At 43.7% G+C, this 53,629-nt stretch overlaps 1 protein-coding gene and 1 long non-coding RNA gene across 3 annotated transcripts; both read left to right on the top strand.

Annotated features, from left to right (window-relative positions):
• Positions 1–1,771: 1,771 nt before the first annotated feature.
• On the top strand, positions 1,772–16,903 carry LOC127578641 (uncharacterized). Its single transcript, XR_007957542.1, has 3 exons — positions 1,772–2,138; positions 7,440–7,540; positions 16,743–16,903. It is a non-coding gene; the product is annotated as an uncharacterized LOC127578641 (long non-coding RNA).
• A 290-nt stretch (positions 16,904–17,193) lies between these two features.
• Positions 17,194–52,463, top strand: LOC127578248 (thioredoxin reductase 1, cytoplasmic-like). Of its 2 annotated transcripts, none has more exons than XM_052030026.1 (14): positions 17,194–17,375; positions 25,919–26,041; positions 29,281–29,353; positions 31,356–31,475; positions 33,766–33,908; positions 35,598–35,713; positions 38,402–38,627; positions 40,374–40,466; positions 41,707–41,783; positions 44,047–44,203; positions 45,283–45,390; positions 45,969–46,064; positions 47,732–47,866; positions 50,785–52,463. In XM_052030026.1, the coding sequence occupies exons 2-14, from the start codon at positions 25,955–25,957 to the stop codon at positions 50,845–50,847; spliced, it is 1,494 nt and encodes a 497-aa protein (XP_051885986.1). In that variant the 5' UTR covers positions 17,194–17,375; positions 25,919–25,954; the 3' UTR covers positions 50,848–52,463. The 2 variants fall into 2 exon arrangements, with proteins under 2 accessions (XP_051885986.1, XP_051885987.1); XM_052030027.1 differs by lacking the exon at positions 17,194–17,375 and adding an exon at positions 19,303–19,591.
• The last annotated feature ends 1,166 nt before the right edge of the window (positions 52,464–53,629 follow it).

Raw genomic sequence — 53,629 nt, 5'->3', positions numbered from 1 at the left:
CTTACAGTGGATACGTTTGTGACCTTGTGATTTTCATGGCTGATCTATCAGGGTGGTGGTAATGAACTTAAAATTCATTGCTGAATCTCTCAGTCCGGTCTAAAGGTGCTGCTGACCTTATCAGTTGGAAATCTTCACCTTTTCATCACTTTCATGATAAGAGAAATAACTATCTTATCAATAGGCACAAATAAGCAATGATTTTAATAGAAATTGGTAAATAGGTTTATTATTGTCACATGTACTGAGGTACAGTGAAAAACCTTGTTTTGCATGCCATCCATACAGATCATTTCATTACACAGTGCATTGAGGTAGTACAAGGGAAGAGCAATAACAGAATGCAGAATAAAGTGTTACAGCTACAGAAAGTGCAGTGCAGGCAGACAATAAGGTGCAAGGCCATAATGAGGTAGATTTTGAGGTCAAGAGTCCATCTTATTGTACTAGGGAACCATTCAATAGTCTTATCACAGCAGGATAGAAGCTGTCCTTTAATTTATGTAAAAATAAAAACTGCAGATGCTGGAAATTGAAAACATAATCCAAAAGTTTTGAAAATACTCAGCAGATCAGACCACATCCATGGGAAGAAAAACAAGAGTCAACATTTCAGGTCAGAGATCCCCATCAGAACTAAAATGGAAACAAAAGAAGTTTGTAAAGCTGGGGGGGGGTAACATTTTATTTATGTAGCAATTTTCCCTTCCTGTCAAGTCAACCTAAAATGCTTACCAGCCAGTAACATTGAAGTTACAAGATATAAGATAAAGGAGTGATCATTTAAAAACTGAAGTGTGTAGGAATATCTTCTTGCAGAGGGTGGAGAGTCTCAGGAATTCCTAACACTCCAGGGTTATGGAGACTGGATCATGGGAGGTATTTAAAGAGGGGGAAGTAGCCAGCAACCCAGGTTCAATTCTGGCTGCTGTCTGTAAGGATTTTGTATGTTCTCCCGGTGTCTGCGTGGGTTTCCTCCCACATTCCAAAGACGTACAGGTTAGGAAGTTGTGGGCATGCTAGGTTGGTGCCAGAAGCGTGGCGACACTTGCGGGCTGCCCCAAGAATACTCTACGCAAAAGCTGCATTTCACTGTGTGTTCAGATGTACATGTGACTAATAAAGATATCTTATCTTACATTTTTGAAAGATTGGGGAATTGAGGACTATCAGGAACTGACAGAGGAGCTGAGGCCTGGATATTGAACAGTGGGGCAGAATTAAGGGGCTGAGTGGCCTTCTGCTATTTTCTTGTGTTCTGACACATGGCCAGTGTTCTAATACAAGATGGTGAATATCTGGTTTGCAAAAGAATTGTTCTTTTGTAAAATACTACTTTTGCCCTCTGATAACTGGCACTGAATTGGTTACTTATTTGTTCCTGAATTGAGTTCCTCTCCTGATTGTTCTAAGACTGCATTTTTCCATCTGCTGTAACACTGCAGGTTCAGTTTAACTGCTACCAAATTCCTCAAACTTAACCCTGTAAAGTCTTAACTATTCCGATGCACACCTGCCCACTCTAACAGGTCTACCTTCTGAAAATGCGATCATCCTAACTTCTGGGCAGCCTGCACCAAGTTCTGTCCATCAATCACCCCCCTTCTTGCTGACCTACATTGCTTAAGAACTTCCTCTTGCTTCAAACCTCTGTGGTCTTGTGTCTTTAAACTCTGTACCTTCAACATGCCAATCATCTGATATCTGTACTCTCCTGCAATTCTGGCCTCGAGCATTTCCCATTTCTAGTTTTTCCGTCTAGACTCTAGAGTTTAGGCAGCAGCATTACCTCCTTAAAATTCACAGCTTCACAGAATTGGGGATGGTTATTGCAAAGATGACAAATATTGCACTTTGTTATCTGTTCCAAGTTCTCTAAGGAAAGAAATACTTCCAGCCTAACACTTGGATTTTGTATTTTCTTGGGCCGAATGGCCTGTTCCAGTGCTGTACTGATCTAAGGAAAGAGGCCACTTGCCTTGTTGAGTCCATACCAGCTCAATGTGAAAGCTTTGCAGTTAGTCCCTTTCCCCAGAGTCCTGCAATTTCTTTCCTTTCAGGTTTTTTCTTGAATCCTGCGGTCGAATCTCACTCCAGTTCATCTCCCGGCAGTGCATTGAAGACCCTAAACTCTCAAGGTATTTCATCATACATTTTTGTCCTAATACTACCTCATTTAAGCCTGTTTCAAATTTGTGTAATAATGCTTGTGAGAAACACTAAAGTATTTTGCTATGGTAATTGTTGAGAAATTGTCATGACAAATTTGTCAGATAATACTTCCACACTGAACTTTGAGATGTTTTATTATGTTAAGTTTTCTATAAAAACTAGAAACAGGAGTGCATTGTGAGGTTCCTCAAACCTGCTCCAATTTTGTCCTCAACATTCCCCATTATCCTCAATTCCCCTGCAATCCAAAAGCCTGTTTACTTTGGCCTTAAAAATGTTTATTGACTCACCCTTTACAATTCTCTATGGCAGAGAATTCCAGAAGTTCACAAAACTGTCTTAAATGGGTGTCCCTTTACTTGGGAGCCAAACCCCCTTGTTCTAGATATCCCCAAGAGGGGCAACATCCTCTTATTTATCCTATCAAGTTTGGGGGGCAGGGGGTGGTGTTGGGTAGAACAATGACAGCTGGTAGAAATGCTTCTCACCACTCCCTTATGTTTTCCCTTCTACCCCCCCCCACTTTGTTTTCCCTCATTCCTGTGGGCCCCCCTCACCCCTTCTCTTTCCCCTCCCCTCATGACCAGCCCTCACCTCCCTTCTATTCCCCACCTCCTTCGCTTTATTCCATGGTCCACTGCCTCTGCCACCTACCACCTCCTTGCAACTCGCATTGCAGAAGTCGACCCACGCTGTAATAAGGCGGACAACAGCAGAACCAAGGAGCATACAATTCATGCTTTATTATTTAATGCTAGCAGGAGTGAGGGATACAGAGAAAGAGTAAACAGTGTAACCTGTGCTCTGTACTGATCCCCACTCAAAGATTAACATGTGTCCCTCCTTTTATACTTAAAGGTACCTATGTGCAGAGTTGCACATACTTGGGCAGTTGCTTACAGCAAACTTTAGCTAAACAAGATAAGCCTTAAGCACTTTGTTTCACCCAAGCACTTGCACATCTTACAGTCATAACTATAGTTACACCATGGTTGAAGCAATAAGAGCTGTATATTATTAACCCTTACATTTCCAGTTACTTTTACAACATCATTCTCCTTCATCCCCCCTCTCACCCACCCATCTATCTTCCCCCTCTCACCTGGAGTCACCTATCACCTGCCAGCCTGTGCTCCTCCCTCTCCCCTGATCTTCTTATTCTGGCTTCTGCCCTCTTCCTTTCCAGTCCTGATGAAGAGCCTTGACCAGAAATGTCGACTGTTCATAGATGCTGCCTGACCTGCTGAGTTCTTCCAGCATTTTGTGTGTGTTGCTCCAGATTCCAGCATCTACAGAATCTCTTATGTCTCCACTGAGAAACTGGGGAATGTTCTCTCCAGCCCAGCACCAATGGATTAGAATCTGAAGGATCATTGAGAAGTTCTATTTCTCTTGACATTCCATTTCTTGTTTTAATCAGCCGTCAATGGCCGCATTCAACCAGCATTTATTGTTCAAATCTAAATGTCCCTGCATTGAGTGAGTGGCTGGGCCATTTAGAAGTTAAGAGCCAATCACTTTACAGCTCCCATGGCCTGGCTTTGATTCCGACCTTGGGTACTGTCTGTGTGGAGTTTGCACATTCTCCCTGCGACCTCATGGCCTTCCTCTAGGTGCTCCGGTTTCCTCCCACATTCCAAAGACATGTATGTTGGTGGCTTGATTGGCTGCTGTAAATTACCCCTAGTGTGCAGGTGAGTGGTAGAATCTGGGAGGAGAATAAAAAATAGAATTAATGTGGGTTAGTACTAGATAGTCATAGAGCAATACAGCACGGATACAGGCTCTTCAGCCCAACCAGTCTATGCCAACCATGGTGCCCACCCAGCTAGTCCCAATTTCCTGCATTCAGCCCCTATCCTTCTAAGCCCCACCCCTGCATGTACCTATCCAAGCACTTCTTACATGATACTACTGTACCTGTCACAATGTCACACAAAGAGCAAGATCACAGAAAACCCAAATGCAGAACACCAGAACAAGACTGGAGTCGGGATGCTTCCTCAATTCCAAACGCAGAACAGCAAACAAAAGGAATCTTGCCTCAGGACTCTGAGGCAGAGTCCCAACACAGAAACAGGGTTTTTCAGGAGAAACAGTAAAACCAAGACTGCTCTAGAGTTAACTGCTCTAAGCAGCCAGGAGATGAAGTATACCCAGAGATAGACCAATAGTCTGGTAACCAGTGTTCGTGAAACCAGGGTTCTTATACTAGCCTCCTGAACTTAGGTGTGTGTCATTAGGCAAATAGTAGTGCATGGAAACCATGTGCTGCACAACAAGGCCCCATCAATGGGGATAAGGGGCAGAATTGAGAACCAGCACTTGGAACATGACAGTACCTACCTGCATCACAACGCAAACCTGATGGGCTGAGGTCCTGTTTCCATGCTTCATGACCTAATGGTCCACTCAAAGGTTTGCAGCCAGAATTGGAGCAATTGAAAGCAGTGGGTGTGAGGTTGTGGGGCTGGAGAAGGTGGGGAATGGGGAATGGGAAATGGGGGTAGTTGGTGAGGCTATGGAGGGATTTAAACACAGCAGGGAACATTTAAAGTTGGGACCAATGTGTATCAACAAGATCAGGAGTGAAGGGACAGAGGGAGCTCAGGATTGGGGAGAAGTGAGGTTTGGAAAAGAGTTAGTGATTTGTAATTGGTTTATTATTGTCACATGTACCGAGGTACAGTGAAAAGCTTTGTTTTGCATGTCATCCAGACAGATCATTCCAAACATCAGTACATCGAGGTAATACAAAGGAAAAGCAATAACAGAATGCAGAATATAGTGTTACAGTTACAAAGGAAGTACAGTGCAGGCAGACAATAAGGTGCAAGGGCCACGACAAGGTAGATTGTGAGGTCAAGAGTCCATCTTATTCGTAGTAGGGAACTGTACACTAGTCTTATAACAGTGGGACATTAGCTGTCCTTGAGCCTGGTGGTACGTGCTTTCAGGCTTTTGTATCTTCTTCCTGATGGGAGAGGGGAGAAGAGAGAATGTCTGGGGTGGGTGGCATCTTTGATTATGTTGGCTACTTTTCCAAGGCAGTGAAAAATGTAGTCCATGGAGGGGAGGTTGGTTTCCGTGATGTGCTGGGCTGTGTCCACAACTCTCTGCAGTTTCTTGCAGTCCTAGGCAGACCAGTTGCCATACCAAGCTGTGATGCATCTTTCTATGGTGCATTGATAAAAATTGGTGAGGGTCAACACGTTCATGCAGAATTTCCTTCACCTCCTGAGGTAGGAGAGGCACTGGTGTGGGTTTAAATTGGTCGCTGGTTTGGGCAGCCTCTGTGGAAATAACTGCTGGAGGGTCTTCAACCTGAAGCAGTAATTCTGTTTCACTCTCCACAGAGGCTGCCTGGCCTGCTGAGTATTTCCAACATTTTCTGTTTTTATTTCAGATTTCCAGCAGCTACAGTTTCTCCGATTTTCATTTTAGGTTTTAAGCTGTGCTGTTTTTTTTTAATTCCTTCTTGCTGTTGAGGCAGTACTGGGAATGTTGGCACTAATTACCCATCCTAAATTGTCCTTGAAACGTTGCTGATGAGCTGCCTCCTTGAACCATTGAAGACCATCTACTGATTATATTGCAGCATTTTAATGCACCAGAATGACTTGCTTTCACTGTTCCACTGGGTCTGTATCACACACTGGACTGAACTTTGTACAGGATTCCTTTCAGAAGGCTTTTAAAACAACTAGCTACCTTCACAATTGCCAATGCTGACAGGAGTTTTGTTTAAATACCGTAGTCGTTTTGCAGGAAACACAAACTAACAATTGTGATTTGAACTCATTAGTCCAGATCTTATGATCACTAATTTAGTGATATAACCAACATACTCTCATAGCTGGAGACACAAGAGACTGCAGATGCTGGAATCTGGAGCAACAAACAATCTCCTTCCAATCCTCCTCTGCTCCCCCTTTACCACATCCCCCCTCCAGCCCCCAACCACCCATTTCCATCCCCCTCCCACTCCTGGTTCCATCTATCTACAATAAGATATAAGATATTATAAGATAAGATATTTATTTATTAGTCACATGTACATTGAAACACGCGGTGAAATGCTTCTTTTTGCATTACTGAGAATGTGCTGGGGGCAGCCCGCAAGTGTCGCCACGCTTCCGGCGCCAACATAGCGCGCCCACAGCTCCTAACCCGTACGTCTTGTTCTGGAACGTGGAAGGAAACCGACCTACATATTTCACCCACTCGCTCTCCTCTGCCCCCCTCCCCATTTGGTTCTGGTTCCATCTGCCATTCACCTCTCCCCCTAATGGTTCCCGTTCTCAGGTCCTTTACCTAACAGATTCCAGCATTGGTAGACTTTGTGTTCCTGCTTATCTCCCTCCAGCGGCTGTCTCCACCCTCCCCTCCTCTCTCCTACTTCCATCTTCCTCCTATATCTTTGTCTGCCTCCATCTATCATGTCTCCCAACTCCACCCCTTCCCCTCCCCTACCTCGCTCGATCTGCCCGTCATCCTTCAACACACCCACCCCCACCCCCACCCCCCTCCAGTCCACCAATCACCTCTGGCCCCTGTCTCACCATTTCCCCTTCTCCTCTTTATACTGGCTATCTCCCCTCTCCACCCTCAGTCCTAATACAGAGGTTTGATCTGAAACCTCAACAGTTCCTTCCCCCCCACAGATGCTGCTCGACCCGCTGACTTCCTACAGCAGATTGTTTGATACTCTCATACCTGCTGTCATATTATAGAACATAGAACATAGACCACTGTGTCTGTGCCAAACACGATGCTGAATTAAACCATATATCTTCTGCCTGCATATGATCCAAATCCCTCCATTTCCACTTGTCTAACAGCCTCTTAAATGCCTCAATCGTATCTGCTTCCATCACTACTCCAGCATCCTATTCCAGACACCCACCACCCTCTGTGTAAAAAACTTATTCTGCACACCTTTAAACCTTCCACCTCTCACCTTAAATGCATGTCCTCCAGTACTTGACGTTTCTACTATGGGAAAAGGATTCTGACTGTCTAAGATATATTCCTTCAGTTGCCACTTAAATATTAGCTTGGAAAACTTAGAAAAAGATGGCAAAAGTGAAGATCACACCCAAAGACTATCTAAAATAAGGAACAGTTCCACTTCATGTTCCGAGAGGCTTCTAACAGCAGAACTGGGGAAGATTTGTGGTGCTTAGTCAAATCTTTGTTTCGAAACAGTTTCGTTTGAATCAGCAACTTTCTGTGAAAGAACAATGTTTCATATTTTTTTTATATAGATTTCACAAGCTGTGGTCAATGATGGTGAAGAATCACTGAAGTGTAGGGCAATGTGGTAATGACCAGGTCATCTAACTTAAAAGCATAAATATCAAGAGAGGTATGTGAAATGACTTTCAATGAACTGACTTCTGCACTGTCCTTTGGAGCATTGACTTGGGACCTTCTAGAGCTATCTGAGAAGCACATTTACTGTCAGTAAGCAAATACTAAGGAATTCACCACCATTCAGGGCCCTAGACAGTCCTTCCAGGTGAAGCAGCGCTTCACCTGTGAATCCGAGGGTGTCATTTACTGCATCCCGTGCCCCTGGTGCACCCAACGCAGACTGGGTGACCGCTTTGTCAAGCACCTTCGCTCCATCCGCTACAGCAGACAGGATCTCCCGGTGGCCATTCCATTCCACATTCCGCTCCCATACCGACATGCCTATCTACAGCCTTCTCTACTGCCACGTTGAGGCCAGATACAGGTTGGAGGAACAACACATATTCCGCCTTGGTAGTCTCCAACCTGATGGCCTCAACATCGATTTCTCTAACTTCCAGTAACCACTCTCCTCTGTTTTCCCTTCTACCCCGCCTTTGTTTTCCATTATTCCTGTGGCCCCCCTCACCCCTTCTCTTTCCCCTCCCCTGCCCTCACCACCGGCTCTCACCTCCCTTCTATTCCCCACCTCCTTCCCTTTATTCCATGGTCCACTGCCCTCTCCTATTGGATTTCTCCTTCTTCAGCCCTCTGCCTCTTCCTACCTATCACCTCCCAGCTTCTCACATCACTCCCTTTCATTCCCCCTCCCTCCCCCCCCACCTACCTTCCCCTCTCACCTGGAGTCACATCACCTGCCAGCCCGTGCTCCTCCCCCCTCCCCCCACCTTCTTATTCCGGCTTCTGCCGTCTTCCTTTCCAGTCCTGATGAAGGGTCTCGGCCTGAAACGTCGACTGTTCACAGATGCTGCCTGACCTGCTGAAATTCCTCCAGCATTTTGTGTGTGTTGCTCCAGATTCCAGCATCTACAGAATCTCTTGTGTCTCCACTGAGAAACTGGGGAATATTCTCTCCAGTCCAGCACCAATGGATTCGAATCCAAGGGATCATTGAGAAGTTCTATTTCTCTTGACAGTCCATTTCTTGTTTTAATCAGCCGTCAATGGCTGCATTCAACTAGCATTTAGTGTTCAAATCTAATTGTCCCTGCACTGAGTGAGTGGCTGGCCATTTAGAAGGAAGTTAAGAGCCAATCACTTTACAAAATGATATCTTTTGGCCTGACTGGGTAAGGCTTCTTTCCCTGAAAGCAACAGTGAATCAGATAGACTTCATATGACAATCCTGTAATTGCCTGGTCACCACTAATTTTCTTTTTAATTCCTAATTGATTTCTTTGAATCTAAATTTCTTAAATTTCATTTAAACTTATATATACCAGACAGATATATAGATAGATAGATTAGTTTATTATTATATACACCAGGGTACAATGAAATTCCTTGTTCTCCTGACGCTCAGAGTAAACAGTGTACATGGTCATAATAGATACAGTGTTCTGCGCTTGTAAGATCTTATCTTATCTTATCTTATCTTATCTTACAAGCGCAGAACAACAGAATGGTGCAAAGATTGTCGTGCAGTCTGAATTAGCGCAAAACAAAATGCGAAAGTGACAATAACAGAATAATTAAGAGAGGTCGAGCTAAAAGTCCGAGAATGTGACAGCACCACTGAGAAGGGGATGTGGAAGAGGTGCTGGTTCAGAAGTCTGATAGCAGTGGGGAAGAAGCTGTTCTTGACTCTGGACGTCTGGGCCTTCAAGCTCCTGTATCTTCTCCCAGAAGATAGAAGAGAGAAAAGGGAACGGCCAGGGTGGCAGGAATCCTTGACGATACTGTTAGCCTTCCTGAAGCAACGCACGGTGAAGATGGACTGGATGGGAGGGAGGGACAAGCCTGTGATGGACTGGGCAGTGTTTACTGCTCTCTGCAGGTTCCGTCAGTCCAGAGCAGAGCAGTTGTCATACCAGGCTGAGATGCAACCCGTCAGTATACTTTCTATAATGCATCTGTATAAGTTCATTAGAATCCTTGTGGACAACCCGAATCTTCTCAGACGACTAAGAAAATCAACACGCTGATGCGATTTCTTGATCGCTGTCTCGGTGTGAAGGGACCAGGTGAGGTTGCTGGTGATGTGGATGCCTAGGAACTTGAAGCTGTTGACCATTTTCCCAGGGCGACAGTGGCTAACATGAGGGGATATAATTTTAAGGTGATTGGAGGAAGATACAAGGGGGGTGTCAGGGGTAAGTTTTTTACACAGAGAGTGGTGGGTGCGTGGAACGCACTGCTGGCAGAGGTTGTGGGGGGCAGATACATTAGGGATATTTAAGAGACTCTTAGATAGACACATAAATGATAGAGAAATGGGGGGCTATGTATGACCTATCCCTCTAAACTTTTCCTCTCCATGTACTTATACAAATATCTTTTAAATGTTTTTTATTGCATCAACCACTTCCTCTGGCAGCTCATTCCACATACCCACCACCCTCTGTGTGAAGAAGTTGCCCCTCAGGTCCCTTTTAAATCTTTCCCCTCTTACCTTAAACCCATGCCCTCTAGTTTTTAGTTCCTCTTCCCTGGGAAAAAGACTGTGTGTGTTCCCCCTATCTATGCCCCTCATGATTTTATACACCCCTATATAAAATCCCTCAATCTCCTACATTCCAAGGAATAAAGTCCTAGCCTGCCCAACATCTCCCTATAACTCAGGCCCTTGAGTCCTGACTGCATCCTCGTAAACCTTCTCTGCACTCTTTCCAATTTAATGATGTCTTTCCTATAACAGGGTGATTAAATCTTTTCTCAACTACCATTGTGCAGGAGGTACAGAAGCCTGAAGTCCCACACCACCAGGTTCAAGAACAGCTACTTCCCTTCAACCATTTGGTTCTTGAACCAACTGGCAAAACGCTAATCACTACAGTCTAGCAATACTATGACCACTTTGATCACCTTGCACTAAAATAGACTTCTTTTTGTTTTAATTGTGTTCTTTCTTATAAAAATTGTGTATAATTTATGTTTTTCTTGTGAATGCTGCTTATCTGATGCTGTGTGTCTGTGATGCTGCTGCAAGTAAGTTTTTCATTGCACCTGTGCGTACTTTACTTGTGCATATAACAATAAACTTTGACTTTGAAAATTGTACACCAAGTGCTAGTCCCAAATGAAAAAGAAAAGGCTTGATTTTGTATCATATCTAATTGGGAATGAGTCAGAGCTGAACATAATAGGCCTCTGAGTTCATCTCTGCAGAAGCGATACTGATTGGTTGCTGCAGGAAATCACCATGAATTTTTGCACTGTCATGGTGACACTGTCAGTCTTGTTCACTAGGGAGTTGCTTGCTGACACCTATGCCCTTGGTAACTTGTACAGGCAGAGTAAAGCAGCTGCATAATTGGATCAATGCTTAAAAGCAGACCAAAACAGAGTAAAAGCAGCTGTTTAAAACCTACTTCATTTCAGAAGTTTGCCGTGTGCTTTCTGCATTATTGAACAACATGATAACTTGCATTTAGATAATGCCTTTAAAATAACAAAACATCCCAAGTGCTTCACATTTATCAAACAAAATTTGACCCTGACCTTCATGGGGAGACATTAAGGTAGGGGCAGTGATAGTGAGTTAAAAGGGAGAGCTGGAGAGGTTTAGGGAAGGAATTCCAGATTTTGGGAATTCCACTTTCTCTCTGGTATAAAAGCAGTTCTCTGATGTTGGAGGGCTCTCTGATCTACAGGCTGTTCCCAGGGAGCACACACCTAGACAGACATCAAGTTCTGCTGGAAGGTCTTCAACTCAGTGACACACTTTGGTCTGCCCGAAACTTGTTGGTCTTCAAGCACTGCGAGATGTCCATAGGGCAAATGCTGCTGAATGGCGCATTCCAGGCTGTAGGAGTACGTGCTGACGGATGCGTTGAAGCTCAGTGCAGCCAATGCAAGGACCACAGTCTAGGCTCCTTCCGCTACCACATGTGGAGGGGCTGAGTTGGGTGGGGAAGCCCCTCAAACAATGAAAGGTGTATCACCCCAGGAGGCCACATAAGTGGCAATGGTGCTATGGTTTTAAAAAATAAGTTAACACTACTGAATGTATCAACCATAAAGATAAAAGTTTCTTCTTTTGTATATACTTATATCATGAATAAAGTTTATTTTTGAAATTTTAGAAGAGCTGCTAAAACTTCCATGAATTTTGCTGTGGAATTACTGAAGTTTCACACGTTTTGATATATTCTGAGTGTATAAACCTCTAATGCCAAGTTACATGTAAAGGTGCAGAACAATGAGTAAATATTTTTAGGGATTTACTTAAATTGAGAGCCTGGTGTTAATGCCAAGAGATTTAATGGTAATAATTTCACCTTAGAAAGGTGCCATGTAAACTTCATGTGCCTCAAGACACCTCCTGTTGGAATCAGATCCAAGCAAGGCTAAGGGGAGGTGAAACTAATTACAGCCAGTGTGGTAAGGTTTAAGGAAAAGAGACATAGCGAGGTGAAGTCCAGGAGAATTCGGGGAGAGAGTTTTTAGTTACGTTATCATGATGGCAAGCAAAGAGGGGAACACAGGTGAAAAACTGGAGGGTGTAACCAGCAACTTAGGGCTGGAGGAGTTGGCAGAGGTACTACAACAACAAGTCGCATTTATGTAGCATGTTAAACACATGTGTGCACCATCTTAGTGTTTCATGATTACTGGGGAGGTCCTGCTTGAACAACCCCCTTCCTACCCACCTGCACTAATCTCTGTATATATCCCTGTGGAGACAAAAATCGACGCCAATTCATGGTCGGATAGATCACAAGTAGGTGCAGAAATAGCCCCTCGAGCTTACTCTGCCATTCAATGAGATCATGAGTGATCTTACCTTTGGCCTTAAAACTTTATGGTCTGGTCCCCATATTCTTTGATTCCCCTGTAGTCCAAATATCAAGCTATCTCAGCCCTAAGTATACTCAAAGGATCAGCATAGGTCTGTGGGTTGGAGAATCACAAGGAGTCACAGAACTCTTCAGCCGGCCTTTCATCCAGAGTCCATAAGCCCCCAAATTCAAGACTCCCTCATCAGAGTCAAACATCCTCATGGGTTGGCTGGTCAAAGAGCAAAGTTTTATATTGGATCGTAAACGGTAAGGGACAGAAAGTCTTAAGGATTGAATTTCAGAGTCTAGGGTTTAGTCAACAAACCACTTAGAGAGCGGCAAAGGTTTGTCCGAGAGTCCAGATCTGGTGGATGTCATGTCTTAGGGCTGGTTGAGTTCACGAAGAAGGGGGATGGTGAGACTATTGGAGGTTTGAACATGGTGATCTAGAAGCAAATATAGGTCACAAGGCATGAGGGATTAGGACAGTTTGTATCCTAAACCTGACACTTTCCCATTAATGATCAACGTTAGTTGCTTGGGTGATAGAACAGGATCTGAAGGCACAGCCTCAGAATAAAGGGACGTCCCTTTAAAACTGAGATGAGGAGGAATTTCTTCAGCCAGAAGGTTGTGAATCTGTGGAATCTGTTGCCACAGAGGGCAGTGGAGGCCAAGTCATTGGGTATATTTAAGGTGGAGGGTGATAGGTTCCTGATTGGTAAGGGGGTTAAAGGGTTATGGAGAGGTGGGAGAATGGGGTTAAAAAAATTAGCCATGATTGAATGGCAAAACAGACCCGATGGGCTGAATGGCCTAATTCTTATCCTATATCTTATGGTCTTAAGGAGGGAGTCTTTGGAGGAGGTGAGTGGAAGGTGCTTATAGATAGATAAGCCAGTCACATTTAAAATATAGCTAGGCCATTGTAAGTCTTTATGAGTGTATTTTGTTTTGTAAATACAAAAGATATAAGAAATAGTTGGCCTTGTGGCCCCTTGAGGCTTCTTCACCAATTGATAGCATCATGACCTCTAAGTTACTCACTTTCCCCTTTCCCTGTCTCCCTTGGTGCACAGAAACCCTTCAATCTCATCCCTGAATACACTTAACAACTGAGTACAAGAAATTCTGCAGATGCTGGAATCTGGAGCAATACACAAAAAGTGCTGGAGGAACTCAGCAGGTCAGACAGCATCTATGGAGGGAAATGAACAGACGTTTCGTGTCAAGACCCTTCATCAGGACTTCCCCAGTCCTGAAGAAGGGTCTTGGCTCGAAACGTCGACTGTTTATTTCCCTCCATAGATGCTGCCTGACCTGCTGAGTTCCTCCAGCACTTTTTGTGTATTGTAACTGAGCATCTAATTCCTTCTAGGACAAAGAGTTCCAAGGGTTTGCTAGCCTCTGAGTAAAAACATTTTTCCTTCCTTTCAGTCCTAAATGTGTGACCTGAGACCTTGCCCTTAGTTCTCCACCCTCCAGTCAGGGGAAACAGTCTCCCACTATCTTGTATGTCTCAATGAGATCACCTAACTTTCAGTGAGTAGAATCCCTCATCCTAAACCAGACACTTTCCCATTAATGATAAACATTGATTGCTTGGGTGAGAGAACAGACTCAAAGGTGGATCATGGTGAATCACAATTCACCATATAACGCTCCCCACTTTCTTTTAGACAATCCCTCGGGATGGCTTGCTTCTGGTCTAGTTCTGTGGGTTCTGAGGTAGTTGATGAGGCATCAGTGGGGAGGAGGTGCTTGACAGTGCTGGAGGGGTGAGGCATGATGTGCTCCTTCTACTACTGACGCTGGGCCTCTCTGTGCTCCCAAGGAATGGCGCAAAGTTCACAGTTCTATCCTGAATGCTCCTCCTCCATTTTGCCTGTTCACTGATCAGGAGTCAGTGGAAATGTTATATTTTTAACAAGGAAAGTGGGAAATATAGCCCGAGGTAGAATTAGGGTTTTTCAGGTCGATTCAAGAACCTGACGGCAGTGGGGAAGAAGTTGTTGTTGAACCCTGAGGTGTGGGTCTTCAGGAGGAAGGGTACCTCCTCCCTGATGGCAGCAATGAGAAGGGGGCATGGCCCAGATGGTGCGGATCCTTGATGATGGATGTTGCCTTCCTGAGATATCCCCTCTTGTAGATGTCCTCGATGTGGGGAGAGCTGTACCCAATGGTTACGATCACTGCTTGGTAATTGGCTTATTATTGTAATATGTACTGAGGCACACTGAAAAGATTTGCTTTGCCTGCCATCCAGACAGATCATTGCAAACATTAGTACATCGAGGTAATACAAAAGGAAAGAAGCAATAACAGAATGCAGAATGTAATGTTACAGTTACAGAGAAAGTGCAGTACAGGCAGACAAATAAAGTGCAAGGGCCATGACAAGGTAGATTGAGAGATCAAGAGTTCATCTCTATTGTATAAGAGGTCTGTTCAAGAGTCTTATAACACTGGGATAGAAGCTGTTTTTGAGCCTGCCATGATGTAGCAAACTTAACATGGAGGTGAAGTTTAGCTCTCAAATTTCAGACGTATAGTCCACAATACCTTTGACTGACAGGATCAAAGGTATTTGTGAGGCCAAGGACAGAGAGGCAGTCTGTGCCCACTGGAACTCCTCAACTGTGACTACGTCCTTGACATGAGCACTCTTGACTCCATCTCACAATAAACTACTCACCGCCACTCCTGACTGACAAGAAAGGGTCACAAGCCAACTGAGGCCACATCTGGATTATTGGGTGCAGTTTTGGTCACCACAGTACAGAGAAGATGTAATTTCTCTGGAGAGGGTGTGGAAGAGATTGACCAGGATGTTGCCTGGAATGAAGTGTCTCTCATTCACGAGGAGAGACTGGACAGGCTGAGCTTGTTCTCCTTGAAGCAGAGAAGGCTGTGGGTGGATCCTAATGGAAGTGTACAAAAGTATGAGGGGCATAGCTGGGCTAGATAGTAGTAAATGTTTCCCCATAACTGATAAGATAAGATTTCTTTATTAGTCACATGTACATCGAAACACACAGTAAAATTCATCTTTTGCGTAGAGTGTTCTGGGGGCAGCCCGCAAGTGTCACCACGCTTCAGGTGCCAACATAGCATGCCCACAACTTCTTAACCCGTATGTCTTTGGAATGTGGGAGGAAACCGGAGGAAACTGGAGCACCCGGAGGAAACCCACGCAGACACGGGGAGAACATACAAACACCTTACCAACAGCGGCCGGAATTGAACCCAGGTCACTGGCACTGTAATAGCGTTATGCGAACTGCTACACTACCGTGCCTGTAGATACTAATGTAGTAGGTAGAGACTAAAAATAAACTTTTTGGTTTTAGTACAATTCTGCAAACTATTAGAATTGGACATAAAGATGTTGTTTTAAGAAAACTAAGTTTGAGTTAAGAGTGTGTAAACTCAATGTGGTATCAGCAGCTTTAGATGCCCAGAGCTTTAGATGCCCATGCCCAGAAGTGTCCATATCAGAGGGCATTGGTTGAATGTAAGAAGTAAGAGGTTTCGGGGGGACACAAGAAAGAATATTTTCACCCAGAGGGTTGTTGGAATTTGCAATGCACTGCCCGAGAGTGTGGTGGAAGCAGAGATGCTCACAAAGTTTATTAAGTCTTCAGATAAGCACTTAAATTGCCAAGGCGTTGAAGGCTACGGATCCAGTGCTGGTAAATGGGATTAGATGGGTACTCGACGATCAGCATGGACAGGATGGGCTGAAGGGCCTGTTTCTGCACTGTATTACTTCATGACTGAACAACCAGGCCTCGGGAGCAGTATCCCTGCTGCAGATCTAAAGCTAGGAGGACAAGAACTTCAGTCACAACTGCACAACCATGCCTCCATGCATCTGGGAACAGCCACAAGGACTGAGGCACCATCAATGTGGCCATCTTCAAGGAAGAAGACGAATCCAATTGTGTTACCTATTCTGCGGAGGGATCTCCTGCTGTCAGAGGGGTCTTCCCGCTGACCGCCACAGGGAAAGTAATCGCCAGTGTCCTCCTCAGCCACCGCGCAATGATCGAGGGGCTCTTCCCGAATCACAGCTTGGATTCCGTGAACACAGTCATAGAGTGACCAGCGCCAGCGACCCGGATTCAATTCCTGCCACTGTCTGTAAGGGGTTTGTACGTTCTCCCCGTGCCTGCGTGGGTTTCCTCCGGGTGCTCCGGTTTCCTCCCACATTCCAAAGACGTACGGGTTAGGAAGTTGTGGGCATGCTGTGTTGGCGCAGGAAGTGTGGCGACACTTGCGGGCTGCTCCCAGAATACTCTACGCAAAAGATGCATTTCATTGTGTGTTTCGATGTACACATGACGAATAAAGAAACCTTATCTTATCTTACAGACCCTTCGGCCCAACTTGTCCATACCGACTTCAACATCACATGAACTTCACCGCCCAAACACTCCAGGAGAAACAACAAACGATCTGCTGGAGGAACTCAGCAGGTCGAGCAGCATCTGCGGCAGGGAAAGGAATTGTCGGCGTTTCGGGTCTAAACCCTGCATCAGGACTCATGCTGGGGGCTGCACCAACTATAATTGGCCTCAAGGTATAAGTCTCATTGGTAGCTCAGTACAAACACAGACCTGAGACTAAAAACGCAGACCTAAACACATTTATTTTTAAAGAAAGGGACTATGATAGACACTATGATTCAGAAGATTTGGACTCTCTGAATGATTCTGCATTAACTTTAGCTCAGTCACATCCCTGCAATTAAACCCAATGTGATCTTGGCCAATACCACGTTAATTGCCAGTGCATGAGTACACAGGGCGGTGAAGAGTTGAACGGAATGACGTAGAGTTGGAAGCTCCTCCTTTGATGGGTTTCGACACCCTGATGTAAGACGCTGTGACCGTCTGAATTGCCATTATTCTGCCTGTAACCTTGCAGCTCGTTGCTGGGAAGCTCTGCAAGCCGATAAAACACACTGGGTTCTTCGTGCAGGAGGGCTGGCACGGAAATCCACAGGTAGCGGGGCTCGCCTTTTAAGGGCAACCTGGGGTCTGTGAATGCAATCAATTTTGGTTGTTGAGTTGGCGTTTATGGTTCGCTGCAGAAAAATCCTCGCTGGATCGACCAGCCCCTCCTGATTTTTTTTCTCGCTCCCTCAAACTATTTTCAGTGTGGGATTTTGGAGGGAGGTGTGATTGGAGACCGGTTAAACGACATGTCTAGCAAGGTTAATGAGCTGGGGTACTCTGCTGCGGGACGATAATGTTAAATTTCTCGGTCGGTGTGTGCTCCAGAGAGAACTGGCTGCGTGTCCCAGTGAAATAAGAGGACTTTAACAATGTTCTCTCCGTGAAATGGCAAACCTATTCATTGTTCTCTTTTAAACGTGTCTTCAACCGGTGTAATGTGATCTAGTTTGAACCTTGATAGCATCTGCCTTAAAGTCAATTCTTTTGCAAGTCCAAAGCATAATTTTTCACTCGGTAGTAAACCAGTATTTCTCCCCTAATGAACCAGAGTGAATGTTCATTCAACGGGCCTCATGCACTGGCTTCGGGGGAATGGTTTGAATTTGCATTGAATTGCAAAAAAAATTCTCTTGGATTTGTTCAGATTGAATTTCCTCCCCACCAATTTTCTCTCTGGAATGATGTCATTGAACCGGAGAGCATGCAAGGCAAAAGACTTGAGGGTGTTCCTGAGACTCGAGGGGCTTGGGTTATGCTGGGACTTTATTTCCCTGGATTATAGTGGGCTGAGAGGTGACCTTTAGAGGTTTATAAAATCATGAGGGGCATAGAATGGTCATGGTTCCCCCCCCCCCCCAAGCGTAGGGGAGTCCAAAACTTGAGGGTGCAGGTTTAAAGTGAGAGGGGAAAGATTTAAAAGGGATCTGAGGGGCAACTTTTTCTCTTAGCAGATCGTGAGTATAAAGAATGAGGAAATGGTAGAGACAGGTACGATACAATGTTTAAAAGACATTTGGACACGTACGTGGATAGGAAAGCTTTCGAGGGATATGGGCCAAACGCAGGCGAATGGGACTAGCTCAGATAAACAACTCAGTCGGCATAGACCAGTTGGGCCGAAGGGCCTGTTTCCGTGCTGTATGACTCTGACACTAACTATAAGAAGCAACTATAAGAAGAGTACTGGGTCTCAACAGAAGGTTGAAGGGAGGTTTTAAAAATAATAGGTTTGATAATAGAGAGATGGTTTCTACTTGTGGGAACAAGCTCACATAGAGGATGTTGACATTAAAATAGCAAGAAATCTGATCAGCAGTTTAGAGGACTGGTTAACCAAGGAGCGGTAAGAATGTGGAAGTTATTCCCATGAGGAGTGGCTGTGGTGAAGAGAGCAGTATGAATGCATTTGAGGATATTGGAGAAATAAATGAGGGTGAAGGGAAAACCTGATGGGTTTAGATGAAAGGACATGAGTGGAGCATAAATGCTAGTATGGACTAGTTGGGCTGAATGGCCTTTGGCCTGTATGCTCCATTTGTTTATGTCTCAAATATCCATAGGGACATTTAAGAGACTCTTAGACACATGAATGATAGAGAAATGGGGGGCTATGTGGGAGGGCAATGTTATATAGATCTTAGAGCAAGATAAAATGTTGGCACAACATTGTGGGCCGAAGGGCCTGTACTGTGCTGCAGTGTTCTTTATGTTGAATGTGTATACCAGAATTGTCTTTGCAGTCAAAACTGAGGACTTGAACGTTTATTCCTACTTGAGTCAATAGGATTGGATGTTGAGATGTGTTTACAATTGGCAGTAGATGCATCAGTGCTCGTTTAGCACCAGATTGGGTACAGGTCCCGCTTCCTTTGTGTTGCAAACACAGGAAAATTTTTTTTTGTTGTGTGTGCGAAGTGTTGCAATCGGTTGGTTTGTTTTCAGTGGGAAGACCAGGAGACTGGCTGATGCTGCCCTTTTGAGCAGTTGCACAAAGTCAAGTTGAAACAAACCGTTGAAGAGAAAATGTAAATGAATTTCACTCGCCTGTGATTTAATGCCAAAATGTCATCGGAAGAGGAGGTTTGCAGCCTCACAGTTGCTCCTAGGATTTTGCTGCCTCCTGAACAACAAATGATATACTGGACTGCCTGCAAATTGTGTGTTGCTCCAGATTCCAGCATCTGCAGTCTCTTGTATCTCCATTTTGCTGCCTCTCACTGTGGATTGGAATAGAAACGATGGAGGAGCAAAGTACCTGATCTGGTAGGAAGGGCACTGGGAGCAGTTGGTTTGAATGGGGATGGTTTCTACTCTGATGTATCGTGTGTACACAAAAATGTTTAGTGCAGGGAGAGATGTAAAACTTGCAGAGATGGAAGGTGCCCTCTTGTTTAATCTGGTGGTGAACTCATGCCATTGGTAATGCAGATGGTTGCACAATAGGTGTAGAAAATTGGGTATAGTTTATCATTGTATTGCAAGAATAAGTATTGAGAGAACCACCAAAACAAGCCCCCTGCCAGTGGGATTTTTATTTTGTTGGGTGGGGTAGACCCAGTGGGAAAACTAAGGAATATTTTGTGCCTTTTTATGAAAGAGTTTAGGCTTGTAACTTTGTTCAGATGATAAGTTGCTATGACATCTCTTGTATAAATGCTGCAGTAAATTATTGGAAGTTAAGTGTTGCACATTGAGTGGTGAATTTTGCAATAACTCTGTTGGGAAAGTAGAATGACTGGGCAGAAACCAATCCCCGGAGAGGAACGTGAATGTTTTCAGATGACACAATGAAGGAGTGTCTGTACAGCTGCTGAAACGGATCACAGGTGTATGACCACACTCTGAGTTCTGGAACATCAGGAGCAGCACAACCAGTCCCTTGAGCCTGCTCTGCCATTCAGTAAGATATGGCTGATCCATTTTTTACCTTTTTGCCACTTTCCCACTCTCTCTCCCCATTCTCCTCGACTCCCTTGTAATTTGAAAGTCTTTCATTCTCTGCTTTGCTTTGAGTGTATCCTGCCTTCCCACTCCCCTGACCGGAGAATTGTAAAGATTCACTACCGTCTGAAAAAAGTACTTAGCCATCTTTCTTAAGACCATTAGGAGTAGAATTAGGCCATTCAGTCCATCGAGTCTGCCCCGCCATTTTAGGCCATTCAGCCCATCAAATCTGCTCCGCCATTCAATCATGGCTGTTTTTTTTTTGCAACCTCATTCTCCTGCCTTCTCCCTGCAACCCTTAACCCCTTGCCAATTAAGAACCTATCAATCTCTGTTTAAACTCATCCAATGACTTGGCCTTCACAGCCCTCTGTGGCAATGAATTCCACTGATTCACCACCCTCTGGCTGAAGAAATTCCTCCTTCATCTCAGTTTTAAAGGGTCGACCCCTTATTCTGAGGCTGTGCCCTTGAATCCTAGACTCTCCTATTGACGGAAACATCCTCACTACTGTCCAGGCCTTACGGTATTAGGTAGGTTTCAATGAGATCCTCCTCGTCTATGGGCCTGTACTCAATAGACTTCAGACATCAAAAGCTTCTTATCGGTTAAGCCTTTATTTCTTGTGAATCTCCTCTCAACCCTCTCCAGGGCCAACACATCCTTCCTTGGATACAGGGCCTGAATAGGTGACCGCTTCTGAATCTGGTACCCATGATAGGGGAAACATTCTTTTGGAATCTTGTGTTTCAATAAGATGACCTCTCGTTCTTCTGTATGCCAATAAGCAACAGGTAAATTTTCAGTTGATGTTTGGCATTTGAGGTCAGTTTTGCATTTGCTTTGAAGTGATTTGTTTTCCCTGTCTCCTGCTTCTCTTTCTAAACCACTGTTGCAGGCTTCTAAAAGAAGTGGTTGCAGCGGTAGTGCATGCATTGGTCGTCTTCCAGACTGGTTCCAACAGCCTGGGAAAACACCAAATGCAACACTGCTGAGGAAGGGTGAGATAATGGAGACTAAAAGACTAAAGTAACCTGATACCAGTTGTTGGGAAGATATTTCAGGAACATAACAGAATGCTTGGGGAAGAAGAATCATAGAGTTGGTCAGAACAGAAACAGCCCTTCAGCTCATCACACCCTTGCTGACTTTTTTGCTCATCTACGTTAATCTCATTTGCCTGCATTAAAACCATAATCCTTCTATGCCTTGCCTACGTAAATTTGGTAAATTAAATTGGTTTATTGTTGTCACATGTACTGAGGTTGCATGCCATCCATACAGATCATTTCATCACATCAGTGCATTGAGGTAATACAAGGTAAAACAATAACAGAATACAGAATATAGTGTTACAGTTACAGAGAGTGCAGGCAGACAGTAAGGTGCAAGGCCATAACGAGTTAGATTGTGAGGTCAAGAGTCCATTTTATTGTACTAGGAGACCCTTCAATAGTTTTATAATAGTGGGATAGAAGCTGTCCTTGAGTCTGGTGGTACGTGCTTTCAGGCTTTTGTATCTTCTGCCCGATGGTGGTGGTGGTGGAGCGGGGGAAAGAAAGAAGAGAGAATGTGGCATAGTAATTGTACCTGATTGCACCACCTCTTCTGGCATTGTTCCAGGTATCAACCTGTTTTATTTTGAAACACTTTCCCCTCAAATCCCCTTTAAAACTCCTTCCTCTCGCATTAAACCTATGCCGCCTTGTTTTTGATACCTCTACCACAGGAAAAGGAACCTGACTCTAACCTATCTGTACCTCAATCTTTTGTTTCTATTGGTTACCACCTCTGCCACCTTTGCTGCCGGGAAAACAAGCCTATCCAATCTCATGGTTTTATTAAAGGGAAACTATTTCTTTTCTGGAATGTAGTTAACAGGGTAGATTGAGGAGTCAATAAACGTAGTGTATTTGGATTTACAAAAGTCATTCATTCAATAATTATTGAATTTGAATATTCATTTCAATAACAGGATTGAAATGCCTAGTACTAGAGGGTATGTGTTTAAGGTGAGGGGGGAAAGTACAAAGGAGATGCGCAAGGCAAGTTTTTAGTGGTGTGGACCTGGATTGCATTGCCAGGGGTGATGGTAGAGCCAAGTAGGATAAGAGTATTTGGAAGACTCTCTTAGATAGGCATGTGATCAATGTGCAGGGAAGATGGATTAGATTAATTAGTCATTGGTTTAATTAGTTTGGCACAACATCGTGGGCTGACGGGCCTGTCCTGTGCTGTACTATGTTCTATGTAATAAGGTGCTAATTGAAGATTATATGGAGACATAGATAGGGTAGGTGGTCAGAATCTTTTTCCCAGGGTAGAAATGTCAAATACTAGAGAACATGCATTTAAGGAGAGAAGGGGGAAAAGTTTAAAGGAGATGTGTGGGGCAAGTTTTTGTTTAAAAGAGTGTTAGGTGCCTGGAACGAGCTGCCAGAGGTAGTGGTGGAAGCGGACGTGGTGGTGGTTAAGATGCTTTTAGATAGACACGAATATGGAGGGATACGGATCATCTGCAGGCGGAAGGGATTTGGTTTAGTATGACATAATGGTTGGCACAGACACCAGGGGCTGAAGGGCCCCTTGCTTTTTTGTTCTATGTTGTTGTAAAATTGAGCACTTGACAGGCTGAGGGCAATGTATTAGTGCGGGTAGGCAATTGTTTGGGTATTTTAATTGGCATACGGTAACCAAGAGGGTGTCATTGAGTGGGGCCTTGGTTTGCACTTAATAACTTGGGCAATGTGATGAGGAATTTAAGACCGTCTAAAGCACTGACAACAGTTTGGGTCTTTTAAAGAACCTGGAACAGTACAGGAACAGGCCCTTTGGCCCACCATGTCTGCACCAACCATGTTGCCAATCTATTTGTCTGCACAGGATCAATGTCCCTCTATTCCTTGCCCGTTCATGTCTGCCCAAATTCGTCTTAAATGTGGCTGTTGTATCTCTGGGCATATTTAAAAATGACCTTGCCTTGCATGTTTTCTTTAAACTATCCTCCTCTCACCTTAAGCCTATGTGCCCCAGTATTTGACATTTCCACCCTAGAGAGTAAAAGACTCTGGCTATCCACCCTATCTATGCCTCTCATAATGTTATTAACATGATTCTTTGGCTTTGATTGTGTTAAGAGTGGGTGGTTTTGAGGGTGCATAGGATCCGAAGCATAATGGCTGATCTCGGTGAAACCAGCAGGTCTTGACAAGGTAATGTTGAGAGCGTGCTTCCAGTAGTGAAGGAATCTAGGTTGACGGGGCATAGTCTTAGGGTAACAGATGAGATTGGATGTAAAATTAAAACATGATCCGTTTGAGACCAAGCACTTAATTTTTTTCCCTTCTCCATACCTGACCTGGAGGCATTCACAAGCAAAAAACAAACTGCTGCAGGAACTCAGTGGGTCAGGCAGCATCTGTGGAGGGAAATGGGCAGTCAATGTTTCAGGTCGGGACCCTTTATCTGGACTGATCCGACCGTCCAGATGAAGAGTCGCGACCTGAAACGTTGACTGTCCATTTCCCTCTACAGATGCTGCCTGACCCGCTGAGTTCCTCCAGCAGTTAGTTTGCTCCAGATCTCCAGTCTCTTGTACCTACATTAATGGAAGGATTGAACTTGATCGAGAACAAAGGGCATCTGCTGAGCAAGTCACCCTGACCTGGATAAGATAAAGGGTCAGGCTGCAATGGGACAGCACATCTGAACCTCCAAGAATCAGACCTGAACTGACAGTCAGCCTCTGTTGGGGATCAGATGTTGGCTGCTTAAGGCCAAGATAAAGTGGAATTTCTTACTTGAGTTGAGAATCTTTGGAATGCTCTCTTGCGGACGTTCATCATTAAGTATATTCAAAGCTGAGATTTCTTTTGGACTAAATAGGAATTTGGGGTTCTGTGGAGAACAAAAGGTGGATCAGCCGTAACCTTACTGAGTGATACAGCAACCTCAATGGGCTGAATGGCCTACTGGTTTTTCTTCTGTCGCAACCTATCTCTCTCCTCTACATCACTGGCTCAACTTCAGCAGAACATTCACCCACTTCCTTTCCATTGGCTTTAGTAGCCCACTTTACACTGAAGCTCTATTTTTGGGTTCCAAATTCTGGGTCAGACTTTATTTAGGATGCACTTTGTGTAGGTTAGTGTTGGTGAGGAGGAAGGAACCACTCAGAATAAAATTGTGGTTTTTGTTTTGAGAATAGCAAAGTTTGACTCTTGCCAATGTTTGCCTTTGGGGTGGAACTGTTAACACTGTCTGTAAAAAGAATCAAAACTGCTGATGGTGGGTTAAAGATTGCTGGAAACACTCGGCAGGTCAGGCAGCATCTGTGGAGAGAGTCAATGCTTTGGGATTCGAGCATTCTTTTTGTTTTACCAGCCGTGATAGATTGGTTGGTATTAAGGTGAGAAATGGCAAAACCAGAGGGAAGGTAACTTGCCTGGTTAAAAAGATTATGATCTGGAGCACGTGACAGGAAAAAGTTGAAAAACATTTAATACATTGCTTTCTAGTATTTGTCACAGTGTTGTAATTGTAGGGCTAAAGGGAAAGTTGTTTACTCGTAGCTGCACAGTGCAGGCCTCTCGAGTCTGAATTAAAAACTTTGGTGATGAGACAGCACCTCTGCTACCAGAGAGTGTGGGCATTGATGACGAGGCTACCATCTCAGTGACCATCCTTAACGGCCCAAGAATTGACTGACTTGCTGGGTTATTTGAGGGCAGTTATGAATCGACCACACTACAACTTCAGTTTCATAGGCTAGCTTACTTTAAGAGGCAGTAATAAAGTGTGAGCATTTTTATTCAAAGAGGAGAAACGTGCAACTGTGTGTCTAACACTAGCTTTTTAAAAATTAATTTTGAGCTTTAACAGATTTCCCAACTATTCTGCAGGGATTTGATCTTGTCTCCTAAGTGTTGGTTTAGGCCTTGGAGTTATTAGACAGTAACAATTGCTGTTTCCACATCCCTTGCCGAATTAATTGGATAGCTTTTCAAAGAAGCCTGATTCTTTGATTGCACAGAATTAATTCTGTGTTTATTTGTACGCAGGAAGTCCATGACTAAGTGAATTTGAGGGGGAGGATTAATTGGACCAAGTGCAAAAATATATTTTGACAATTTTAATTTTTTTTCAAATTTCCTTCAGAGTTTGGGAATCAGAAGTGAAGTTGGTTATAAGTTTGAGTTGAGCATATGAGGTAAACGTTTGGTCTACGGTATCGAGACTAGTGGGAGGAGAAAGTTGTAGCCCAGAGCACTACAGTGTTTCCTGTGCAAGTAAAATGGAAATTTATAATGGTGGGGGGGAGGAATGTAGGAAGGAAAGAAAGTACTTGGTTGTGAGCAAACTATGACGACAAGAGATAAGGATGTGTAGATGCATGTTTTTCAATTGCAGATGAGGTTAAGTGACTCAGAAAGGAACATGAGTTTGTATTTCTAAAATGCAACCTTGAATGGGGTCAAAGATCACACGAGGGGGGTAGGGAAAAGAGAAACTATCCAGTGTGACTAATAATTTGCCCTCTAATTCTGTGAAGTAAACGGCTTGTTTTTTTCCCCCTGGTATTTGTTGGAAGTGATTTGAGCAGGAAGCCACATGTTAGCTTTCTCTTTTTTAATCTTCCCTCACAGGCTTGGTAAGAAGGCAGACTTCACAATCTGCTGGCGATGAATGAAGTTGCTGGATCGCAGGGGCCCTATGACTACGACCTGATCGTGGTTGGAGGAGGCTCCGGGGGGCTTGCAGCTTCGAAGGTGAGGCTCGGTGCAGTAGGAACAGAACCGATCTCATTGAAGTTTGTGCAGTGAGGTTAGAGGTTTCTCGAGGGGGTGAGAGTGTGAAAAGTCTCAATGTGCAGGAATATCTTCCAAATCAGTAGGCCCACAAAAAGGAAAGAATTGGGAGCAATCTTTATAACACAGGATTTTGTGGTTAAAACCAAATGAGCTAACTGATAAACTAAGTAGAAGGACAATCAAAACAAAATGCAAAGAATTCTTGTGCTGTCACTTATCCTTGCATTAGGCCAGTGTTTATGGGTACGCAAAAACTTGTATTCCATCTGGGTGCTCTCCAACCTGAAGGCATGAACATCAAATTCTCAAACTTCTGGTAACTGCTCCCCTTCTGTCCCTTTTTCCCCTCTTTTCTCTCTCCTCTTTATCCACCTGGCCTTCCATCACCCTCTTTCCTTTTTTCTCTTTCTCCCCCCCCCCCACCACTACCCTCTATTCTTACTCGCCCCCCCCCACCTGCCCATCACCCACACACTCCTCTGACTGCTTCCTTCCCCCATGCTCCACCGTCGTCTCCTATCAGATTCCATCATCTTCAGCCCCTTGCCACCTACACCTTCCAGCTTCTGATATCATTCCCACTCTCCTCCCTCCCTCCCTCCCTCTCTCCCTCCCTCACCTGCCTATCACCTCTCCTCACCTGGATCCACCCATCACCTGCCAGCTCTTGCTCCACCCCTTCTCCCCCCTCCCCCCCCCCCCCACCACCATTTTATGCTGGGCATCTCACCTTTTTCTCTCCAGTCCGTATTGGTTTATTATTGTCACTTGTACCGAGTGGAAAAACTTGTCTTGCATACTAATCGTACAGGTCAATTCATTACACAGTGCAGTTACATTGAGTTAGTACAGAGTGCATTGAGGTAGTACAGGTAAAAACAATAACAGTACAGAGTAAAGTGTACGTACCCTCAGGCTCCCGTATCTTCTACCTGATGGAAGAGGAGAGAAGAGAGAATGACCCAGGTGGGTGGGGTTAATGAAGGGTCTCGACCCGAAACGTTGACTGTCCCCTTCCTTCTGTAGATGCTGCCTGACCCAGCGCCTTTGTGTGTTGCTGCAGTTTCTTTCTGAGTGCTCCTGTCAGGTCAAACTGTTTGGGGAGTTGAGGTGGGAGAGGGGCAGGTACAAGGGAGTCATTTCTGGTGTATTTCACAGTTCATAAACTCCATCCATCTTCCTCCAAGATGATTCTTAAAACTCTTAATTCAGCTTTTCATCATCTGCCTAATACCTTGTGTGGCTCGGTATCATGTTGCGTGGCACTGTTTCTAAGAAGCATGTATGCCTTCTAGTGCTATGTTAAAAGCTAACACTGGAAGTTGTTTAGTTGATTCATTTGCAGAACGAGGTACAGTCAGACTCCAATAATCCAGCATACTCGGAGTTTTGTGCTGCCAGACCAGCAGATTTTCCACATCATTGGATATTATTCCTTTATAAATATCTCAACATTTTTTTTTAAGATGTTACAGTTTATAATAAACTTTCCAATGAAGCAGGCAAGTTTAAAGGGAACCAGGGCCCCGGCAAGTCAGAAGGGAGTGTAGCAGACATCACCTGGAGCAGCAGGTGCCAAATCATTGCAAGTTCTCAATAGTTGGATAGCAGATTATCAGAGTTTTACTGTATGAAAACAATCCAAGGACTTTGGTTCCTCTCTCAACTAGTGATTGAGGTCAGCTTCCACTTCAGAGACCCTGGGCGCAGAACATTCAGGTTGAGATTTTTCCAGTGACTGTGAGGAGGTGCTATGTTTTTAAGGGGATGATGAGCTTGGGACTTTTGTGCTCCTCCAGTGTGGAATTGTTTGTGGGTAGTGGGAGTGTAGAGCTGCTTATCTAAATACTACCTAATTTTCCCTCTGCGTCATCACTAAAAACAAATAGTTTGTCGATGTTGTCTTGCTGTGGGCACAAAAGATGGCAAGTTTATAAAATGACAATGGTTACCTCACTTCATTAGTTGCACACCGCTTTTGGATATTGAGAACTAATTGAAGAGAGAATTTAATGTGCAGTAAAATTAAATGTTAGTATGAGATTTTAAAAAGCATTTTTTTAAACTTTAGTTTGTGTACTACAAAAATACACTCAAGGAGAACAGGAGGAAACATTTTAGTTCTTGGGTCACCAGTGAGATTCTGGCTGATGTGATCTAACTCCCATATACCCATTTCCCCCTTTTTCCTCATGCCTTTTGCTTGAGTCTCCCCATTTGAAATGACCAATTGACCTAACATTGATGCTGTTTCATAGTGGTACAACATGCAAACAGGCCCTTCGGCCCAACTTGTCCATGCTGATCAAGGTGCCTACCTGAGCTAGTCCCATTTGCCTGTGTTTGGCCCATATCTCTCCTAAACCTTTCCTATTGATGTCCCTGTCTAAATGTCCTTTTTAAATGTTGCAATTGTACCCGTCTCTACCACCAACTTGTTCCATATACCCACCACACTCTGTGTGGGGGAGAAACTTGCCCCTCAGGTCCCCCTTAAATCTTTCCCCTCTTGCCTTAAACCTGTGCCCTTTAGTTTTGGACGCCTCTACCCTGGGGATAAAGCTGTGACCGTTCACCTTATCTATGCCCCTCATGATTTTAAACACCTCTAAGGTTTGTGGAAGAGTTCCAAATCCCTACCAACCTTGTTCAGAGGTGCCTCCTGGAGAAGTCTGGCCCTCTCTCTAGGTCTAAGAGGAATTACCAGAAAGATTCTCCAACCAGTAGACCAACTCCCTGTGACTCCGTAGAGTGGGACCTGCAATGATGTATTGAGGTACATTGAGCTTTTGAGGGTGAGATTTTTAGTTTCCCTCGAGGGGTCTGGCCTGAAGCTGGGAGCAGTTGCATTAAATGCAGCTCGAAGGCAATGTCAAAATCGAGTTTATTGTCATGTGCACAAGTACATGTATGCACGGGGGCAATGAAAAACTTTGCAGCAGTATCACGGGCACAGAGCATCATATTTTGTGGCTGCAAAACAACAAATTTAATGCAAGTTGGTGGTAATAAATCTGCTTCTGATATAAGCAGCATTCACAAAGCAATGTTGCATTACTGCAAGGTGGCCTGTCATCTGGGACTTGTTCAAGATCAAATCAACTGAATAAATCTGAAATCTGCTTTGTGTGTCTGATAAGGGAAATTTCCGTTTGGTACTTGGTAGTTTCTCATTTGTCTCTCTCATTACTTCACAGGAAGCAGCCTCATATGGGAAGAAAGTGCTGGTCTTGGATTATGTCACACCCACGCCTTTGGGAACTGCATGGGGTAAATATTTAAAAATTTGCCCAATCAACAGTACGGTCACAAGCTTTTTAATCCCCAGGGGATTTATCCATCTTTTGCATTTTGCATAAGTTTTGCAGGCCACTTAACTAACTTCTTCCCTCCTGTAATTGGGGCAGGAATTGCTAGATAATAAAAGACAAGTTGGCCTGGGTCTTCTATTATCCTGGTAGTCAACTGATCAATGATGGTGAATTGTTGCTTTATTTATAGTGGTCGATCTTCACCCACCTTAGTCTGTGAGTCACTTGGTCAGCCAAACTGCAGTGGTAAAGAGGTCCAAAATTTGCTTCTATGCTGCTTTGATTATTTCCTGAAAGAACCATTACTGAACATGTTTGAATGAATCAATACTAATGCTTTAGCCATCGCACTGGGAAACCGGTTCCATTAGATTGGCCACTTTTCCATTGTCATCTTGCTTGTGCAAGAGTGTCTGTTTCTACCTTCACCCCTTTTGTCCTCTAGGTAATACCTAGACTCAGTGCTCAGCTGTTTTGGGCAGGGATGAATAGCGGGGCACCTTGGGTCAGCTGGGATTGGTGGAGACCATAATTAGTTGGGTCCCCAAAGTGGCCATCCCCTATAATGTTGTGTCCCACCAGAAGTGAGCTTTCCTGCAGAATCGAAGCCTCTGGTTCCTGTAAGACGTAAGAGGTGAGGTGAAGCCAGTCTTCAGTGGAATGCAGGGGATTCTCCACTGTGGAAGTTGTGCGGTGACACATTTGGTGTTGGAATGAACTTTAAAAACCATTATGTGGCACTTGGAATTTGAGAGAAGACTGCTGCTTTGGAGAAGTGTCTCCAGAATACTGACCATGAAGGAATTTGCTTTATTCTTTCATGGATGTGGGTTACTGGCACAATTGGCCTTTATTGCCTTTGAACTGAGTGGTTTGTTGGGAAGTTGTGGTGGAAGTTGAATCAGCTACTTGAATACATAAAGTAGGATTGGGCAAGAATGGTAGATTTCCATCTCCAAGGAATGCAAGTGAATTGGACAGGTTTCATTACAACAGTTCACAGCCAGCCAGATTCTACAACAGATTTAGTTAACGTTGAGTGTCCAAGGCAATGTGCAATGTAGACGTGCACCAAATGAATGCTAGAAGGGAAAACATCTGAAAATGTGATGGACGCAGACTCGACTGTGGCTCTCGGAAGAAAATCTGCTTTATTGAAACTCTCTCTGTCATTGATATTTCCCTTCCTCCGCCAATGGCACATCGGCTGCAGTGTGCAATTGCAAAATCTACTGCAGACTATTCTGAGAGCACCTTCAAACCTGTGATGACCTCCGTAGAAGAAGGATGAAGGCGGCAGGTCCATGGGAACACCACTGCCTGCAGGTCATCCTTGGTCACATCCTGATCTGGAAGGGACTCTAACCTCTCCAATACTTTCATCACTGCTGGGTCTAAATTCCCTTTTCAACAGGCACCGTTACAGAGTTAACCTGAAGGACTGCAGCTGTTCAAGTGGCAGCTGACCATCACTGAGGGCAATAAGTTCCAGTGTCACCCTTGTCCATATACTGGACATGGGCAAATAATTGCAGGGCTATGGGGAAAGCATAAGGCAGTGGGACTCTGATAGCCCTGCAGAGATGGCATGGGTATGATGGACCAAGTAACCCCACTATTACATGACTTTTAATACTACCTAATTGGTTCATCTTGTCATAGGCAAGATGTCCAGCAAACAACACAAACCCATAGTTACCCTCAGTGTACTTATGAGCTTGTGTTTCCACTGGGAAGATTCGAATTAACCTGAATATTTCCACCAGTTTACCTGTAACTATAGTTTATTCACTTTTCCTGGTTTGGGGAGAAGAAATCCAAGGCTGGTGAATGTGCTGCAAATGTTTGGGGAGACGGGCAGCATCCCTGGAGCGGATGTTTAATATATTGGGTTAATAACCTATTACAATTTCACTCTGATCTTTTTGTTATTACCTGTTATGCGTGTGTTAAATGATTAGGTCTCGGAGGGACATGCGTCAACGTGGGCTGTATCCCAAAGAAGTTGATGCACCAAGCGGCACTTTTGCATCAGGGTCTCGAGGATGCCAGGAAGTTTGGCTGGACATTTGACGAGCAAGGTTTGTGAAAGGAATGAAGTGGCCGAGTACTTCATATGCCAGACTTGTGCATCCAGTCTCACTGGTTGGATTGCCTCCTTCCACTTCCGTAACATCTCCCATCTCCGCTCTTGGAAACCTGAAGTTTTGCTGTCTCTGGGCCAACCTCTTGCTGTTTCTCCCCCTCCTCTTGTGAACTCAGTCATTCAAAACTCTGCTGTCACTATCAATAATTCATACCAAGTCCAATTCATCCATCTGTCTCATCTACTTTGGCTGCCAGACAGTAAAGATCTCCAGTCTTGTTTTCACCTTGTTTCCAAAGTTTCTGTGGCCTTGTCCTTGCACTTAATGGTAATACAATGCTTGTCCTTCACAGACTTGTATCTTGTGACTAATTTTTAAAATTTTTCTGTAATATTAAATCTGTATCCCATTTTGCATTGTTCCCAGGTTCTAAATCTTCCCTAAGTAATCTTTCTGCTTCATTTGGCAAGATGTTATGTGAAAAGTACCAGGGTTTAAGACTTGCAGAGGAGAATTGAATTTTCTCCCCCCCCCCCCCCCCCCCCCCCCCCCCCGTGGATCAAATCTTTGCTCATAATCTGAGTAGTAAGTAAGTTTATTGTCACGTGTACTGAAGTACAGTGGAAAAACTTTGTTTTGCATGCTATCCATATAGATAATTTCATTTCAACAGTGCATTGAGGTAGTACAAGGGAAAAGAATAACAGAACGCAGTTACAGAGAAAGTACAAGCAGACAATAAGGTGAAAGGTCATAATGAGGTAGATTCTGAGATCAAGAGTCCATCTTATTATTTTAGGGGACCATTCAATAGTCTTATAACAGTGGGATAGAAGCTGTCCTTGAGCCTGGTGGTATGTGCTTTCAGGCTTTTGTATCCTCTGTCCAATGGAAGGGGGAGAAGAGAGAATGTCTGGGGTAAGTGGGATCTTTGATAATGCTGGCTGCTTTACCGAGGCAGCGGGAAGTGTAGACAGAGTCCATGGAAGGGAGGCTGTTTTCCATGATGTGCTGAGCTGTGTCCACAGCTCTCTGCAGTTTCTTGTGGTCACGAGCAGAGCAGTTGCCACGCCAAGCTGTGATGCATCCAGATAGGATGCATTGATTTTAAAAATTGGTGAGAGTCAAAGGGGCTATGAATTGACACATTGAAATGAAGGTTTTTCCTAGCACTGTGTGCAGTAGCTATGCTTTAATCTGAAGCTTGAACGTTGCTTGCATTTTAAAATGAGGGTGGTGTTGGTGTTGGAGCTGAGCACATAAAGCAATCAGTCCAAGTTGTGATGCTGTCATATCTTTAAGACCGTGTCTAGTCTATCTTTTCTGGTGTTAACCAGTGCATCTGATGACTTCAGAATGTTCCGTTCTTGGAAGGAACTGAGGCCAATGTGTCTTTAGTGCTCGTCCACAAAATACTGATTGGACGGAGGGTCACATGTCTGTGACTGATTTTGACCATCCTCTGCAAAGTTGAGGCTGAGGTCAGTTTGGTTGGTAATGCTGGAGAAGACTTGACTACCTCCTTATGTTCTCCCCGCTTCACTAATACACTGGTGTATTCCAAGTGTTTATAAAGGGGGAAATCACAATCTTTTCCAGTGAGTGATCGTAGTGCATGGCAAAAGGCCTGATCATGGAGTGCAGGTCTGAATATTGGGTGCCATGAACAGAATGTCAGTACTCTATTGGAAAATCAGGAGCAGCATGCAGCAAACCTATCTGCAACTTCTGAACTCATTCTCTGAGCAAATCTTGCTTCATTCACAACCTGTCTTTACCTCTCACTGCCTTGGCGAAGCAGCCAGCATAATCAAAGACCCCACCTACCTGGGTCATTTTCTCTTGTCTCCTCTTCCATCAGGTAGAAGACTCAGGAGCCTGAGGGCACGCACCACCAGGCTTAAGGACGGCTTTTACCCCACTATTGAACGGTTCCCTTATACGATGAGGTGGACTCTGACCTTATGATCTACCTTGTTGTGACCTTGCACCTTATTGCACTGCACTTTCTCTGTAGCTGTGACACTTTACTCTGTACTGTTATTGTTTTTACCTGTACTACCTCCATGCACTCTGTACTAACTCAATGTAACTGCACTGTGTAATGAATTGACCTGTACGACTAGTATGCAAGACAAGTTTTTCACTGTACCTCGATACAAGTGACAATAATAAACCAATACCAATAACCTATGTTTAGGAAATGATTGTTCTAAAATGGTTGCCATGGATTTCAAGGCCAAATAAGATTCCATCTACTAAGTAATATTTCTTTTCTTTGCAGTCCGCCATGAATGGGCAACTCTGAGGGAAGCCATTCAGAATTACATAGGCTCCCTGAACTGGGGCTACAGAGTTTCCTTGAGGGAGAATGCTGTTACGTACGTGAATGCTTATGGAGAATTTGTGGAACCTCACAAGATCAAGGTAATGGCTCCATCAATTGTAGCCACGTCCCACATTGTTTCTGGTGCCAAAGAAATCGACCTGATGTTTGAATATGAACATTGTCTCCAACACTAACTTCCTCCACAGTAGGCATGCTATTTCTGTCGTTATCAATGGGTTACATTACAGCAACTTGCCTAGATGCTTTCAGCCCTTCTCAAACTTGTGATTAACTCCATTTTAATTTTATTTGCTTATGGGATGTGCGTGTTGTTGGCAATTCTGGCACTTTGTCATCGATCTCTAATTGTACCCGGAGTAGAAAAGGTGGTTGCATCTCAACAATACTGGTGGGTCTGGAGTTGCATGCAGGCCAAGCTAGGTGGGGTGGGGTGGGGTGGCAGATTTCCTTTCCTAAAGAGCATTGATGAGCTTCTATAGCGATTCTCTTTTAATATGGAAGCTGACCTGCCCAAAAAAAAACTGGGCACGTCCCCAGACGAAACCACGAGTGCAACAATTTCTACCTATTGGACTCATTTAAGATATCTTTATTAGTCACATGTACATCGAAACACACAGTGAAATGCATCTTTTGCATAGAGTGTTCTGGGGGCAGCCCGCAAGTGTCGCCACACTTCCGGTGCCAGCATAGCATGCCCACAACTTCCTAACCCATATGTCTTTGGAATGTGGGAGGAAACCGGAGCACCCGGAGAAAACCCACGCAGACACTGAGAGACCTTACAAACTCCTTACAGACAGTGGCAGGAATTGAACCTGGGTTGCTGTAATAGCATTAAGCTATCTGCTATTTTCACATTTCTTCACATTTAAACTTTTTTAAGGGCACTTGTTTTGTGGGCACTTGTTACTTAAATAACAAAAGACTTTACTGAAAGTGATGCACACTGATGAAAGTGGATAGTAGCTCAAACTTTTAAGTCATGTTCAGATTTTGAAGTTGGATTCCTTTCGAGTGGAGGACTAGACAGTCTTTGAATCTGTGCTAAGCAGCTGCATTAATAAAAGTACACCAAGCTGATGCTCAAAATACATCGGTGAACAGAGAAGATTGTAGTTGCAGGCACAGTTACATGGCTCCGTGGAAGACTTTGCATTTGTCATAATGGGTTGGCGGTCTGTACCATAACAATCACATTGGCTTTCTGCTAGTATTATTAACCAAAGTGGAAGCTTTATCACCTGATGATGACTTTGCCTTTGGTTGTTGGATAACATGGGATAATTGACTCAACTGATGGCTCAGTTGGCGACACATTCCTTCTGTGGAGGGCTTTGGGTTCAAGTATGATTATCTAGGCTGACATTTGGGGCAGAGTTGTAAGCTACAGTGTTAGTGATGCCATTTTTCAGTTAAGGTATTAAATTGAAACCACCTCTCCCCTCCAGTAGAAATTCCGATAGTGCCAATTTCAAGGTTGAATTTTGCCTGTTGTGCTAGCTAGTATTTAACTTTCACTCAGCATTGTAAACAGATTATCTAGTCATTTATATTGCTGTTTGAGGGATCTTGCCAGATTATCTAGTCATTTATATTGCTGTCTGAGGGATCTTGCTATGCAAGGCATGGCAATGTAGGATTTATGGCCATTACATTACAGACATGCCTCTTGTAGTAAAGTGCTTTGGAATGTCATGAAAGGTTCTTCAGCGGAGTCTCCAGCACGGAGTGAGGCTTCACTAATCCTATTCTTTTGTCTTCAGGCAACAAATAAAAAAGGAAAGGAAACATTTTACACTGCGGAGACCTTTATCCTAGCCACTGGGGAGAGACCTCGGTACCTGGGGGCTGCAGGTGATAAGGAGTATTGTATCACCAGGTACTTTAACATTCTCATTCATTTGTTCTGAGCATTTTCCTGAGATTGGAAAGTAGGAAGGACGTTTGAGGTTTCTCCCACATACTTGCCAAATAACCCATCTCGTCTCCAACACCATATAACTTCCTGTCGGGTGGGGGGGGGGGGGGGGGGGGGGGGAGAAAACGCACGTGTGTGGTGCTGACATCGAGGTTTGTTGTGGGGAGATTGTGGGTGAGCATGGAATTAATCAGTTCCTCCAACAAAAGCCTCTGGCATCAAAATCAGTCTAGGATGTGCCCTGAAGCAAAACAAGGCTGGAAATACCTGGGTCATGTGGCCTCTGGAGAGGAACAACATTTGCATTTTGGGTCAACAACCTTGCAAGAGTCATGGGGGAGAAAAATGAGGAGGGTGGGGTGGATAGAAGTATTTTGCTTTGCATCATCTATGGAAATGTGACCTGATCTTGGATCCAGTAAATCTAGTCCAATTCCCACACAAAGGCAATAGAACACCAACTATTGCACTAGTGGACACTATTTCAAAGGCTGACCACTCCCAGAGAAGTAAGATAACCATTATCTTCCCTGTTCTGCCTCGTGCACTTTGAACAAAATATTCAAAATCAGCAAAAAAACAAATTATTCATTTATGGAACTAGCTGTTGTCTAAATCACTAAAATCAGAAATTTGAACCACAGTACTGTTCCCAAAAACATGTTGTGACTAAAATCTAAGATTTGGTCTGTGACAAGCAAAACAAATTAACTCTATGTTGTCTTTGAGCTCGTCTGGAGCTGATAAGCTCCAATTATTGTGGCTTTCCACTTTTCTGCAGTTATAGTTGCACAGCACTGCCTCTTTGAATCTGGGAGCCTTCATCAGAACTGGGAAAGAGAAACTAGTTACCAGGAATGGAGGGCTTAAGTTATGAGGAGAGACTGGATAGGTTGGTGCTTCTTTACTCCAAGGGGGGGAAAACAAAAGAGGTTGAGAGGTGACCTTCCAGGGCTATACACCTTCCTATGGCAGTTCATTCCATATACTCTCCACCCTCTGTTGGGGGAAAAAGTTGCCCCTTGTGTTCCATGTAATTTTTTTTCCCTCACACCTTAAATCTATGCCCTCTTTAGACTCCCCTACCCTGGGGGAGAAAATAATGAGATAGGCAACAACTTGATGTTGGGAGTGCAGGAACAGGGGGAGACAAGACCATAATGGAGTGAGCAGCATTGGTGGAAGTGGTGAAGGGAGAGGGGTTTGGGCTGGTGGTTGACCATGTAAAGACGGTGCCTAGGAAAATCTGGACACGAGTGGGAGATGGTTATTGTACAGAGTTGGCCCATTGTGTCCATGCTTGACTTTGCACCGAGATTTAATGCACAAATCTTTGCTGAATTCTCAGTAGAATACTGAAAAGCTGCTGCAGGGTTGCAAGGTCCATCTTTCTGATCAGATACCTGAGTCTGAGTCATCATTTCCACCCCGCCCCCCCCCCCCCCCCCCAAGTGGAATACAAAAATCCCAGAACTATTTCGAAGGGCAATTTGAATGGTATCCCAGCCATCTTAAACATTCCCCTCCTTCCATGAGCAGTACACTGGCTGTATTGTATACCAAAATGCAGTGGATTAACCTGCCAAGGGTGCTCAATGTGACCTCTGCCTTTGAAGGTAAAGGATCACTGACACGTTGGAGGACACCACCTCCAAGTTGGATGCCATCCTGACTTGGAAGTGTGTCACTGCTCCTTCATCTTGGAATGCCTGTCACAGACTTTAGAACTTCCTTTGCCCCCAAAGAGTTGCTCCACCAGCTGCTTGAAGGTGTTAGATGCCGACCTTGCTCAGCCCTGTATGTGAGTGATGGGCATCTCATCTCTTCCAATGTCCCAGAGTGGTGGAAGAGATGAGATTCCCCAATGTCCCAGCCAATACTTAAACCTCGGCCAACTTCACTAAGACGCAGTGTGTAGGCATTATCAGAAAATGCTGGAGACACTTAGCAGGTCAGGTGGCAGCTGTGGAGGGAGAAACTGTTCATGTTTCAGGTTGGAGACGCAAGAGACTACAGATTCAGGACTGCGCTCACGATTCCAAACTCCACCTTCCTCTCTTATCAGATTCCATCATCTTCAGCCCTTTGTCACTTCCAGCCTCTGTCACTATCTCCAATCTTCTCCCCTCATTTCTCCCCCCCCCACTGCCTATCAACCCTCCTCACCTGGATCTTTCTCTACCTCTTCGTGTAGGGTCTATGCCCTCTATCTTTCAGTCCAGATGAAAAGTCTTGACCCGAAATGTGGACTGTCCATTTCCCTCCACAGATGCTGCCTGACCCGCTGAGTTGCTCCTGCACTTTGTGTATTGTGTTTCAGGTTGAAGACTCTTCATTGAAGCTCCAACCTGAAAAGTTAACTGTATCTCTTTCACCTGGTCAGTCAGCACCTGTGAAGTGTTTCCAGCAATTGTTTTGTTTTACCTGCAGGTTTTTGTTTTGTTTCCCCTCTGGGCATTATTACTTTGATTATGGGAACTTTCTGTGTACATATTGGCCACTGCAAATCCCAGTTGTGACTGCACTTCATGTATAACTGGTTCTAAAGCATTTTACTGAATCTTCTCAAGTTGATGAAGAATGCTGTTTAAATGCAAGTCTAAATCTGGAAGTTTAATGTTTCTTCTTTTGATTTGATGCTGATTCCAGTGATGATCTGTTCTCACTACCCCACTGTCCTGGAAAGACTTTGGTGGTTGGAGCTTCCTACGTTGCCCTAGAGTGTGCGGGATTTCTTGCGGGACTTGGGCTGGATGTGACGGTGATGGTTCGTTCTATCCTCCTGCGTGGATTTGATCAGCAAATGGCAAACCTGATCGGGGACTACATGGAGTCCCATGGAGTCAAATTCATTCGGCAGTTTGTACCATTTAAGGTGAGAGCGTGGATCTGTGGGATGGGTGTATGGGCTGCAATGGACGTGTGTCGAGTGTTTCTTTATCATTGTATCCTCCATGCTTCGTAGACATAGTTGTACAACACAGAAACAGGCCCTTTTGGCCCAACTTGTCGATGCCGACCAAATTCCCTACCTGATCTAGTCCCAGTTGTCTGCGTTTGACTCATATCCCTCTAATCCTTTCCTATCCATGTACCTGTCCAAATGTCCTTTAAACATTGTAATTGAACCCTCCTCTACCACTTCCTCTGGGGCGGGGGGAACAAAGAAATGTACCTCGGGTCCCCTTTTCTTAAATCTTTCCCCTTTCACCTTTAAACCTATGCCCTCTTGTTTTAGACTCCCCTACCCTGGGGGAGAGACTGTGACCATTCACCCTACCTTTTGTCTCTCTTTGTATTCCACTATAAGGTCACCCTCAGCCTCATTCACTCCAGGGAAAACAGTCCTAGCCTCTGCTTTATAACTTAAGCCCTCCAGTCCTGGTAACATCCTTGTTTTGTGCTCAACACTTTGAGGATAGGTTTTGTTACACAGACACCCTTTCCAAATTCCTGCTGGTAAATTTTGCTGTTAATGCTTCCTCTCTGAAAGGCCTCATCACTGTGCCGTGGTGCTGCTTTTGCCTCCCAAGTGTAAATCCCATGCTTTCTTAGAGAAACAAAGGTCTGCAGATGCCGGAATCTAGATGAAAAACACGATGATGCTGGAGGAACTCAGCCTAACAGCATGAACAATGAATTCTCCCACTTTAAGTAATCCCCACCCCCTTCCCCACACCACACCATGCTGCTTCCCTTTCCTAGCCTTTTTTTTCTCTCTCTACCTTTTTCTTTGTTTCTCTCCTTACCTTTGACCCATCCCCCAGTGGATCTGCTCTCCCCTCCTCCCCTGTACCTGCCTATCACCACCCTGTGCCCACCCCGCCTCCCCTCTTTTGTCCACCTATCACTGCTCTGCTTTTCCCTCCTATATCTTGGGCTTCCCCTTTTCCTATCTTCAGTCCTGAAGAAGGGTCCTGATGGGAAACGCTGACCGCCTGCTTTTCTCCACGGATGCTGCCTGGCCTGCTGAGTTCCTCCAGCATCGTAGTGTTTCCCACTCTTTCTTAATCCAGAGAACATTGAGATTTGAAGTGCTGTCTTTGCCTTGCAGCATTAATTGAAGACCTTGCCCAAACACCTCTGGTGGGTGTCAAGTACCTTGTGATACTTCTGAAAACGTGAGCGGGGGGCTTATTTTTTTTGTATTTTGGCTTGACCGATATTAATCCCTGAACCTGCTTGCCTTCATTTATCAGTGTTTGTGGCAGCTTGCTGTGCATAAACTCGCCACTGCTTCCTCTACTCTAGTACTGAGAAATCAATTTCTCTGTTATCCCTAAGTGGGATAACAAAAGTAAGCAATCTGCTGAAGCAACGCTGGTCAAGCAGCATCTGTGGGGAGGGGAGGAAGAAAAATTGACATTTCAGGTTGAAACCCTACATCAGGACGAGCACCTTGATGTCCCGTAGTTGTGAGAGTAATAAATGCCAATCTACTTTACTGTACATTATGTGCAACCCCCTGCCTAGAATCTGAGTAAATTATAAAAATCCAAGTCCCTTTGCTTGCTGTTGGACACTGTGCTAGAATTTACTGACCAGCTAAATGATTGTAATTTCTCTGGCAGTGTAACAATGTTGTTATCATTGATCTAACATGCATTTCCTCTGTTTGCAGATAGAACAACTTGAAGCAGGAACTCCAGGGAGGTTGAAAGTAACTGCTCGATCTACAGTGGGTTCGGAAACCATTGAAGGGGAATATAACACAGTAAGTGGCAAAGACCGAAGGCCTAGTCAGGCCAGAATTTGGACAGGACATTTAAGGATTTGTGCTTGGCTTTGAGCTTTTACCTGCCAAAATCTGCGTGGAAGGAGTTGCCTGAGTGTTGCATACCTCCTTGAACCAGCTCTGTTGTTAAGTAAGATCATGGCTGATCCTGTGGCATAGCTCCACTTCTCAACCTGTTTGTATTCTCACCTATGACCCACCCAACCACCCCAACTCCCACCCTGAATATTTTCCCCTAATGCCCAACTCTTGCTCTTGACTCTGCTCCAATCCTGATGACTCCACATGGATCCCTACAGCACAGGAACAGACCCTTCGGCCCACAGACGACGCTGGCCTTCGAACGTCCATTTACACTAATTGCATCTCATTCTCCCTACAATCCCATTGCCGTTTCCCCAGATTCTATTATTCGCCAACACACTAGAGACAATTTAGTGGCCAATTAACTTCCTAACTCCGTTTTTGGGACATTGTCCCTACCACTGCGTGGGTTTTTAAAATCAATGTGCAAACTTCACACAGACAGTGCCAGAGATCAGGATCGAGACTAGGTCACTACTAGCTGCACAGCTACTCAACATCTCCAGGCCTTGAGTAAAGAAGTATTTGCCCTTGTTCTAAGTGGCATGAGAAATAAGATGTACAATCCTGAAATGTACCATTTGGCCCTATAGATTCATGTGTTCCAGAGTTACTGTGCTATGCGGCACGGTAGCATAGTGGTTAGTGTAACGCTATTACAGCGCCAGCGACCCTGGTTCAATTCCGGCCGCTGTCTGTAAGGAGTTTGTACGTTCTCCCCGTGTCTGCGTGGGTTTCCTCCGGGTGCTCCGGTTTCCTCCCACATTCCAAAGACGTACGGGTTAGGAAGTTGTGGGCATGCTCTGTTGACGCCGGAAGAGTGGCGACATTTGCGGGCTGCCCCCAGCACGTTCTTAGCAATGCAAAAAGACATATTTCACTGTGTTTTGATGTACGTGTGGCAAATTAATACCTAATATCTAAAAAAAAAATCTTGTCAGCATAAACTGGGTGTGGTGAATTGTCAGCCCAACAAAGGGTCTGCTCATTAAAACTTAATGGTCTAAAGTAAGATCATTCATGCCTCTGGATACTGGATAATGCTGTATATCCTCCGTTTACAAAGGTGAATGGCTATGTAACAGACAAGTCCTTGTTGAGGAATGTTCTAATGAAGCCTGTTGTGTTTTGGCAGGTATTGCTGGCAGTTGGGAGGGATGCCTGTACCAAAAACATTGGCTTGGATAAAGTGGGAGTAAAAGTCAAGGAAAAGTAAGCAAACAGTGTTTCTTAAATGTTTAAGCAGCAAAATCCTTGTGTTGAAAATCGAACAATGCAGCACGTACTGAGTAGTATCTACGGAGAAGGTCCTCCCAGGTGTTGCTTGAGCATTTCTAATAGTTTTTCATTTTTGCTTGTTTCTTAACCTTGTTAACTTGCTTTTTTTTTCCCCATTTCCCTTTCCAAGTGGGGCTGCTTTCATGGCAAGATGGAGGCTTGAATGTCTTTATCCACCACCTCCCTACCCTTAGCCAGCCCACCTTGACAGATAAAGGAGGGAATATAGAAATGCAAGGTAGCACTGAGCCTGTCCTGACCTTTTGCTTATGGTTGAAGTCCTCTTGTACAACTTGACTCTGAATCCTAAACTGTTGCCTATCAATCTTGTTTTCAATTGACCATCTAATCCATTTCCACATCTTCAACTTCTTGGGGCAAAATTCCAGATTCCTAACCTAATCTTTCTCTTTTTTTTTCCTACCCCTTTCTCACCCATATTTCTTTGACCTCCATGGAAAGTAAAATGTGGTAACTTGTAATTTGGTTGCTAAACATCCAATTTCCAAGACAGATAGTGTAGACGCTATGAATAATGGTATTGGTTTATTATTGTCACATGTACCGAGATAGTGGAAGAAACTCTTGCATGCCATCCTGACAGATCATGCCATACATTAGTACATAAAGGTACTAAAAAGAAAACAATGCAGAATATGGTGTTTCTGTTTGAGAGAGAGTGCAGAGCAGGTAAACAAGGTGCAAGGGCCATGATGAGGCAGATTGGGAGATCAAGAATTCAACTTCAGTGTATGAGAAGTCCATTCAAGAGTCTGATAACAGCAGCTGTCCTTGAGCCTGGTGATGCATGCTCCAGAGCTTTTGTACATTCTGCCGGACTGGAGAGGGGAGAAGAGAATGACCAGGGTGGGAGGGGTCTTTGATTATGTTGGCTGCTTTCCCGAGACAGCAGGAAGTGTAGACGGAGTCACTGGAGGGGAGGCTGGTTTGTGTGACGGACTGGGCTGTTTTAAAACTTGTGCTCAGCAAACAGCAGTGTGATAGGAAATAATTATTAGTGATGTTGAGAGATAAACATTGATTTCTGGACACTGGAACCCTATGCTTGTTATCTGGGTCTTTAAATGACCAGCCTGGAAGTCCTTGAACTACTTCCTTCAACAGGCCCATTTTAAAAGTTGTACACTTACAAACTAAGGGTGAAGATATCACTGCCTGGAGCCTAGGTGAAGCTTAAGAGCTCCTGCAGTCTAAATTTTACTGTCTTCCTTCTCTCAGCTTGGACACAAAGCTCCAACATAAACTATTGTAGTTTTACAAAATGGGCATGATTTGAATTTGTTATGGTGATGAACACTGTCTTGCTAATTCTTTTGCTGATTTGGTAATGGTGTAGTGTATTTATAAAAATATTTTTCAGAGGAAAACTTCAAGGCAAATGATTTGCCTAGTATGAGTTTGTGCACAATCTTTTGTGGATAAGCAACACTTTGTGATAACCTTGTTGTGTTTTTGTGCTCATTCAGTGAGGTTTTCCTGCATGAGTTGGCCAGTCATGTCAGAATTGTGCTCTGGCAGTGCCAGACCCAGCTGCTGATTATACTACCGGCACAACACTGCCTAATCTAGTAACAATACCAGTGACTCACCACCCCATTTGAAGATAAGTTCAAAGCAGCATTGACTAGTGGTTAAAATAGTGTCTCAAAGCAGCCTCAGGAGGCAGTGACCTATAGAGTAATAGTTTGCATTTGAAGCTTTATGTCTGCTCTGGTCTGGTGGGTTGCCCTCTTCTGAATTACAAAGCTAGAAGTTCAAGTCCCACTGCAGGTACCATACAATTCCGGGTTGGTTCTCTAGTACCGGGGAGGTGCTGCACCATCAAAGCTGGTGCAACCTGTTGGATACGAGTTAAATTGAGGGCCAGACTGTGTTATTGGGTGAATGGGAGATCCTAGGGTACTATTTCTGAAGCAGCCCAAGTTATTACTGGCCAATATTTATTCTTCAATCGCCATCACTCAAGGACTGTCAAATGCATGACAGTTTATGGGAGCTTGCTTTGCACAACTTGGGAGAGCTTACTATATTACAGTGGTGACTGCCCTTTAAGAACCTTCAACTGCTCCTTACAGCCAAAGTACTTCTAGAGTTGGAAAAGTCATTGCACTAAGATGTGAACCATTTACCGTGTGAAGTGTTTATTGCAAGTATTTTAAGAACCCATTTCTTTTAGGTCTGGTCGGATTCCTGTCAATGACGTTGAACAAACAAATGTACCGTACATTTATGCCATTGGTGACATATTAGATGGCAAATTGCAGCTCACCCCAGTAGCCATTCAAGCTGGCCGCTTGCTTGCTAAGAGGCTATATGGAGGATCTACTGTCAAGGTATAAATCTACAGTTTAATTACTAGCTTCCTTCCCTCCACAGCTAAAATTAGGTGTTTTGTTTTTTAAAAATAAAATCTTCTGCCCAAAATTCTATTGTTTTTAAATAACTGTTATTGGGATTGGAGGTGGAATCCACTGGCACTCCAAAATTGTGGACTGATTCCCTGCAATATTTTTGGTGATGGTGCACCACCTCACTGCCCACTGAGTACTAATACAATTTGGCTCAGCTGTCCTGAATCTTGAAAGCTATTGTTAACCACACTAAGAGTGTGCTTTTGTGGCACATATCATAAACTTGAACTGCCTATACATTTTGCAATGACTGACTTGCTTTTGAAGTGAAGTCAATGATGTGCATAGATTTTGTATGCAATGAAGCCAATTAGAGTTTTGGTGATTATAGTATCCAATTCACTGTTGCTAGCTGTTGGGTTAATTCTACTGAACAATATTCATAAAGCTTGCTATTGCACTTTCCCAGTTTGCATACACTACACATTTGATTATATGAATTTAATATATAGTCAAAGTTACTTAAATAACTTGGGTGAGGTCCATCTGTGCACTCTAAAAGGTTTCCATATTTTGCATAAATTATTCAGGACTGCTCTTCAGTCTCTCACAGATTAATGGGTCAGTATCTGACTATTTGTGGGGGCTTGCTGTGCAGATTGTTGCCAGGTTTGGCACATTGCCTCACAACTGTAACTCGGTACTCTGAGGGGATGTGAAAAATGCCATGAAATGCAAGACCTAAAATTTTAACTGCCCTTATATTTGTGCTTTTTGAAAATAACCTTGGCTTTGGTGTTTTTATCCATTTGGGTCCTAAGTTTGAAGTCTCTCTTGAAACTTCCTTCTTCTTGCCTCTTTGGCAATTTTATTTTAAAAATTTATTTACTGCATTTTTATTTTTTAAAAGATCCTCATTGAATGTGTGTGTTACTTTGGTGCTATATGAATGCAATTTTTGTTTTTTGTATAACCGAACTTTGAACTGCTGCTTTTTTTAAAAAAAAAAGGCAATTTCATGTTTTGGAGTTGGAGTATTTATTCCTTTGTGATTATAACAGTGTGACTATGTGAACGTACCTACCACTGTCTTTACTCCCTTGGAATATGGAGCCTGTGGTTTTTCAGAAGAAGCAGCTTTGGAAAAGTATGGAGAGGAGAATGTGGAGGTGAGTTGAGGATTTAATGATTCCATTGGCCGGATATGAGGACTGTACTGCCTGTCTCTAATTGATATCGCATTAGTGGACCATGGGTTTATTTCAGTTAAGAATTCACTGCATTTTTGGGTCTGGGGGCGCATAAAATGTAATGGGAAGAAGATGCTAGGTTTCTTTAATGGCCTGAATTTCAAGGTTGTTATTATGGAGACTAATTTTAATTGATTTGTTTTAGTTCTCTAGGTACCAGAGTGGCATTTCTCTGAACATGAATTCATTGTCTGTGCAGGCCCTCCTCAGGTTACTGCAGGGTTCGGTTCCTATGAACTGTTCGTAACCCAAACAGTTCACCAGTCAGAAATGTGGCTGTGAACCCTTCCCACGTGGCAGAAGATGCCTGCAGCTCCACAGCAGCCGGTAACTCCATCCATCTGGTCTCCCAAATGCTCGTTTTGTATAAGTCAGGCATCTGTAAGTTGGGGAGGATCTGTATTACTAGTGCAACAAAATAGCCATTGGTACCACACAGCTAATCAATATTGGATGCTATTTCTCTTGCAGTTCTATCACTTTGATTTTTTTTTAAGGTATATCACAGTTACTTCTGGCCACTGGAATGGACAGTCCCATCAAGAGATAACAACAAGTGTTATGCCAAGATTATTTGCAACAAGCAAGATCATGTAAGTATTTTCAAACCTTTTTTTAAATTGACTTCCAACTAGCAAAGGGTCCTTGATGATCTGATTAACCAGGGTTGACAGCACTGAATTAAAGGCTGCAATGCAAAGCTAGTAACCCCAGATCTTGGTCCATAACAGGAACAGATTTTCAATTTGACCTATTCAGGAGCTGGTGATTATTGAGGCAAAGAATGTTATTCCCAATGAATTTTGCTGTACATTAGTATTGGTTTATTATTGTTACTTGTACTGAGGTACAGTGGAAAAACTTGTCTTGCATACCGATCATAAGGTCAATTCATTACCCAGTGCAGTTACATTGGATTAGTACAGAGTGCATTGATGTAGTACAGGTAAATACAATAACAGTACGGAGTAAAGTGTCACAGCTACAGAGAGTGCAGTGCAATAAGGTGCAACGTCACAACAAGGTAGATCGTGAGGTCATAGTCCATCTCATTGTAAAAGGGAACTGTTCAATGGTCTTATCACAGTGGGTAGAAGCTGTCCTTAAGTCTTACATTTGGCTAGAATTACAGCTAGATTCCTGTACCATCTCACCTAGGAAGTTGGGAAGAAAATTTCTTCAGAAATTCAGCAGTAATTGACTTGCACATCTTCCAGTTTAGTGTACTACATTCAGTGCTCACGCAGTGGTCTCCTCTGCATTGGGGAAACGAGACAGTCTGGGTGACCACTTTGCAGACCTAGAACTTCCGGCTCCCTGTTTCTTCCCATTCTCACTCTAACCTCTATCATTTGATAGCCTATGGTATTCCAACAAATCCCAGTACAAGGTTGAGGAACAGTACTTCCTGTCTAGTCTGGGTCAATCCTTGGGGCTCTGTATTTTGATTTCAACAAATTTCTGATTCTTATTAGTCAGAGCTTGCCAATTCTGATGCATTAGTTTTTTCTCGTCGTTGATGGCACCGGAATATTTCCCACATTTCAGATTTCCCCCATCTGCTGTTCTGATCTTAGCTCCCGGTACTTTTTCTGTCTACAACTTTTGTTCATCTGCCTCTGGACTGACCGGTGCAGTCTAAGAGGGAACCATAAGCATTTGTCATGTGTACAAGCTTGCTGTCCATACTATCACAGATACTTCCTTTTTCTCTTCTCCTTCCCCTCTGATTTCAAACATGCTTTTCACATTTTTTTCCCCATTTCTGATGGGTGGTTGTTTTGAAATGTTAAACTGTTTTTCTCTCTCCACAGATGCTGCCTGACCTGTTGCATATATCCCCAGTGCTTCCTATTTTATTTCAGATTTCTAGCATCTGCAATGTATTATTTTTCAGTCTTAATGTAATATTGTCTCCCTATTGATTTTTTTTTTGATTGTTGCTTTTTAAATTTGGGTGTAGCTGGGCTGTGACAGTGACAAATTGAAATAAAAACCATCGGTGAATTCTCAAATCAACAATATTGACTCCAGGATGCATGGTCCACATTGGCCTAAAGGTGGATGTCATCTTGCACAGCTTTGGATTGTAAAAAAACCATTTGGTATTTGTCTAAGTTGTAGCACCCATGGCTGCCGCCTTACTGGCTGCCGCCTTACTGGCTGCCGAAAATGGTGGGGAGGGAAGTTGACCTTTTGTGGCTCTATAATCGAAGATAAAATCACCACGCAGATTAAATAAGTGCATTTTGCTTCTCAGGCGAGGGTAATTGGTTTCCACGTGTTGGGCCCGAATGCAGGAGAAATCACCCAAGGATTTGGTGCTGCAATGAAGTGTGGAATGACCAAGGAGCAGTTGGATAGCACAATAGGAATCCATCCAGTCTGTGCGGAGGTAATGCATGCTAAATGCAATCTTGATGCACTGGTTTAATGTAATTTTATACAGTCCATTAACCATTAAAGTGTAGCGGTTGCTACCGCGGAATGAACACGACGCGAGTCGTAGAGTTTCAGAACAGAACTGGTTTATTTTCCCGCCTTGCGCGGGCCTTTTAAGGGACACTGTTCCCGCCCGATGCAACCGGCAATGACGTATATGCTACGTCATCAAGTCTTTCCCGCGCATGGGTTCTCCCCGTCACTCGGGGAAGACGAAGGCCCGCCGCCATCTTGGGCCTCGCCGCTCCGACGCCGTGTGACCCGACTGCCGAGCCGGTTCATTTACCTGGACGGTGAGTCGCTACAAAAGCAACGTGGATTGTTATGGCATCTTTAACCGTAGTGAAATGTCCCAAGGCAGTTTACAGGAGTTTTCAAGTAAAAAATTTGCTGAAGAGTTGGGATTGTGAAGATGTCCAAAAGTTGGAGGAGATGAGGTAATTTTTACAGTAGATATTACACTGTTCCAGATGCCAGTAATATCCCCTGCTTGCAAAGCAACCCAAACCATGTTGACATTTCAGCAGACTTTCCAATTTCCCTGTTGCATACTGTCTTTTTTTTAATCCTGTGGAAGTTCGCACTGATCCAGTAAAACCTCACAGATACCAGTGGCTAATGGAATCCTGGATCCAGTGGCCAAGATCCTGATCTTTGGGTGTCGTGAGAGGAGCCTTTAGTTGAAAACTACCAAGCTCCCTGAAAGAAAGGAGAGGTTTTTCTTGAGCTCTTTCCTGGGTACTGTTTCACTTTGGGAAGAGGAGCTAAGTTGAAACCCAAACTGTTCAGTCTTGCCAGGAAAGTTTGACAAAAATTTTGATGGAGGAGCTACAACCTGATATTGAATATGTACAGTTAGTGCCCAAAGTTTGATGTTGTAAGGGGAGATGAATAGGTTGAGGTTCCCCTATCCCCTCCCTAATTCTGAATCTCATGACTACAGATCTCCTCAGCAGTTCCTAAAGCTGACACACATTGAAGAATTCAGTTGTTATGATACAAAATTATTCTAGCAGTGAAAGACCTTGGGTGAAAATATAGATCTGAATTGATATAATTTTCATTACAATGTGTTCAATGTTTAATGGACAATTGATGATTATTAATGGAATTGTAATGGGTAAAAATTGTCCAAGTAAGCTTTGTGGTGGTTAAATCCACAATTCCTCAAACATGACGGACCAAATCCATATGGCTTTCCAAATTTCTGTCAGCTCAGAGTTATCCAGTTCTCCCAATAATTATCCCTGTAACCTATTCTTCTATTCCCATTTTATTCTACCACTATGTGCAATTTGGTGGCCAATTGTCATATCCAACCCAAATGTAATTGGGATGTGGGAGGAAACCCATGAGATCACAGGGAGAGTAGACAAACTCCACACGGATGGCACTAGAGGTTGGGATTGAACCAGGGTCTCTGGAACTGAGGTGGCAGTTCTATTAGCTGAAACACTGTGTTGCCTGTAATGTGCCAGATATTATAATTCAAAGCACACTGAAAAATAATCAAGCAGCTTTATAAATCTGAAGTGTAACGCTTAATGTCTAACATCTGAGGTTTGCCATGCCATGGTAATTAATGACTGGAGCCTGAATATTTATATTTGAGCTTGTAAGCAAATGTGCAGATGCTGTTTTGAGGGAATTCTAATGATTCAATTAACACATTTGTGTCTCGGCCTCTTGAAATCAGACTTCTTGTGAAGACATAGACTGTGTTAGAAATTGTTTCAGCTCATTATCAATGTTAGATCAATTTATTTTATCCTTTTGTAAGGAGTTTTACTTTGAAGAACCCTTTTGAGTTTTCGTCTGACATCAAAAGGCTGGCTCTATTTTGCTTTTATCAACTATTTCCTTCTCCCAAGACCAGCTCTAAAAATAACCTATTCAAGCAACGTTGGAAAAAAAATCTGCTGATGGTATCTTGTTAAGGACTGGGGGGGGGGGTGGGGGGGGGTTGGGGTGATGTTAAGCCTGGGTAGGAATGGGTGGGGACCTAGGAAGGTACCTTGAAGGACCATCAACTCAGTTGACTTTGAGGTAGAACTTGGAGCCATGTAGACTAATAAAAGAGTTGGGGGGGAAATTCCAAAGGAAGCAACTCATTGGGTTCACACAATTTTGCTGTTACTTGTGGATTTTACCCTAGGATTACAATGACAATTTGTAAATTAGCAGTATTAAATGTACTACTGTTACTATAATGGCTTGAATTCTGTTGCTGGGTGTAGATGCAAGTTAGATTTTCCTTGCTGTGCATCAATGGCATAGCTTGGTGGCAATGTGGCATGCAAGTTTAAAAGGGTCAAGGTGCATGGTTTGCCCCCACTGGCAGTGTGTCCTTGTTAACATGCCCAGTGTTTCTGCAAGGCATTATCAGACCTCCATTTGCCTTCAAGTTCCCCAAAGTGGTGTAGACTTAAATGGAGAGTTTGAGGTAATCCTGAGTGAATTTTGCAAAACTCTTTCACTGCTTTCCTAATGTCCTTCAGGGAAAGTCTACACTTCCATCTCCAGGATACCTGGTTATCTATTAATACCTTCAGAGAAGCTCAGCACCAACGTCATCCCCTTCTACAGAATAAATTTTAAAAGTGACCTGGTGCAGGCTCAAGGACATAGCTTATTAGAAGCCAGGTAAATGTGAGGGAGAAAAGATCAGTTGGTTATCTGGATGGAATTGGATGACCAAGGACTGGGAGGAGAATGGTGGAATATTAAACCAGTTGGGTTGAATGGCCTGTCTGTACATTGCATTGATCTATAATCTTCATTGGGAGGGCTTCACAAGTTCTGTGTGAAAATAGGGTTGTCTTTTCCATTTTGCTTTATTAATCATTTGCAATAAATTTTTTTGTTTTTTAGATATTCACCACACTATCGATCACTAAACAGTCTGGTGCAAATGCCCAACTGTCTGGCTGCTGAGGTTAAACCCTGCTGTTGTCACAGCTGCTGTAATGGTTTGCTTCATCTTTAACACTGTCCAGTCTGACACCTTCATCCTCCCTCAGAGGACTGGTGTTCATGGCCACCAGTAACATTGAAGGGTCCCTGACAGTGAGATGATGTTGTTACCATTGACAGCCAGTGCAACGGCAGGGTTACTGCTAGTTTCTTGAAGCAAGCTGATGCATTGTAGAGCATCGCCCTGATGCTGTCATGAAGTTTCGGCCTGGAACCAGTTTCAAATGGAAGGCTGCGATGGAAAACTACAAGCACAGTCTAGCAACTCTCAGCGATTCTGGACATGGTCTTCCAATACCATTCAAACACAGACCAAAATTAGAAGCAGGAAAACTTGTGTATTTGTGTTGTCTGGGTTTGGGTGTATTCCTTTTCAAATAATGGAATTTCCTTTTTTTAAAGTCATTCTGCACATTTCCACACCTTGTTAGGTTTGAATGAATTTTTGTATGAATTGTTTAATATTGAAGCATAATATATTTACTCCAGTTCTGTGTTCAGAATAATGGGAGTGCAATTGGTCTATACCTCAGTTTGATCTATTGCCTGTTTTAACTCATCACCTCTCCTCAATAAATGGCTAGTGTGTGAAACAAAGATACTGTACTGATTACCACCCACTTCATGCTACAACCCAATGCCAATTTGATCCCTTATATTGCAAGTTTTTGGGCATTAATTTTGTGCACCATATCCTAAAGATAAATGGACCTCTTCCCTCAAACATTTCTGTGATCATTGTAACCTCTGAAGACTCTGCAATATCTTTCAGTGTATCACTCTCCAGCATAGAAATTGGCCATGACGTGACCTCAACTGGCTTCTAGAGCAGAATGGTGGTCACTCTTTTATGGGAGTGAATTGACAGCAGTTGGACTGCCAGTGAGTCAGTTTGGGGTTTGTACCTACAGGGGTTGGTCCGCACCTCCAGCTAAAGTTGTGGCAAGTCTGCTGTGTCAGACTGGCCAGAGTCTAGAGCAAAGAGGCTCCCTTAGCGGTTAACACAGTCTCAGGTCTGACTTAAGAATTGCTATGTAAAACCTTCTTGTTTCATGGCTGCTGTTGTAATGTCAACTCTGCCTTAGGGTGCTGACTTTCTGTAAACTCTTGACCAGGTTGAACCACTTTGTACTAATGTATCCTTCTGTGCTCAGAGCTTGGGAATAGTTTCTTTGCAGAATGTCTGGCCTGAACTATTTTAGGAAAACTATTTAAATGAAAAGCTTTGGATCATAAATGCTCTAATCCATTGTACCTCAGATTTTTCAGTCATTGGCTTATTACACTTGGTGCTGAAAACCTGAATGTTCTCAACATGTTGTCCCAGAAGCGCACAGATCTGTGACCCTAGCAGTGAGTTGCAGCATTTTAACATGTAAAGCACTGACTACTGTAACTCCTAGTGGCACCATTCATGAGGATAAAGGATTATTGATTGGTGACCAACCAATATATATTAAGACACACAATTTTCTATTATGATTAAGATTAGTATTTCATTGTATTACTGTTGGCATTGGTTCTGAAATGAATGTGATTGACTTTGTAGAAAATTAAAATTGTTTTTGCTTCAAAAATTTGCATTTATTTTTAGTGTATGTCTCAAGTTCTGAATACAAAGGGAAGTTTCTGCAACGCATAACAAAACTGAATTATCCTGTCTGATGGAAAAGTGTTTTTTTCTTTTAGTGTTGAGTTTGATTATATATAGTGATACTCCAGTAATCTGGCACCCTTGACTTTGGTGCTGGCCTGCAGATTTACTGGTCCGTTGGATGTTCCTCCTATTACTCCAGGTGATGTACAATATTGTGTGTCGTTGGCAAGTGTCCCATCTGGGTGTCCTGCTATTGCCTGATTTAAGCTTCCTCCAGTGTTGAATTTTACCTTCTCTACTTTGCTAATATCAAAGTCCTTTATTATTCTCTCTTCTCTCCCCACATCCCTTCCCCCCCCCCCCCCCATCATGCAGAAGATTCAAAAGCCTGAAAGTACATACCACCAGGCCTAAGGACAGCTTCTATCCCTTGAACAGTCCCCTAGTATGATAAGATGAACTCTTGGCCTCACAATCGACCTCGTTATGGCCTTGCACCTTATTGTCTGTTTGCACTGCACTTTGTCTGTAACACCTTATTCTGCATTCTGTTATTGTTTTCCCTTGTACTACCTCAATGCACTGATGTGATAAAATGATCTGTGTGGATGACATGCAAAACAAGTTTTTCACTGTACTTTGGTACATGTGACAATAATAAACCAAATGTAATTTTTTGCCAACTCTTTTTTCCACCCCCCCCCCCACCAGACAATTGAAGGTTGGAACTGCCCACAGCATTTGGCAATCAATGCTTTTGGTGGGGTGGGGGTGTGCAGGGGGAGGAGAAATCTGAAATCTCCACATCCCAGAATGTAATGAGCCACTTCCAGGAGCCATGCCAAGGTGCCTGGGTTAACGTATTGCAGCTGGCAACCATTGCACCAAGGGTGTGCTGCACTTTTGGAACTCACCAATTGGATAAGCTATTTAAACCAAGACCCTCTTGTGTTAAGGATGCTATTGTACTTTGAAATGTCGTTACAAGCGTCTTGGCTAATTTATATTCCTTGACTTGTCTGTTTTTTGCTTTTTATCAGGAACTAGGTGCAAATTACTCACTCATTTCCAACATTCATATAGTGGCTAGATGGCTACTTCATTAGCTGTGCAATGCTCTTTGGCATTCTGAAAGGTGATCATCTA

This window comes from Pristis pectinata, chromosome 15, assembly GCF_009764475.1.
Source record: "Pristis pectinata isolate sPriPec2 chromosome 15, sPriPec2.1.pri, whole genome shotgun sequence".
In the NCBI taxonomy this organism is placed as follows: domain Eukaryota; kingdom Metazoa; phylum Chordata; class Chondrichthyes; order Rhinopristiformes; family Pristidae; genus Pristis; species Pristis pectinata.
Note: the sequence above shows the minus strand (reverse complement) of the source record. Positions and strands in the feature narration are given on the sequence as shown.

What these genes read in the sequence shown, in the direction of transcription:
- LOC127578248 (XM_052030026.1), top strand. Translation starts at nt 25,955, where the DNA reads ATGAATGAAGTTGCTGGATCGCAGGGGCCCTATGACTACGACCTGATC. An exon ending in CTGGACATTTGACGAGCAAG is followed by an intron (nt 31,476 to 33,765) that starts GTTTGTGAAAGG and finishes TTTTCTTTGCAG; the next exon opens with TCCGCCATGAATGGGCAACT. An exon ending in AAGGAGTATTGTATCACCAG is followed by an intron (nt 35,714 to 38,401) that starts GTACTTTAACAT and finishes TGCTGATTCCAG; the next exon opens with TGATGATCTGTTCTCACTAC.